At 45.4% G+C, this 70,762-nt stretch overlaps 4 protein-coding genes across 12 annotated transcripts in view; all 4 read right to left on the minus strand.

Moving 5' to 3' along the window:
* Positions 1–3,409: 3,409 nt before the first annotated feature.
* On the minus strand, positions 3,410–14,935 carry gata1b (GATA binding protein 1b). The gene is made up of 6 exons (XM_035382006.1): positions 14,716–14,935; positions 7,887–8,150; positions 6,593–7,081; positions 5,703–5,848; positions 5,127–5,252; positions 3,410–4,232 (listed from the first exon to the last, which is right to left on the minus strand). The coding sequence occupies exons 2-6, from the start codon at positions 8,086–8,088 to the stop codon at positions 3,945–3,947; spliced, it is 1,251 nt and encodes a 416-aa protein (XP_035237897.1). The 5' UTR covers positions 8,089–8,150; positions 14,716–14,935; the 3' UTR covers positions 3,410–3,944.
* Positions 14,936–18,749: 3,814 nt separating this feature from the next.
* cdk20 (cyclin-dependent kinase 20) lies at positions 18,750–25,095 on the minus strand. Of its 2 annotated transcripts, none has more exons than XM_035380697.1 (8): positions 24,695–25,095; positions 23,434–23,547; positions 22,852–23,040; positions 22,073–22,194; positions 21,575–21,637; positions 21,118–21,241; positions 20,127–20,282; positions 18,750–19,889 (listed from the first exon to the last, which is right to left on the minus strand). In XM_035380697.1, exons 1-8 carry the CDS (start codon positions 24,767–24,769, stop codon positions 19,698–19,700), a joined length of 1,035 nt encoding a protein of 344 aa, XP_035236588.1. In that variant the 5' UTR covers positions 24,770–25,095; the 3' UTR covers positions 18,750–19,697. The 2 variants fall into 2 exon arrangements, with proteins under 2 accessions (XP_035236588.1, XP_035236589.1); XM_035380698.1 differs by having other exon boundaries at positions 25,024–25,042.
* A 1,437-nt stretch (positions 25,096–26,532) lies between these two features.
* Positions 26,533–57,960, minus strand: hcfc1b (host cell factor C1b). 4 transcript variants are annotated; one of them, XM_035381383.1, is made up of 28 exons: positions 57,758–57,960; positions 56,213–56,413; positions 46,775–46,923; positions 45,991–46,151; positions 45,267–45,475; positions 44,714–44,798; positions 43,962–44,068; positions 43,424–43,603; positions 42,618–42,944; positions 41,554–41,705; positions 41,048–41,242; positions 39,957–40,181; positions 39,410–39,514; positions 38,447–38,669; positions 38,193–38,335; positions 37,725–37,863; positions 37,266–37,486; positions 35,036–36,257; positions 34,425–34,582; positions 33,446–33,760; positions 32,755–32,983; positions 32,104–32,460; positions 31,619–31,737; positions 31,303–31,440; positions 30,989–31,174; positions 30,118–30,415; positions 29,711–29,774; positions 26,533–29,380 (listed from the first exon to the last, which is right to left on the minus strand). In XM_035381383.1, exons 2-28 carry the CDS (start codon positions 56,406–56,408, stop codon positions 29,341–29,343), a joined length of 5,943 nt encoding a protein of 1,980 aa, XP_035237274.1. In that variant the 5' UTR covers positions 56,409–56,413; positions 57,758–57,960; the 3' UTR covers positions 26,533–29,340. The 4 variants fall into 4 exon arrangements, with proteins under 4 accessions (XP_035237274.1, XP_035237273.1, XP_035237272.1 ...); XM_035381382.1 differs by having other exon boundaries at positions 38,193–38,338; XM_035381381.1 differs by having other exon boundaries at positions 38,447–38,684.
* Positions 57,961–63,150: 5,190 nt separating this feature from the next.
* The window catches only part of irak1 (interleukin-1 receptor-associated kinase 1), an 18,086-nt gene continuing 10,474 nt past the window's right edge, over positions 63,151–70,762 (minus strand). For 4 of the 5 annotated variants that reach the window (XM_035383179.1, XM_035383178.1, XM_035383181.1 and 1 more), the window contains 5 exons: positions 68,380–68,448; positions 67,317–67,541; positions 65,779–66,280; positions 65,375–65,494; positions 63,151–64,155 (listed from right to left, as the gene is read on the minus strand). In XM_035383179.1, coding sequence (XP_035239070.1) covers positions 64,058–64,155; positions 65,375–65,494; positions 65,779–66,280; positions 67,317–67,541; positions 68,380–68,448 — 1,014 coding nt within the window. In that variant the 3' untranslated portion in view covers positions 63,151–64,057. The remainder of the gene's footprint in view (positions 64,156–65,374; positions 65,495–65,778; positions 66,281–67,316; positions 67,542–68,379; positions 68,449–70,762) is intronic. The other variant, XM_035383180.1, reaches the window with a different exon arrangement.

Raw genomic sequence — 70,762 nt, forward strand, 5'->3', positions numbered from 1 at the left:
AATGTGTTACACTTGTCCCACTAATAGTGTCTGTATGACTCGAATTCGAACTATCCTGACTGAAACCGTTGGCGCATTTATGAAAATGAAAAAAAAGGAAATGCAAAGTCCGATCTAAGTCAATATTAGTCAGTCATTATGTCCCCGAATAAAACTAGCAGTCGGGATCGGAGATGATATCATCGCCGATCGTCGTGTGAAATGATCAGTGCTGTTATTTGTGACAGTCATTCGGGTGCCTGGGTCTGTGTGAGCGAGCCACAGAGTGAGTGCTTACTGTATGTGAGTTTGGTGGGAGTCGGGGGGGGGGGGGGGGGGGGGGTCCGTGAGTCTGTAGCTCTACTGATAAGCTATCAGTCTCGCAGAGGCGCATCTACTTTGGAGGCCTGCTCCACTCCCAGAGGGCTGGAACACAGCAACACTCGAGCTGACCTGAAAAGACTCCACAGCCATGGGGGGGAGGGGGGCATCAGGGGTGAGGGGGGGGGGGGGGGGGCATGAGGGTGGGGGGGTGGGGGTTTGTGAAATAATAAACTTTTGATAATGTTTTTTTACCCCCTCCCAGACAGGGCCGTGTCAGATCAGGACTGTTGAACGGTGGTTTAACTGGACCCACCATTCCTGTCCCACAGGTGCTGCAGAGGTGCACCTTTCGTTCGGTTGCCAAAAAAAGAGGAAGAAAGAAGCAGCTATGAGAAGAAGATAAAATATGAAATTATCATATTAATGTCACACCGGCTGCTCTGATATAACACACAAGAACTTGTATAAGTGCGTTACGCTGAATTTGTGTTCTTATGCGGCATATAGTGCATCCTTTAAAGCTGAATTTAAACTGCGCTCCAGCAAAAACTACATTGAGCCTTTGTGCACCGAGAAGTAAGTATCTGTGCATAGCAATTAAAATGGAACACTTGTACTTCCCATGGAAAACTGTACCGGAAAACTATGAAAGATGTGATAACACACATAACAGCAATCATTCATCTGAAGTGAACGTCCACGTATGTGTGTGTGTTCATATATGGGTAGGTGTCTAGGTGTGTGTGTGTGTGTGTGTGTGTATGTGTGTGTGTGTTAAGCTAGTCTTTTCATTTAACTGTCCAAATCTAAATTGTGAAACCGCAGTGAGCGTGGCACTTAAACTGCAGTTAAATCGTTTGAAAAATTCCCAGAGTTTATGGAAAGTGCCGGATTTGCATACGCGGTACTGCAGACACACTTTCACTGTGGACCGTCTCCTCCGCGCCGGCGGACAATGGGACGTTCATCGCTGGGTAACCGCGGCGACAATGACACCACAGTGAGGGCCCGACCGCAGAGCCGAAAGCGGGCCCGGAGAATTTAAATCTCATTTACACACCGACAAAACACTGACCTTTGTGAGTCGAAGCCGTTCATTTGTATGGAACAGTTGTTACTCTATATGTTCTGTGTTATTTCATCTTCTCTTTCTCTCTCTTTGTCTCTCCGTCTGTTTTGTTGGTGTTGCTACCTTTATCTAGAACTGTTTGAATGAGGCCCAGATAACCACACAACGCATGGAGCGTGAAGCAAGGGACTCTCAAAATGAATGTTTTAGCATTAATGCAATGCTATGAAACAGGAAAGAGCGACAGACTTTTAGATTTTCTCATTTCTGGTGGGACCGAATGCACGGCGAAGAACAATTCAAACTCAATAAACAAGCTACTGTCCATTTCTGCTTCATAGTGTGATTGCAGGACCAACTGCCACATAACCACAGTTCAGCTGTTCACTTGACATTGTCTTTTTTATTGACATCACTGCCTCAGATTTTTATGAATGCTTTAAAGCTTTACTTTTCATTAACTGTGCAAAACCATCTGCTCCATCTTAGGGTAAAGCCACACATCTTCTTGCCTCCAACAATCGGCTGCTGGTGACAATGTTTCCCGTTTTAAAAACAGTGTTCCTTAAATGCATATCGATCATGTATTTTGGAAATTCTCACACAGCAGTAATTAACGAGTCCCCCTTAACAGAACAGTGTGGAATGGGGGGAAGAAGTAGAAATCGGAAACAGTTCACATGTCGGATCGTTAATCTGATTGGTTATCGCACCACGTTCCCCGTTTTTCCAGTTGCTCCGCCAACTTGCCTCGCATCGCCAGCTATCCCAGCATGCCTTGAGGACACGAAAAATCAGCTCCCATTGAAATTAACGGAGGCAATAACGAAGACGCTTCTCATCGGAGGACGTGTGGCTTTACCCTTAATGAATCTGAAATAGTCCCTCTGTTTATCTACGGTGTGGATGACGATTCAGTCACTCCTCCACCGAGCAGGAAGTGCCAGATCTGCAGATCTCACCAAGATGCCCTCGGTGTGACCCTGACAGCATAACACCGATGTGCTTATCTTACCACGGAATGTTGTGAAGAGACCAATGTCTTATCACCACAATGTTCATTGTGACTCAGAGCAGGCCGTGGCACATAAACAGGAAATAATTTCACATTAATGACATTCTTATTGGCTACTGCATTGGACCAGTGACAGGACGAGGTCAGCCGAGGTAGTCCCACCTTTCTCAGTCTCTCTTGCTCTGTCAACACTCTAACCAAATTTGATATATACTCAGGTTGAGCTTTGCATGTCTTCCTTGGAAGAGGCCAGCAAATTGCTATTGTAAAATACAGTATGGTGGTTATCTACCGTAAAATACGTGGGAACGGTGCGGGCCAGGAAACTCCCAGGACCTGTAATTTAACTGTAATTCTAACTCTAAGCAGAGCCCGTTCCTTCATCCAGTGGCCATTGCTAATGTAATTAAGGTACAAAGGAACATTAGTTATTTTTTATTTCTTTCATTTATGAAGGTTGTCTCTGTGAGATTAAATTTTCTTCGTAATTCAATTTGTATTAATGTGGACGGTAGATATTTTGTAATAAATTATTTATAGCATTTTTAGTCATTTTCCCACTTGCTCATTCTTCGTTTTTTAATAAATCTTCCAAATTAATTCAGATCACCATGCTAAAATTGTGAATTCAATAATGACCCGTCACATGACAAAAATTGTGAATTTAATAATGATCCATTGTTTGACATTTGTGAAACTCTGGAAAATGTTGTGCTCTGCAGTTATGTTGAAGTTATTTGGGAATTAAACAATGAACCTCACAAATCTTTTGCTCAGAGAACGGGATAAAATATGGATTCTAAAATCAATGCACATTTCCTTTAATTTGCTTTTCTGGGAGGGATGTTGAAAACAGGGGCAAGAGAAGACTAATGTATATTCTAACTTCAGCAGCACCAGGCTTTGGCTTGCAAACTCTAAATTTGCTATAGGTTTGTGGTAAACCCCAACTTTGGGATAAACTCCCGCAAATGGATGTGGCATTTTCCCCATTACTTAATAAAGCTCATTCACTTTGCAAATTGTATTAAAAAAAGCATTTATTTGAATGTATTTAAACAAGTGTCAATGCACAGCAGTCAGAAAACCAGAGAAGAGAACAGGTCAAAATTTTCACAAACGCTTACAAAATGTTTAACATAGCATATGTACAATCTTCACCTTTTAGTTTTGTTGCAAAATACAGGCTATAGAAAACACACCACATAAAAAGGCATTTATTTACTTACTGAAAAAATACATTTATAGTGTCCAGTACATCTTATTTGGTTTTACCTGTGATATTGACATTATACCTGAATATTACAGCGAAGCATTTGAGTCGGTGCTTTAAAAAATGTTTTTTTTTTTTTTTTTTCAGTCTTGCTCTCCTCTACCGTGTGCGTCTGTGTGCACGTGTGAAAATGCTTTCATGCCAATGTTCACGTTTGCATATGTACACGCGTATCAGCCAGCATTAGCCTTGCACAGTAACACATTCAGTGTTTACTCTGAGAGGCCAGACTAGACTCATATACACCCTGTTAGAGCTGAATTAACACGGAACGTTTCACTGTCCTACACCAGCGTGGGTACCATGCCAGAGGTGGGGTGGTAGGAGTAGGGCAGCGTGGCAGAGGGGTAGAGGGGGGGGGACTGGGGCAGTAAATGCTGCCCGTGGCCGTATGAAAGCAGGGGGGCCGTGCCCAGGGAGTAGGGGCCCATGTGCGGGTCAGACATCGGCCCCCGGGAGGGGTCGACGTACAGGTCCACCGCTCCGCTCTTCTTCCCCTTCTTGTTCTTGCTGGACACCTTGCGGTTCCGCGTCTGGATGCCGTCCTTCTTCATGGTGAGCGGCCTGTTCACCTGAGGGGGGGGGGGGGGGGGTTTGGGGGGGGAGCAGAGGGAGGATTTGAAACCTTTAGGTTGCGAGTTCACAAAAAAATGTGTGACTGGAATGTTCTTATGTGAACATTCCGTTGCTGATGTAACAATCGCTACTGGCAACTGAAAGCAACGGAGTTCTAGAACATGGAAGTGTGAAAAAAAACACTCCAAAAAAAACTTTGTGGCTTTGTTTGCCACACCAAATGCACCGCTTTGTGCGGAATGAAGACGGATCAGGCTCAACAAAGCGCACAGAAAGACAACAAGAATAGAGAGAGACCTCCTTATGAATAGACTGGGTAAGAAGTAGCCCTTAAAAAATTAATGGGGCGACCAGAAATATTGCTTTATTGTCCAATGTATTGCCTGTGATTCCGATAGACCAGGGCTGTCCAATTTTATCTGAAAACGTCCAATGTGGGTGCAGGTTTTTGTTTTAGCCCAGCACTAAGACACCTGATTCTACTAACCAAGGTCGTGCCTGAAGACCATGACTGGTTAACTGGTTGAATCGGGCATCACTGCACCGAGCTAAAGTAAAAACCTGCACCCACACCTGAGGCGGACTGGGTACCTGTGAGCCGTTGCCTGCATGGCTCCACAGACAAACCCAACAGCAGAGCTGACGATTGAAACAGCGGCGGCTGTCTTCCTCCGCTAGCGCGAGATAAGCTGAGCGGGAGAGTAGGCCCCCCGTACTCACGTTGCACAGTTTGAAGTAGGCCCCCGGTACTCACGTTGCACAGTTTGAAGTAGGCCCCCGGTACTCACGTTGTGCAGTTTGAAGTAGGCCCCCCCTACTCACGTTGCACAGTTTGAAGTAGGCCCCCGGTACTCACGTTGCACAGTTTGAAGTAGGCCCCCGGTACTCACGTTGTGCAGTTTGAAGTAGAGCCCACACGCGTTGCACACGGGCTCTCCGCTGGCATTCCGTCTCCACAGCGTGGTGGTGCTGGTGTGGCAGTTGGCGCACTGCGTGCCCGCCCTCTTGCTGACAATCTGCCCGCGCCCAAGACAAAAAACAAATGTGGAAAAAAATCATACTCGCATTAAGAAGAAATTACATTGTTTTAGGCATAATTAATGAATACAGTTCCCTAACCACTGCACTACACACTACACCACCCTCCCCTTCACCCTGCTCCCACCCCCCCCCCCAAAGTATGACTTTATTTATAGCGGGTCCTCTTCATTTTAGGAGCTTCCTTTGTTATCGAGGTGGCTTTTCTCTGGTATCCTTAAAACAAGTTCAGATGTTTATCATTATTTACTTTTCAGTTAAAGTTTAAAAACGTTACAGGACAAGTTTTCAGCCTTTCGAGTGCCCCTATCCCCCATCCCCCATCTCCAATCCCCCATCCCCTATCCCCCTATCCCCCTATCCCCCCATCCCCCCGTCCCCCATCCCCCCATCCCCCTATCCCATCCCCTCTTGCCGCGGGTCAGTACCAGCCTCTTCTTCGGCCGGATGAGCGGTCGATTCTGGCCGTTCATCTTGTGGTACAGCCCGCAGGCGTTGCACAGGTAGTGGCCCGTTCCATCCCGACGCCACAGAGGGGTGGCCGTGGCGCCACAGTTCACGCATTCCCGTGCCTCTGCGTCGCCAAACACGGGGGGGGGGGGTCACAGTCAGAACAAAAACCACAAGCCCGGTCGCTCCAGCACTCAGACATCAGATAGTCTCACGCTGTACTCAACTACCGTTAGAAAATAAGTCTTAGGCTACACACAGAGTTTTCTGGGCCTCATTGACAAAAAAAACATGCGTACGATCAAATTTGATCGTAAACTGCATGTAAGAACGTTTCTAAGAACATTTTGGCATTCATAATTTTTTTTTTTAATCTGTATTTGTTCATGGCCGTATCCTAATGCAAATCACATTAACAGGATTTCACATTAAAATTTATGAACAGCCAGCATTCATCATGTAATATATACGTGGGATATGCACAAAAACAAAGATCTACACGTGTCATGAATTTCATTTTTTTTTTTTTTGTAGGAGCATTTTTAAGAACAAAAGTAAGAACAATTTACGAAAAGTTTTGTGAATGAGGCCCAATATCTCTCATGGAGTACAAGCAACGGTAGAAAATCCAGGTTCACAAAGTAAAAGTCCATCCAAGTGTTTTACTCCAACCACCTGGATTTGCTAATTAGAACAATTCTTCAGCCAGAGGGGCAGAACTAATTAGTGAAATCAGCTGGCTGAAGTTCATGGGTGGATTAAACACACAGCAGGACTTTTACTTTCTGACTCCTGGAGTATTTCTACCACTGAGTATAAGGACATAAATATTCAGAGGACAGCGAAGTGCCAGGAGGAGATTCCTGACCTGGTGGCGAGAGCCTCATCTTGTTACGCAGTTTTGGGGAGTAGGAGGAGGGCGTGGCCCACCCCCCCGGGGTGGAGTAGAGGGCCGCTGCGTTGTAGTCCTGCGGGGAGGCCATGTAGGAGTTGTAGTGCCCCAGCGAATGCGAGTGGGGAGGGTAGACCCCCCCGGCCGCGGAGCTCAGGGTCAGGAAGCTGCTCCCCGCCCCTTCCAGAGGGCTCAACCTCTCGCCCTTCAGGGCCTCCTGGAGCCTGAGGCTCTCCTTGGCGTCCAGGCCCGGGGACGGGCCCCCGTCCCTGGGGGACGTGAAGGAGGAGGTGGCCACCGGTGGGTAGAGGGAGGAGGAGGTGCTGGGGTGCATGGGTGCCTTCCCGAAAGGGCTGCTGGGCCAGGAGGAAGGAGGCGGGGTGTAGGGGGAGCTGAGGGCGGGGCCTCCAGTGCCGTCCAGCCACGGGATGTTGTTGAGGAAGGAGGAGGAGTAGACCTGGCGAACTGAGAGAGACAGAGAGAGACCAGGTCTCGGGTGTGAATGGGGGGGCATTTTGTTAACACCCATCCTGCATACATCTGCGGCTGTGCTTCAGCTTTGGCCTTCAGACTGGCGGCCTCTAAAGAGTCAGTCAACTGACCAAAAACAAACAGAATTCTGAAACAGAATAGCAGAGGGAAGGCGTTTCCCGCAAACATGACAAAAAATTTGCATTATTATTAGTAATCATATTCTCAGAAGAAAAGGTCCCAGAAAGACTTCCCTGTGTGTCCATGGAGGAACTCTTATATCAAGGGTTCTTTGTCAGGCGATCTGGGAGTTTTCACACTTTTTACACCAACCATACAGGGTTCTATAAAGAACTAAAAAGGGTTCCCCTTTGGAGACGAGCCCGAATTTGAATTACACTCAGGCTTTGGAGAGGGGGTCTGTGAGATCGCAGATAGATGGGATGAGTGGGGTGGTCAGGTCTCTTTTGGGGTGGCGCTCAGCGTCCCTTGGCTCCCCCATAATTCAAACCCTATGACAAGCCAAAGAACCCTTTCAGAATCCTTTTTTTCTTACAGTGTACACTCTCAGATAAAAGGGTTCCAAAAGGCTCCTCATAGAGGAACCCTGTCTAGTTTGAGGGTTCTTTATCAGGCAAAAATAGAAGCTTTCACACTTTTCACACTGACCATACAGGATTCGATAAAGAACCAAACAGGGTTCCCCTATGAAGCCAGAGAAGCCTTTTTTCCTGAGAGCGTACGGCTGGCTGACTGGTCGGGGCAGGGTTCTGGTTCTGGCTCTGGTTCTGGCTCTGACCTGGGCTGTGCCTGTAGTTCGGGACGGCTCGGCTGCGGCTGGGGCTGGGGAAGTAGGACGGCAGACCGGTGAAGTCCGCCTCGGAGTAGAGACCCTCCTCCTCCTCGGCCGGAGGCAACAGGCCCGCCTCCGAGGAGAAGCCGGCCTCAGGTCCAATCACGGCCGGGGACACCCAGCGCGACTGCTCAGATGAATCCTCCATGGCCGCTGAGGGTCACTGCGTCGGGACGAGGTGAGGAGGGGCCTCTGCTGTCAGTACAGTCCCTGTGTCAACAACAAACCAATCAGGACAATGAGGGGAGGGGCCTCTGTGTCAACAACAAACCAATCAGGACAATGAGGGGAGGGGCCTCTGCTGTCAGTACAGTCCCTGTGTCAACAACAGACCAATCAGGACAATGAGGGGAGGGGCCTCTGTGTCAACAACAAACGAAATCAGGACAATGAGGGAGGGGCCTCAGCTGTCAGTACAGTCCCTGTGTCAACAACAAACCAATCAGAACAACAAGGGGAGGGGCCTCTACTGTCAATACAGTCCCTGTGTCAACAACAGACCAATCAGGACAATGAGGGGAGGGGCCTCTGCTGTCGGTACAGTCTCTGTGTCAACAACAAAACAAATAGCAATGGATTCAGAGAAGCCATTGTGGAATTAAATATGTATGCTCTTTTTCATCCAATCATTCACATTGTCTACTTATTTGGCAGTAGTTGATTTTGTTTATTTGTTGGTTTTTATTATTTTTTATCCAATATTTGAATCTGAAATGTAAACTGAACTCAACTTACATGCTCAGTTAAAGAAGGTGGTAAACTACTCTTGACCATTTTGTTGACTTGACTGATTAAAGTTTAAGTTTGTCTTGTTTATCTTTATATTGAGGTACTTGTATTATATTTAGTCACTACACTGAGATATCTGAGAATGGAAACACAGAATTCCATTCTTGTCACAGAATTCTTATCAACAGAAAATTCATTTCCGCTAAAAATAGGAATGAAAATGAAAAGACCACACCAGAAAGCAACAGAAATGGCTGATTGATGTGGAGTCATAACACATAACACATCAGGTTTTGCCGATGCTCTTTCACAGAAATGCCAAGGCCATTAGATGAAGTGGTAATTACAGCTATGCCAAGTATTCAACTTAAAACATTTATGTGTGAACATATATCCTGTATGTATTCTTGTAAGGTTGAAAGGAACTAAAACAAAATAAATAAATACATTTTTTAAAAGCTAGACATTAAATATTTTTTGTGAATGTATATCCTTATGTTTGCCTTTAAGGTTGAAATGAGATTTTAAAAAAGCTTTCTTTTCATGTATCTTTTCAGAGTCCTACAAGTATACAAAATAAACTACAATTTCAAATTTTAAAACAAAAAAAAAGTTAACGAACACAAGCACATTCATCCGTGAATGTATACACCAGTTCACGCAGACACACAAATCACCACACATACAAACAGAAGCAGGTCAATGACAGTGCAATAACAACTTTACAGAGACAACGCGTATCTAGCTTGAGATATGTTTATTCACTTTCGATAAGGAGAACGTCAGAAGTCCGATAGGGTTTGAAAGAACCAGATAGAGGCAGAGAATTATTATCATAAATACGGTGACAGGAACCAGAGGGGGGGAGACATGGCCTCATCTGATTAATAGAAGTCGAGTATTAGAGGATTTCTCAATCTGAGTCACTGGGGGCAGAATGGAACATTCTCAAGGTCAGATTCTGGAGAATTTAAACTGGTCACGCATGCAGCTGCAAACACACATCACATGTCACATGCAATCACTGGAGCCTGCTACAGCCTGTATGAATAAGCTGTACTAAATGAAATGCTGTTACAAAGCAAAACAGGAGTGTTATTATCTTCCACAGTCACCTGGAACTTCCTGGTTCCAAACTAGTATTTATCCACAAACCAGGATTATCACACACTCATCAAATAATATATATATATTTTTTTAATCTGTGAAATGGGTTCAAAATTGTGCATATGCATCCTTCTCCTCCACCTCCTCCAAGAAACTATGTCAGCTGCTTTTCAACATACTCTACTGATTGTGCTGAACACTTATAATAGTGCTGAATGCTCTTATAAGTGTGCTGAGCGCTCTTGTAATTGTGCAGAACGCTCTTATATGTGTGCTGAATCCTCTTATAAGTATGCTAAACCCTCTTATAAGTGTGCTGAACACTCTTATTAGTTTGCTGAACTGAACTCCACCTTACCCACTGAACTTCTCCCTCACCCACTCTCATGACTCAGGACTGTACATTTGTTTGTGTCTTTGTGTGGTAATTAAATGTGTGGTATTGCTTATATTTAGAGATGCTGGTCCTTATAGAAGTGCAGATCTTGCAAGTATTTCTGGTCTGGCAAATACTGTATTCTGGGTCATCGCAAGTTAAATTTAAACAAATTACATTGTTTGATTAAAATGTCTTGAGTGTATGAATTCTACATGTTATAGTGCAAAAGCATCTCCTAGTCTTACCTAGAAATCTATGATCAGCCATCTAGCTTGCGCTGTGTTCAATAAATTAAATACAGGATAGTGGAGAAGAATTTTTCTTATTTTACACTAAACTTTAGAACGCATTGTTTACAGATATTAAAAACCCAACATCAATAGTATATATTATAGTGTGAACTGTGTGAACTTAAGCATTTTCATTCACATTTTAAATAATGCCTTTAGGTGACTATTATTAATTTTATAGTTGTTCCAATTTTGAGATATAAAGAAGCACTTTGGGCTGCTGAACTTTCTATTAAAGTTTCTCTATAATTCATTTATAATACATTATTATTGATTAATAGATCTTAGCCCTCCCCAGTTTCTCTAAATCACATATTGTTAAACAGTTTTAGTCTCAATAATTTATTATGCATTTGAAATGGGTTTAAAATAACAGATTCAACAGGTGTCCAAATTCTATAAATACTTGGTCCATATCCTATGCAGATTCAATAGCACAAAACTTTCCAAACTTCACACGGTTCTCAAAAATAAAAGGCAAACACATTTCACAGCATGAAACATCAAAGAAAAACTAACACAAAAATAGAAATATTCTATTTTTGTAAATTGAATAATATACAAATACATCTTCATTGAAAAGCTTGACTGGTTCCTTTGATCGTTCAAGCACGCCAGTCCCTGAAAATACCCTGACGGTATTTTTTGAGTATCATATTTCCTCATGTGAGGATTGTGTAAAATATAAGTAAGCAGTGAGTGCTGACTTACAGTAATTACTTTACTCAGGTGACTGACTGCAGGCGACTCATGCTGCTCTGTTGAGTTTAATACAAATGCATTGCCGTGTATTTTGGGGTTTTGTGGCGTTCAGTAATCTAAATAGAACAGGAGCTGTACAGGAAGTAATGAAAACTGCTTTATTGTTTGTATTTGGCCCAAAAGATTCACATACTGTATACCTGTCCCCTTTAAACAACCACCCTTAAGCATTCATTTATTTTATTTAATATATATATTTTTTTTTTACTTATGCATTTGTATGGATTCACTCGTACACACGTTATGTTCCACTAACAGCACCACTGACAGATCCAATAATCTTTGAACATTACATTACTGGTTTTTGCATTTGAAATATACAGGTCTCTTTAAAAAATTAAAAAAAAAAAAAAATCAAATTACTAGCACGTGCCGCTTCAGGATCCATAATTGCCCTGCAAAGAGTTCAGCCACAGCAACTGCAGACATATACCACATTTCACCCGAATAACCAGCTACATGACCAGATCAGAAAAAATGAAAAATTGGCCCTAGCAATGGCTCGTGCAGTTGATTTGAGTTGAGATGCTAGTGCCGCGTTGTGTCACAGGGGTTCTTTGTGGAGTAAGATGAGACGAGCTTTTGAAGTTTTTGAAATTTCAACATGGCAAAATAAATTTTAAAATGGCTCCAAAATGTTTATTGCATTTCAGTGGAGCCCTGACCTGTATGGTGCAGACCGTACAGACTGTTAAGGAAGTGTGTGTGTGAGGGGGAAGCGAGGGGGAATGGGGTCAGATGAATTTGCATGATGTCTTTCCGAGGAACGAAGAAGAGAAGAGATCTGCTTTGCAGCTCACGCAGCCCACGCAGCCCACGCAGCTCACGCAGCTCACGCAGCCCACGCAGCCCACGCAGCCCACGCAGCCCATTAGTCCACAAAGTGAGGCATGACCCAGCAGCCTTCAATCGCGCGAGTTCCCCTGACGTCTCTGTGAAGGCCCAGCCTTCAATAGCGTGAGTTCCCCTGACGTCTCTGTGAAGGCCCAGCCCTCAATAGCGCAAATTCCCCTGAAGTCTCTGTGAAGGCCCAGCCTTCAATAGCGCGAGTTCCCCTGACGTCTCTGTGAAGGCCCAGCCCTCAATAGCGCAAATTCCCCTGAAGTCTCTGTGAAGGCCAGCCTTCAATAGCGCGAGTTCCCTTGACGTCTCTGTGAAGGCCCAGCCTTCAATAGCGCGAGTTCCCCTGACGTCTCTGTGAAGGCCCAGCCTTCAATAGCGTGAGTTCCCCTGACATCTCTGTGAAGGCCCAGCCCTCAATAGCGCAAATTCCCCTGAAGTCTCTGTGAAGGCCCAGCCCTCAATAGCGCAAATTCCACTAAAGACTCCGTGAAGACCTAACCTTAAATAGCGTGAGTTCCCCTGACGTCTCTGTGAAGGCCTAGCCCTCAATAGCGCAAATTCCACTAAAGACTCCGTGAAGACCTAACCTTAAATAGCGTGAGTTCCCCTGAAGTCTCTGTGAAGGCCCAGCCCTCAATAGCGTGAGTTCCCCTGAAGTCTCTGTGAAGGCCCAGCCTTCAATAGCGTGAGTTTCCCTGACGTCTCTGTGAAGGCCCAGCCTTCAATAGCGTGAGTTTCCCTGACATCTCTGTGAAGGCCCAGCCTTCAATAGCGTGAGTTCCCCTGACGTCTCTGTGAAGGCCTAACCCTCAATAGCGCGGGTTCCACTGACGATACTATGAAGGCCCAGCCTTCAATAGCGCGAGTTCCACTGACTTCTCTGTGAAGGTACTTTGAGCCAACACCGCAGTTTAAAGCAATAAAATGGCACTGCTGCTCGAGCATCGTCATGCCGCCCTCTATGTATGATCACTATTGTTATGAAATATAACAGTGTTCATTGTGGAAAATAGTCTTTCTAATGTCATTATGTTACAGCAAGCTGTTTTTTCCTATTTACTCAAAGACAAAAGATGTTAAGGAATTATTTGCATTAAAATTCTAATTCTTAAATAACTTTAGCATTAGGCTGCGATCATTTAGATGACTATGTCACTGGAGAGAAGAAAAAGCAGATAATAAACATGTTCCAGTATTCCTGTTCTGAGTGATATGACTGTAGAGTAAGTTACTCTTACAGCAGCAATATGGACAGCAGTACCAGTGGTTATGATTCCCCTGTTACATGTCGCCATTTTCTTCATTGCAGTGTGGCAGGACTTCAGTAGGGTTTAGTCTGGAGTCAATTTTGAGAACTAAGTATCTCAAGATACTTAAAATCAAGAAAGCTTGTCAATAATCATTAACATGGCATGAAGGAAGATAGAATTGGTTTAAGCTGGTTAAAAAACAGAACCAATTAGATTTTTCCATTGCACACTCTTCATCAAGTGCAGGGGTGTCCAATCTTATCCAAAAAGGGTCAGTGTGGGTGCAGGTTTTTGTTTTAGCCCTCATCACTACAACACCCGATTCAATTCAACTAATTTTCAGTCAAGACCAGGGTAAGTAGAGTCAGGGGTCTTAGTGCTGAGCTAAAACAAAAATCTGCACCCACACTGGCCCTATATCGGATGAGTTTGGACACCCCTGATCTAGCGAGTACGTCGCTTTTTGCATCATGCGATATACAGCACACAACAGAGAACATGGGAAAATGTGCAGCCATTCCCAGGGGGATAGAGCCAGTGCTGCCCCCTGTAGGCCAGAGTCAGCAGGCGCACAGATTACAAGTATGAGACAGAGATGCAAACTTGGTACTTAATATGAGGCAGGAGAACAGACCATATCAGAAATAGGACAGTACTTTGTTAAACAGAAAAATGTTGAACAAATCCGGTTGAGCTTTAACTTTATTTTGCAACATCAACATTGAATTTTAACTATTTTTTGACTATTAATTTTATCATATTTGAAATATTTTAACCCAATACAGTACTGTTTTTGATTCACAATTAATCTTTTTTTGATAATGAATGCCTCCACTTGGTTAAGGCTATTATAAATAAAATTATTTGAATTAAATTCTTCTTTTACACAGTGTTTAAATACAGACTACAGGAATTACAAACAGCATTATCATCTGCAGTGTAGAATATAGCAGATGTGCAATGTCTCCACACTTTTATGTACAATGTAGTGAAATCTTTGTATAGCTTCCACAACAACAAAAAAATATAATACATTAAGAATTAAAGAAACAATAAATAAATAAATAAATTTACTTCCCCAAGACAAAATGCATGTCATGCATATTCAAGAACATTGAAGATCAAAGTCAATTTTCAAATATCACTTTCTTTGGGACAGGCGATCGTTGCAGTTCCCATCAGATAGATGTTACTCTGAACATTACATATAACGGCTGAACAACTAAACTACCAACAGAAACGGTTTGGATCATGTATTTTTTTCTTTGTTTGTGTTGGACCTGTGACTGTATAATAAAATAATCCTGCAAAACAAGGCTCTTGTGCTTCAGTCCTTTAATCAGCCTCTCCAGGATAATCAATGCAAAGACAGACTCTGAGACAGAGCCAAAGTGCTGGTGGTGAGAGGCACGTACCTGTCTCCGGGCTCTACGGCAGGTGTCTCTCTGGGGTCCGGCAGCAGTACGCTGGTCCCAGGGTCAGGTAAAGGTGAGGCGGAGGCCCGGGCTGTGCGCGGTGTTGGACGGTGCGAGAGAGGAAGACGATGAGCTGGGTGCCCTTCAGCAGAGACCGAGCTGTGGTACGGGGGCGACTGGAGAGTGAGGTTAGGAGGAACAGAAGACTGGCAGGGAGTTTGGAGGGGCGGGGGGTCAATTTCATTTTTTTTTTTTGTATGAAGGACACGCCCCTTTGAACCTCCTCTTCTGTGACATGTCATTCATGGTTTATTTTTTTTGGGGGGGGGGGTTACATTTTGGACACCACTTTTATCGTATCTTCCCCCTCAAAGATTATCAAACAATTAAAATGAGTTGGTGAGCCAATTACATAATTTAACTGAAGTGTGTGTTATTGGCATTTGAACACAGTTCCTTCAAGTTTTAAATTGTGAGAACAACCAAGTCACCTATATTGCATGGAACTTAGCAAGGCTAAAGTTTCACAAACCTCAGCTTCCTAATTTGATAATGATGCCAATGCATTTACGTATGAATCCATCGTGAGCTTGTTGTATATTGGTTCAAATCATCTCATCCATCAACCACTCAGAGGGTTACACAGTAAATGATCGGTGTTAAACAAACTCTTCCAGAGTATGCATGACCCCTACTGGACTCATAGTATGTACTCTGTTAAGAGATAAATTAACACAGGACATTTTACTGTGAACGTTGGGTACTACGATATCACACACTGTTGTCTGTCTTCTTAATCCTCTAAATGTCCAATGAAACATTTCACTTAAAAACCACCAAACGCAAGGGGGGGGGGGGGGGGGGGGGGGGGTCTTGTGGTGTATCCTGTTGAGCACTGCCCACATGGGGCGACATAGCTCAGGAGGGTTGCCGGTTCGATCCCCCCCCCCCCCCCCCGGGTGTGTCGAAGTGTCCCTGAGCAAGACACCTAACCCCTAATTGCTCCCAACGAGCTGATTGGTACCTTGCATGGCAACCTTTCACCGTTGGTGTGTGAGTGTGTGTGTGAATGGGTGAATGAGAGGCATCAATTGTAAAAGCTTTGGATAAAAGCGCTATATAAATACAGTCCATTTACCATATAAATGCAGTCAATTTACCATGCTCATTACGAGCTGAGACGTCAGCTATTATTATTATTATTACTAATAATAATAATGCTTTTTTGGCCTAGAATATATTCCTCTCAGTTCTTTTACGTGTTTTATAGGCAAATAATCAATTCTCCAAAAAGGAAAACCAGAGACAAACTCTTTCCCACTCGTTTCTCGGCTCTATTCACACATAGGCTGCCTCAGAACGTCGCTCCTGGCATTTTACAGCCAATAAAGATGCAAAGAGGAGCACTTCACTGCGGCTGCACTCCGCGGCGGGGAAAACCAATGCAAATGCCACAAGCGCAGCAATGATGCCAGCAGATACAGCCTTGGCACAGCCACGGGAGGGACAGACAGAACCCGCACTGTGGAAGTCATTTGCTAGGCAAAGTTCCCCCCCCCCCCAACCTTTCATTTCCTCCTCATTTGTATGTTTACGGTTTTCAGGGAAATAAGGAACTAAAAAAGGGGGACAGGAACCTCCGAACTGGTAACTGATACACGACGGCGCAGCGGGCAGTTGAGTGGGCACCTTCTTCAGAACCCAGGGATTCAATTTCGACATTTGAATTTCGCCACGCGTTTTTTTTTTTTTTTTTCATTCTCCAAATGCAACAGTTGACTTCTATGTAAATGCAGATCATCAACATTCGTAAGATTTATCACGTCCGCCTGTCGTTGAAATTGTTTTCGGGCCTGAAGAGCGACTCACGTATTTCAATATTGTTAGCGAACTTAACACGAAATTGTAGCTAGTTGGGCTTAATTTGTGCCAATGTCGTACACTCGATTATAAACCACCACGCACCTGAATGGAAATCCATGTCCATTTATATTATCGGAGTAGTTGCATTCAACGCTTTTCACAAAACGTTCCAGAACTCAACAACACATAGTAGACAGTTGTAAGAAACCGAGGTATTAATAGTAACTGGGACGAACAAATCTGACTTGCCTTTGCGTGTGGAAAGATAACGGTGGAGTGTTTCCCTGTAAGCTTTTGTGGAATGCAGGCAAAATGAAGTTGTGCGTTTGTGTCCAAAATTTGGGGGTGGGGGGGGGGTGGGGGGGGGGGACTTACGCGATAAATGCCCCTGCTTCACTTTACACAGCAGGAAAGTGAGGAGGTAAGAGAGGAGAGAAGAGAGGGATGATGTGTGTACAGTTAGGTCTGTAAGACGAGGGAGAAGGCGAGGGACGTGGCTGGGGACGTCTGATAAGGGTTATCAAAACGAAAGGAGAGAGACAGACGGGCTGACACTCACTGAACACAAACACGAGCACAGAAACTCCCCACAGTGCACATGAACCCTCACACACACACACACACACACACACACGCACACACGCACACACGCACACACACACACACACACACACACACACACACACACACAGGCAGGCGAACACACACACACACGCACAGGCAGGCGCACACACACACACAGACACCCTCACACACACACACACACCCTCACACACACGCACAGGCAGGCGCACACACACACACAGACACCCTCACATACACACGCACACCCTCACACACACACACACACACACACCCTCACACACACACACTCCCTCACAACACAGCTGCCCTCTCCTCCGCGTCCCACGCACACTACCCCGACAAAGAAATGCAAACGAGCTCCACTCCAGCACCACCTTCTCTTCACGCCACGTCTGTAAACATAGCCGAAAAAGCGAAGTGAAATCGGCTGGGTGATGGAATGCCCACGGTACAACACACACACGGGGGGGGGGGGGGGGGGGGGGGGGGGCTAGGGGTGGAGGGGGGGCGCTGTGGCATGAAGTGACACCGTCATAAACAACTCCAAAAATGCACACTCAGGCCTGACTGTCAGAAAGGGAGCGAGAGCGTGTGATTCACCAGGCCAATTTTAATAGAACTGGAGACAGGAAGAACAGATGACCCAGCTTGTGTCATGACTCCCGAAACAGCTGCTTTCAGTGAAAACCCATTTAACGAACAGAAAAAACTGTACAAATCCTCATAAAAACTGCCACTTAGCTAGCTGTAAAACCCTGTTAATTTATAGGAAATTAGTTATTACCATTGTTCTACATTACTTTCGACACCGTTTTGAAAGAACTGTGAAACTGTAAATTGAAATACTGTAAATTTGAAGAGCATTTTAGAGAAACAGGAGAATTAAACCCACGGCAGAAAGACAGGCAGTGTGGGTTTGGGGCTGGAGGTCACTCTAAGCTCAGGGCCTCACGTTCAGCAGAAACAGGCTTCTGTGAAAGAGCCTTATCTCTGCGACACACAGCCTGCTGAGGCATTCTGGGATGCCCAAACACAACTGTGAGCTCTGCCCAGCCGTACGCCCTCTGTCACTGTCTCCGTCCCCCCCCCCCCCTCAACACCCCCCACCCCGCCATCTCTCCTCTGTAAGAGCGCGTTGCCTGTCTGTCAAACTCATCTCTCAGCTTCATTCACATGCAGCCATTTTTACAGCAGATAGTTTTATTCACAGGAACAAAGTGAACACCAGACATACTACACCAAACCTCTCAGCAATCAGCAATGACAGTGTGTGTGTGTGTATGTGTGTGCATGTGTGTCCGCTTAAGTGCATGCGTGAGTGTGTGCATGCATGTGTGTGTCTGTGTGTGTGTGTGTGTGTGTGTGTGTGCATGTGTGTTCGCTTAAGTGCATGCGTGAGTGTGTGCATGCATGTGTGTGTGTGTGAGAGTGAATATGTACGTGTGTGTGTGCATGCATGTGTGTGTCTGTGTGTGTGTAGGTGTGTGTGTGTGAGAGAGTGAATATGTACGTGCGTGTGTGCACGTGCATGAGTGAAACAACTGAAGAGATTTCTGCTGAGGAAAGGTTTCACAACCTTTAAATAAAAAGCTTGATCAATGACCTCAAAACCACAACCGCCAAGAGAGGTTCGAGAGTGAGGAAAGAACACAGCAAGATTCAGAGCGCACGCGAATTCTCAGCTTTCACAATAAACTAAACACTTCACATGCAGCACTGGGAATCAAACAACACAAATACACAAAGAATTTAAATTCGACAGACTTTAAGTTTTCTTTTTTAATTTTTACTGGGCACGACTGTTTCTGCGCCCACGCCCTTAACAGACAGAGACACGCCCTGAGGGAGTCACTGTCGCCCTCCTCACAGAGCAGCCTCGCGACCGCGGTCGAAACGAGCAGAGCCAGCCGCGCGGTCGGCCTACCCAGCTCCGCGACTCTCGCTGGGCAGACCACGGCGAGCTTATCAGCGCGTCGCGCGTCTCTAAAGGAAAAAAAAAAAAAAAAACGGTTATCTGCTCAGGGATGCAAAGACCACAGCAATCCAGGGATCGGAGTGGAGGCGATCGTTGATATAACCGCGCAAGAATCAGCCATCACCGCTGGATTCTGACAAACAGCCAGGCATGCCCAAATCATTTCCTGGAAAGCAACATTCCTTATTGGTCTTTTTTTTTTTTTGTTTGTTTGTGTTTGGTTTTTACAAGACTAACTCAAATATATATCCAAGAAAAAATCTAGATCAACTGCACAAATTAGAGCGTCAAGCCATTTAAGAGAAAAATCATCAATAACACAAACGGAAGATCTGGTATTACATACGACCAGGAGAAACATAATTACACATTTTTAGGAACTGAGGGTTTTGTCTTTCACGGAATGTTTAAATCCTGAAAAAAAAACGTAGTGCAGTGATTTAGAATATTCAGGCTTCAAAACAGTAAGATAGAATTACGTAAAATGACTACTGTGTGTTTCCATATCACCCAAGAACAACTAAAACGCATATTTGCTGTGGATGAACACGGACGCCTGTCAGAAACACCCCCACGCGTGCCCTTGGATCAGTCCGGGATCCACCAAGCTCTCGTGCAGGGGCCGGTCCACTGAGAATTCGTAGGGGGGCTGCAGCCGCTGGTGGGAGCGTTTTCCCCCGCGCTGAGGGATGGGGAGCTCAGAGTGATGGGCCGGCAGGGGGTCCGTGAAGAAGTACGGGTGCAGCAGAGCCTGGAAAAGAGGGGGAAAGAGGGGGGAAGAGGATTTTAGGATTTCTCTACAGCAGAGGTGGGAAACGAGGGCCGCATCCCTTTCCGATTCTTATGGTTTTAGCCCAAAACATTTACGCCATCGGATATTTTAGATACATTTCTTGATAAGCGCATAAATGACAAAGTCTCTCACAGGGCCCAGAGCACCTCCTTCATAGAGCTTCCCTTTCACAGAGCATCTCCACAGAGCCCTCACCTGACTTGCTCTGATCCGCTGTTTGGAGGGGTACACCAGGAACTTCTTCAGCAGGTCCACGGCCTGCGCGGAGGTGTCCGGAACAATCTCCTCCAGCGGGATGGGGGGGTTCTCCTTAAAGGTGATCTTATTGTAATCCGGCAGCTCTGTGATCTCCTGGACACGGGAGAAAGGGGGATGAAGAGAGAAATACGGAAGGGAGAAACCGTAATGGACCGACAGAGCAAACTAGATAAACAGATAGATCGACAGATAGATTCTAAAGTTAGTTCTGGCGTTTGTTCTCTGAACAACAGATTCACTCTTTAACGAGTCTGCAGGTCTCATGCATATTATCTGTGAGTGATCTGAGCTCACCGGTTCTTGTGTGTATTATCTGTGAGTGATCGGAGCTCACTGGGTCTTGTGTGTGTTATCTGTGAGAGATTTGAACTCACCGGTTCTCCTGCATATTATCTGTGAGTGATCTGAGCTCACCGGTTCTCATGTGTATTATCTGTGAGTGATCTGCACAAACTGGGTCATGTGTGTATTATCTGTGAGTGATCTTCACAAACTGGGTCATGTGTGTATTATCTGTGACTGATCTGAGCACACTGGGTCTCGGGCGTATTATCTGTGAGTGATCTGAGCTCACAAAGTCTCGTGCGTATTATCTGTGAGTGAGCTCAACAGGCTAGTGTGTATTACCTGTGAGTGATCTGAACACACCGGGACTCGTGTGTATTATCTGTGAGTGATCTGAGCTCACAAAGTCTCGTGTGTATTATCTGTGAGTGATCTGAGCTCACTGGGTCATGTGTGTATTACCTGTGCGTGATCTGAGCTCACCGGGACTCGTGTGTATTATCTGTGAGTGATCTGAGTTCACCGGGACTCGTGTGTATTATCTGTGAGTGATCTGAGCTCACCGGGTCTTGTGTGTATTATCTGTGAGTGATCTGAGCTCACCGGGTCTTGTGTGTATTATCTGTGAGTGATCTGAGCTCACCGGCCACACGTGCTGGTTGGGCGTCCCCAGGACCCTCAGGACACAGCACAGCTGCTCAATGTCGTTCTCCCCGGGGAAGAGCGGGGAATTATTCAAAAGTTCCCCAAAAATACACCCCACTGCCCTGCGATCACAACAAAGCAGACAGGGTGAAACGCAAAGACTGGTGCTATAGAAACACTTACATGCACAGTAAGCTGTGGGCAAAATATAATGTGTATATTTCCATATGCATTGTTCTTTTCATGACCAATGTGGTAAGTGGCGTACTATCGCCATCTGCTGGACATTTAGATGTACTAAGAAACTAGGCGATCCCATCCCCCTTATCACCAGCACTGTGGCACATGCAGTGGTTGGTAGGCAATTAACAGGAATGCAATGTAGTGTCTTGTCAGTTGAATTTAATAAAACACTGAGCATTTAAACATAACCGTTTACAAAGCAGGCTACACACCAGAGATCAACACCTTCATCGTACTTTCTGGCCCCATACAGGAGTTCTGGTGCTCGATACCACCTGTGGAAAAAGTAAAAAAAAAAAAAAAAATCTACTAATTAAGATGGTCCTGCTTACTTTTTTTGACACCCAAGGGACAGATAAATAAAAATTTGAAGGCGATCTGTTTTTTATCACTCCTGTGATACCATAAACCAGCGATTTCAAAATAACGTCTGTTTAAAGGCTGCATGCAAAGCTCGCAAAAGCATTGTCACTGGCTGTTCTATACGAGATGCGCTAGATTTATGGCAAAACATCTGTACAATGCAACAGCCCTGATAATCCTTCATAATAATAATTAAATGTATATACTTTTAATCATTTGTCTCGTTATTTTGAATAGTCCTGAGCGGGACAGAAATTATCAGAAGGATCTACAGAGATGATTATTTAGCAGCCCAGACCCCAGAGCAGTGCTCCATTCTGCCCAGAACACGTTCCACCTGAACACACCTGGTGGCCACCTGGTGACTGTAGAGCCGCTGGCCCTCGTTGGAGAACAGCCTGGCCAGGCCGAAGTCCGCGATCTTCAAGTGACCGGTGGAGCTGATGAGAAGGTTGGCTGGTTTCAGGTCCTAAGGAGACGGACAGAGCGCTCGTGTTACCCACAGCGAGGGTAGCCGAAATTCACGGGACATGTTGAGTACGTTTGGAAAACCATTTTAAAAGAGCTGAAGTGTGAGGCCCTTAAGCCTTGTGTGTGTGTGTGTGTGTGCGTACGATTTGAGGACCCATGGCTACAAACAGGCATAAGTGCCTGTCTCACCCGGTAAGATTTGAAGACCCCCCTTGCACAAGCGCATGGCTACAAACAGGCATAAGTGACGGTCTCACCCGGTAAGATTTGAGGATCCCCTGCACAAGCGCATGGCTACAAACACGCATAGGGGCTGGTCTCACCCGATAAGATTTGAAGACCCCCCTTGCACAAGCGCATGGCTACAAACAGGCATAAGTGACGGTCTCACCCGGTAAGATTTGAGGATCCCCTGCACAAGCGCATGGCTACAAACACGCATAGGGGCTGGTCTCACCCGATAAGATTTGAGGATCCCCTGCACAAGCGCATGGCTACAAACACGCATAGGGGCCGGTCTCACCCGATAAGATTTGAGGACCTCCCTGCACAAGCGCATCATAAGTGCCGGTCTCACCCGATAAGATTTGAGGACCCCCCTGCACAAGCGCATGGCCACAAACACATAATAAGCACACGTACGCGCCGGTCTCACCCGGTGCATGATGGAGTTCTCGTGGCAGAAGGCCACCCCCTTCAGCAGCATCATCATGTAACCTTTGACCTGGGACTCGGTGAGGGGACGCTGGGAGTTGCGGATGACCTCGGACAGGTCAGACAGCATGTACTCGAACACCAGCACGAAGCCGGTACCGTGGGGGAAGACATTCTTCAGTTTCACCACCTGAAAGAAATGTGGAGTGGAACAAAGCTCGCTTAGAGAAATCAAAACAAGAACAGTACATGCAACAATTTAAAAAAAACAGTACAGCATTTTGTGTTTTGCTGGTATAGCACATACTTTAAAAACAGAGGTAGAAAATCCAGGTTCAGAAAGTAAAAGTCCTCCTCAGTATTTTTTTTTCAATTATTTTTTGTTCCAATCACCTGGATTTGCTAATTAGCACAATTCTTCAGCCCGGAGGTCAGAGCTAATGAGTGAAATCAGCTGGGCTGAGTTCATGGGTGGAAGAAACATATGGCAGGACTTTCTGAGTCTTGGACTTTTTTTTGTATACAGATATGCTGAAAAGCCACAAAATAAATATTTTTAACGGGTACTGGATCCAATACTCACATACTGGTTGTCTTCTATCTCTTGTAGGGCCTTAATCTCTCTCAAGGCCTGGTTCGGGATGCCATCCTCCAGCTTTCTGAGGGCCACTTTCTTCAGGGCCACAGTCTCTCCTGTCTACACAAAACACACATAATCTGTAATTGAGCAAATCAAACCGTTTTATTCTTTCAGTTAGCTTTTTATCATATCAGATATTGAGATTAACCATCTTAGATTTATTTAAAAAAATCTTCAGGTCTTTTTTTATACAGTTCTAAAGGTATTCAATTATTAAATATTTTATGGATGTATAATCCTGTATACACTGACGGGAGGAATGTCAGGTGTCAACCTTTCCTCAGACGATGAGTGAAAATCAAGCAGAAAGGCTTGATTCTGATATCCCAGAGGTTATAAACTGAAATTACTGTCGTTTTAGAGTTTATTCCAAACGGATTCATCATGTTTTTAGCAATTCATAGCCTGTGGTAGATCAGTTACTACAGTGGTTCTCAAACTCAGTCCTGGGGGACCCCTATGTATGCTGGTTTTCATTCCAACCTCAACAGCAATCCCAGAATTTTAACAAGCGATTAATTTTTCTTAATTAGGTGCTTTTCATGTTTTAGAGCTGGGGTCCCCAGTCTTATCCAGAAACAGCCAGTGTGGGAGCACACACCTGATCCTGATTCTACTAATCAAGGTGCTTAGCAATGACTCTAGTGATTGATTAGTAGAATCAGGAGTGTGCACCTGCACTGGCCCTTTCTGGAACCCCAGCTCTAAAACATGAAAAGCACCTAATTAAGAAAAATTAACAGCTTGTTAAAATTCTGGGATTGCTGTTGAGGTTGGAATGAAAACCAGCATACACAGGGGTCCCCCAGGACCGAGTCTGAGAACCACTCAGTACACAGACGACGTCCGTTTACGCAACCGAATTGGATGCAGCGAACTTGCGTAACTGTAACCCCACAACTGGAATCAAAATTAATAGTCCGATTTGTTTTAATCGCAGTGATGTTAATGTAACCTGGGTCCAAGATAACTAAAAAAAAAGTGCACTCGACACTTGCTAAAGTGAAAAAAGGACCTTTAAAACATTGGCCGACACCAACTACTGACACCGTTCATCCGCTGTAGCGAGCTAAGCCACCCTTTAATACCTAGGATAAGGCAAACTGCTCCGCTCCACAGCCAACAATAACTACAGCAGCGACTAACGTCAGATATTACTTATTAGCATTATGTTGTATTTAGCTAATGCTAGCGATATCATTACCTCGATATGTTTGGCTTTAAAAACGATGCCATGGGCCCCTTCCCCGATCCTACCCAAAATGCTGTATTGATCCATCAGCGACTGACGTTACATAGCCAAGCGAACGAACGGCTAGAAGTCACAGTTCAGCAAATTAGCGACAACAGTCATTAGCTGGTCAGCCTGCAACCTAATCCTGTCTGGACCGATCATGAGCTCAACTGATTACACATTTCATTCGATAGGCACCCAGGATGATGCAGTTCTCCAAGTCCCATTGTTGGACAGAAAGCAGTGAGAAGCAGCGTTCGCACACTCCTGTATACTTTCACCAGGTAGACTACGCTTACTGCATATCACACCCCCATTAGCTTGTATCCTAGCGACGCAGCTAACTTAAACCAGAACGGACACTGCGCAGACGCGTTGACGTCACAGGCTTTGTTCCTGCTTGTAAGAAAAAGGCGCCAGACGGAAGCCGATAATCAGCTCGTTGAAATTCTCTACGGACCGTTATCACTCGTAAAAGCTGCCCAAATCAAAATACAGAATAAAGAAAAATAAACTGAAGTGCGGGTATAGATTACTTATAGAAAACCCACTCTGTATATGCATCTTTCAGCGGTTGCTGGAATTCTCAAATTGATGTGCGTATGCTGTCACTCAAATCATCTCATTTCTCCGCACAAGAAGCCATCCTGTCTGATGGCAGATGAACAGCTCATGGTGGTGTTGAACCCTTTTTTTCAGGACTAACTAGTGCGGAAGATGTGCCACAGTACAGTGATGGAGAAACTACGGCGACTATAAATCAGGCCACCCAAGAATCCTTGCTTATTTGGCTTCAAACGCCTTCCTATCCACCTTGGCTGATGAGTGGTGAACATTCGGGAATAAAATGTCTGCCATGCACCACGGGTGGATACTGCATCAGAGACTGTTTGGTAACATTCCCACCACCCCACCCTTTCTCTGCAAGCACATAGTGGATGCTCAGAAGAAAAACAATTATAGGAATTTCATTTTTGAAAAAAGTTCAAATTAGCTTGAAAAAGGAGCTGTAATTGCTTGCAGAAGCACTTCAGTGCGATTTGAATTTCCTTTTTTCCCCATTTGATTGGCCACCACAGAAGATCATCTGTGAAGTCCTGAATGAAGAAATCATGAAATGTATCTAACCAGACTTGCTTGTAAGCCTTTCCTATTTGTTAGATACGACAGGTCCACTTCACACAATAACTGTCAGTTCCCTCAAAACCTCTGAATTACATACACCTGCATAGCTTGGGAACCATCCCTTATGTACCCTACATAGAATGCATTTATGCTCAGGAATCAAACTGGATTATTCAACCTAAAAAAACAACTTCTGAATATTCTGTAATTTATGGATTATTTAATTTCTCCTGTGTCAATTGATGAAGCCAATTGGATCAGAAAAATCAGTTAATTCAGCCCATTCTCTAGATAATCTGGACTGTACCCAAAAAAAACTGCATCTGAAAATGTATTGTATTGATAGTGAAACCAAGTGACACACTTTGCCTTTTGGTGTGTGTGTGTGTGAGACAACTTAAAATACTATTTTCTAAAATACAGGTAAATCACAGTAGTAGAGTAGTTCAAGATTAAATGTGCAATGCGACAGAAGATAGGGCAAATTGGAAGCGTGAAGGCTGACACCACTGGTTTGCACAGGGAAGGAAAAAGTTAAGCAAGCAACGATGAAATACCGTATTCCTCTATACTCATATTAAAGTTAAGTTGGCAGTGACGTCAGCCACTTCCCTGTTCCATTAGCTACACATACATAAGCAGGTTTCCAACAAGTAAAGAAAAAAAAAAGCACAGCAAACCCATTCAAAGATGGCCGTTTTTATTATTTCATAGTATTCGTAAACGATATTTTGAATGTAATTCCTAAAACCAGATAACACATTTTTTTTTAACATACTAATTTTCACACTACAAAAATGCTCAGTACACCTGACAACATCACTGCCAACTTATCTTGAGTACAAGTATAAACCAAGTTGACACTTGAAGACCGACGACCTGCAAAAAACATTGACTACTGATGGAAGAGGGACAGGACACAGGTATAAGCACAGCACAAGAATAACATGAACTTATATTAATGCCTTTTATACAACTCGCAGTCGAAGAGCAACGTTTGGGCGCCAACTATCGAAATACACATCATGTCAAAACCCGCGTTCCCAAATCTCGCGTGTGACGTATAATTGCACACGACGACCGGGAGCTTAGAAGTGCCGACTCTTTCAAATTACGGGCTTCTCTCGCCACAGGGTTGTTCATATTTTTAAATTTTCTCCCCTTCCCAAGAGTGACAGTTTATAACCTGAAGATAAAACCAGTTTAAAAATTGCGTTTCCACAGAATCGAAAGGGATTTAAATTCCTGAATACCTCAATCTTTGACAATAGACAAATATACGAGATGATTATTTACACTTTCCACAAGGAAATGGAGAATCGGTTTGGAAATCATGTATGCGTTCCTGCGATCAGACCCAACACCCAGCATTCGCTGCATTTCAATCTAATACTGTAGCTGCTTTAGACCATTTAGAATTTAATGGTTTAAATGATCCAATTCCATGAATATTAAACTGCTTCCTCTATTTCCTCAACCTTCTAAAATGGTGAAGAAATGGGTCAAATTCTTTAAAAAAAAAAAAAGAAAGAAAAGAAAGATAACTGAGCAGGGAGACAGATATTTCTGTTTCTTTTATATGTCAAGACAAAAAGCAAGAGATGACCAACATGTAAAAACTTGTTACAGATAATTATAAAAAAGCCAAGATTTTTTTTTTCTTGCTATATGAAGGAACCAATTTACAGTTGAGCCCAAACTCTGGCAATGCCAATAATTCTTGTAACCCACCCAATCCCTACTGCCAAAAACAACAAAAACGTGACTTCCCCCCCAATTCAAAAAGACGTACAACTCATTCTTCAGGTAACATTTCTTCGTCACATTACACACAAACTTCCACCTCTTCGTCACGTCATCTGCAAAATGTTGAGCCCCAAACTAATGCAAATCGTTATCTTAACATTTTCCGTAGACATTTCTCTCAACTGTCAGGGAAGAACATTCCTATTTTATTTTATTTTTTTTTTTATTTCTTGCAACTTTCTAAAACAAGTTAGGAAAAAATCTGACTCCATAGCTTCTAAAAATGTACTGTACTGAAACTACGGATTGGTAAAGGGGGCTGTTTGGAGGGAGAACGAAAGGAGAGGAGGATGTGTGTGTGTTTTCTGCGAAAGATTGCTTTAATGTCCAGTTTTGGCGTACACTAAAGAATACAAGCGTCGAAAGGTTAAGTAAACAAAGCAAAAAAGCCCTCCTCTCCCTGGGTACTCAGTCCCACATCGTTTGCCATTCTCTTCGAAACAAATACAAAAAGTCATTTCTTTTTAATTTCCTCTGATACAACAAGTACAAACAATTAATCGATCCAAGATTTAAAAAAAAAAAAAAAAAGAAAAAAAAAAGAAAAGAAAAAAAGTACTGTGGCTCTCTCAACGCCACCATAACCTCTTCCCACAAACACATGAAAACTATAGGGGGTTAAACAGGGAACAAAGAGTAAATGACAAAAGTGAGGTTTAAAAAAATGCACTCAAGTACACACATACACACAAGGAAAAAAGCTTTAAAAAATACAAAAATAAACCACACGCAGAACTTCTCTGCATCACCGCTTGCTAATTTTTTGGGAAGTTTTTTCGTGGTTTTTTTTTTTTTTTTTTTTCCTTTTTTTAAACAAGATTTGCTTAACGTGCGGCAAAAGTCTCAGTTCTACTCTAGTCTCTGAATCTACGCAAACCTAAGTCCTTTCTTCGTCCGCTTCACATGAGATCATCCATGATCTGCTCTTCTCTTTCACCAAGGTACAAGCGCACAGTGATGCAACAGAACAAGGAGACAGTCCAGTTTGGTGCCTATTTCGAATTTCTTTTTTTTTTTTTCCTCTCTCTCTCTAATGAAGCTAGTCTTTTCCTCTGGAAAGCATCCCCTTAATGTGAAGTGCCATGTGTTTTCCATTTTTGATGAATCCACCCATTTGAACGCATTTCAGCTTATCCTTCTAACCAAACCTCAATCGCTTTACTCAAGACTTATCAAAAACAGGGCTATCTGACTATCAGCAAAGTTGTAATCATTTCTACTCAACTGTTCTTGTGTTAACACAAGCCAGGAAAAAAAAAAGATAAGGGGAATATACGACAAGCTACTAAATGCAATTCATTTGTCTGAATGCTGCAGTTTAGGTTTGACAGAAAAATATTGAGAATAAAGCAAAAAAAAAAAAAGAAAATAAAAAAGAAAATAAAAATGTGCTTTCATTTGTTTGCCCATGAAGAAGCAGTATTAATAAAATAAAAATAAAAAATAACAGATTGAGAAGGCGTCCATGGCACCACAGTGCCCAGTCAGGGCCTGTTTGTCTCAAATTTTAGGTTAATCTTTTTTTTCTCTTGTTGTTGTTGTTACTTTTGCTGCCGTTTGACCATTTAAGATGGCTGATGGAATTCAGCTGAGGCTGTGGTGTGTTGTTGGGGTGGATGATGATTAGGGAAGATGGGTTCAGTCATAGTCCTCATTAGGGGAGAAGGACAGAGGGAGCCCCTCTCTCACTGGTCTGACCTCGCCTTCTTTGGACCGGTGGCTTTCCTGCAAGCGTGGGGGGAGGGGGCAGAGGAACAAATGAGTCATCAAAATAGCAATAGAAGACCGAGCTATTTCTAGAGACATAATCCAAGAACTGCATAGTTTTTTTGTGTTTTTAATCAATTAAATTGGACAAAGTTTCCTTTTCGGGCTGCAAACATGTTACAAACAGAACTCCGCTTTGTCAGCAATGTGAAGTTAAAGGGAAATCACAGTTAGGGAGCGAAGGGAAATCACAGTTATGGAGCGAAGGGAAATCACAGTTATGGAGCGAAGGGAAATCACAGTTATGGAGCGAAGGGAAATCACAGTTAGTGAGCGAAGTGAACTCACCCGTCAGGAGAAGAGACTGGTCTTTTTGTGGCGGGTTTAGCTGCGGATCCATCTTTACTGGATTCTGCCAAAAAAAAAAAAAACCCACAGTGACCAAACGCTGAAAAACAATTTCACTAGGAACAACTTGCCAGTGTGACGGTTCTCACCAGAACCACTTACACAATCACAAAATACCTGACTTTTAGTGAAGTCATTAACACTTCAAAGAGTAGGTTTCTTTTCTTTTTTTTTTTTTTTTGGAATGTTTGCTGAAAATTCCATGTCAGTGTTCTAGAACTCCGCTGCTGACTATTGTGACATCAGCGTTAGAATGTTCAGTTAAGAACACTCCATTCGCACATCTGTGACCTCACTCTTTTTTTTTCTTTCTTTTTTTTTTTTTTAAAGGGCCAGGTGCCTCTCACCCTGGAGCCATCGGACTTGCGTGGCGGGGCCGTAGCCCTTCTCGTTGCGCGCGGCGATGCGGAAGATGATGGCGGGCTTGGTGGTGTAGTCGATGTGGGCGTTGGACAGGCTGGAGGACTGCACCAGGCAGGAGGGGCTGGGCCCGCAGTACACGCGCATGAAGGCCAGCTGCGCCGGGGTGGAGGCCTTCTGCTCCCCGGCCTGCGCGCTCTGGATGGCCAGGTACACCGAGTACTCGATGATCTTCCCCGAGGTCACCGACGGGGGCTCCCAGGTCAGGTGAGCGCCGTCCGGACTCTGTGGAGGGGGGGGGGAGGGGGGCGGAGTGAGTTTAAAGCCAAGGTCACGTTACAGGCCTTAACATTCAATTCCTCACTTTCTGCTCCGATATCATCTTTTTTTTTTTGCATTGACTGTTCACATTCACGTTTGTAAGTGACCCGTCACATCTGAGGTAAGTGTGAAGAGACTGAAAGAGTCTGAAAGAACCCGCACATACGCATTACCAACAAAAACCCTAAACCTGCTGCCCTCCATTTTTTAAGTCAGCCGCTGCAGACACCGAGGCGGTGTCCAAAACAGCCGAGTAGCCCACTATGGAGTGAACAAGTCGCACACAACAGTTCCAATGGATATGTATCCAATCTAGGACCGCGTATGGAAGTGGCCCAAATCTGATACGGAAAGATCAGTTTTTTTTTTGTGTTCACACAGCTCTGGGAAAAAAAAATTATCAGGTAGGTAATAAATAAACAAACTTAATCAGCCTCTAATCAAAGCCCATAGCCTAAGAGCTGGGAAAAGGGAGCGCAGGGAGAGCTGGAGGAGCGGGAGACGCAGGCGCGGGGAGCGAGGCCTCCCTTTCCGTACCTTGCTGATCTTGATGGCGCAGGGCGCTCCGGGGAAGCCCGGCAGGCAGGTCTTGAAGGCGGAGATCTCCGAGTAGGCCCCGCGGCCGCAGGCGTTGATGCCCGTCACGCGGAACTTGTAGGCGGTGCCCGGCTGGAGCTCCACCTTCTTCATCTGGCTGTAGTCCGGGACGGCCGGGGAGTCCTCCTGGGAAACGACAAAAAAGGGGGGGGGAGGGGTCGTCAGAGAGGGTCGGGCAACGGCGGAAATCTGCGCGCATTATTCGTGATTTCGGGTTGGACGCGGACCGCGCGCGCCTCGTCGCCATGACGTACGTCAACAGGGGGCGAATCGTCGCCCGGTAGGTAGTAGTGCGTGACGACCATGTTCGTCACTTTGACGACGCCGACGTCAAACCACTGGCTCTCTTTCTTCACGGGCGGCTTGGCCATGGCTGGCGTGGGACCTTGCTTCTGAAGAGCAAAAGGAGAAGAAAAAGAATTTTAAAAATGTGCGGGAGATTAAACACATAAAATGTGATCTAACCAATAAGCATCTTTGTTATTAGATTGAAAAGAGGAGTCATTGAGGTGACTGTGAGCACTGGGCTGATCCTGCAGAAGACAGGCAGAGGCCATACTGCCGACTCACCCCCGCGGCAGACTCGATGCCATTGGCTACCTCGGCCAGCGCGGTGGCCGCCTGTATCTTGGCTGGGCTGGCCACCACCATGGGCTGCGCTGGAGCGAAAGTGCTGGATGGGGCCAAGGCTGAGAGAGGGGGGAAAAGGTGAGAGAGAAAAGCACGTCAGAGGCATGTCGTAAAAAGGCATTTGCCAAAATTCCCTCCCACCTCCACCCCACCCCCTAAGGAGCAAATGTTGAAAAGTTTAGGGGGACAGTAATGCATCCCAAATTAGTAGATGTGGTCTTTAATTACTTTTCCAGTCAGCAATATTCAGGAGCAAATGCTCCTAAGATGGGAGCACTACAGAGCCCTGATTCTAAAATAGACTAAGAAACTTAAGAAACTGCCTGGGGCCCTGAGCCCTGGGGGGCCGAGTTTTAAGAGTTTTGGTGTAACACGATGACAGCACACGCACGGGGGGGGGCGCGGAAGCTTCCGGAAGCACTCACTCTCGGCCGACGTGCCGGGCAGCAGCCGGGCCACGGCGCTGGTGACGGCGGCCGCCATCTCGTTGTGGCCGTTGCTCTCGGAGGCGGGGTCGTTGAGGCTGTCGGCGGGCGCCAGGCCCTCGGTGGGCAGGGCCGCCTGGGCGCTGGCCTGCTGCTGCTGCTGCTGCTGCTGCTGCTGCTGGGCGGCCGCCGCCGCCGCTGCCGCCGCGGACGCTGCTGCTGCCGCCGCCGCCGCCTGCGCCTGGGCCTGCGCCTCCTGCAGCTGCTGCTGCTGCTGCACCAGGGCGGCCAGCTCCTGCTGGGTCAGCACGATGGGGATGGTGGTGGGCTGCTGGTCGTGGCCCGAGTCTCCTTCATCTGCGAGGGCGGCAGGCAGGGAAGAGGATTTAACACTTCCGCACCAAAGTCTGATACAGATATGGTGTGACATCACAATTACACACTTAGAATGTTCTAAACTAAACATTCTAAATGCTGATGTAACAATCACTACTGTTCTAGAACACTGTTCCAGAGCAGAACATTCCAAAAAAACTTGCTCTTCAAAGGGTTAAAGTCTTTTTGTACAAATCTTGGAACAGTTCACCACTTCTGGAAACGTGCTACCTATCCAGACCTGGCCCCCCACCCGACCCCCACCCTGTTACTCACTCATGACAGCCTGCTGCGCCGCCTGCAGGACGGCCTGGATGGCCAGCGCCTGGGCCTCCTCCGTGGCGGCGGCCTGGGCAGCGGCCTCAGCCGCCGCCGTCACCGCCAGCTCCTCGGGGGTGAGGCCCGTCACCATCAGGGTGGCGGGCTGCCCCTCGGACATCAGCTCCTGGGGCAGGGTCAGCGGCTCCGAGTCCTGGGCAGTGCCTGCCACTGCTCCCTGCTCCATCTGGAAGAGCAGCAGACACCAGACACGATGTGGGACGGATCTACAAACACGCATCTGATAGGTCTACAGGACACAGGACCAGGGGTGTCCGATCTCATCAAGGACCTAAACCCTTGCACATAACTCCCAAACAAAATCGTACTATTTCCTCAAGCCAAACACTCATTCATCCATCCTTCCATCCATTTTCCAAAACCGCTTATGCCTGTTTATGTCCAAAAGGACCTTTCACCACATCAGGAGAACTTTGAATTCTTGTAGATGTTGTAAATCGTGAAGTTGTTCTGACTTGCTTGTTGAATTACCCCAAATTCCCTTAAGGGTCAACTGCACTATCTTGACCCTATAACCGGAGCATGTTTTCAATAGGGGTAACCAACACAACTTCATTATTTTGTCAATGGACTGGCTGTAACAGAGCAGCATACTCCAAAAAGTACCCCTCCCCAGGTGACAGGTTACCTCCTGCTCCTCCTGGCTGGGCTGGGTCTCCATGGCGGTGGGCAGCTGCTCCACCTGCACCTGAAGCACCGTGGTGGCCTCGCCCTCCTCCATCGCCACGGCGGCGACGGCGGCGGCTTCTCCCAGCTCGGCCGCGCACTCCGTCTGCATGGGCTCTCCCGCCTCCGCTGCTGCTGCCGCGGCGACGGCGCCGGCCGCGTCCTGGCCGCCGGCCTGCATCGGCCCGCCCGCCGCCGGGTCGCCCGCCTGCAGCGCCGCCATCTCGCCGCCGTCCTCGTGCGCCACGCCCGACGCCTCCGTGATGGAGGAGATCGACTGCAGCCGCAGAGAGGGACAGGGAATTAAAGCCAGCTCGAGAGTCTCGTCAGGCGATTATTCAGTCGTACGGTCATGTGAGTGGGGAACGGGTGGGGGATTAAAAACATTTCCCTTTACTAAAAGGAGGCCTGACCAAAAAGGTTTAGCTACACCAGGTTATGTTAAGCCATGTACATCATAGTATGCCAAGGCTGCCCAACCCTGTTCCTGGAGATCTACCAACCTGTAGGTTTTCATAACAAACTACACCTCAACTACCATCCTGTAATTTAGCATTTCAACCCTAATTTGGCACATCCGATTCCACTAATTATCAGCTCAGCGAGATCTCTAGCTGTTGGATGAGGTGTGTTGTGTTAGGGTTTGAGTGAAACCCTACAGGACAGTAGATCTCCAGGACCAGGGTTGGGCAGCCCTGCTGTATGCCTGTCAGCTGGCCCACAGACCCGAAGTTCCACTACGTCCGTGGTATTGTTACATCGAAGAAGTTTACAGTACAAGCAGGCTCCACCATACTGCAGTTTAAATTTCAATGAAATTTAAAAGCCAATCAAGGACCTTCAGCGATCTGTGCAAAACCAGCTAGACACATCTGAACATCTCCATCCAATGGCATCTCTCTCTCTAACAGCACACGAGCCGCGTCCTATCGAACGCTTACTGGCACTGAGGGTCCTGGCGCGGGCGTTGCCTGGGTGACGGTTGTGATGGCCCTGCTTTGCGTCGTGGGATTGGGGGCTTCCGTCGGGGTGGTGGACTGCGTTGGGACCTCTGAGGGGGCGCCTCCGTCCCCTTGTGTACCGTCACCACTCTGTTGAGCTGCAAGACAACGGGACACAGGTTAGCACAGGGGCGTACAACTCCAGTCTGGGTTTCTGTACCAGCCAATGACCTTAGTTTTAGTTTTCTGACAGCTCTATAAACCATGCCGGTTCACACTGGTTCTTGAGTAAAATCTTCAGGTTACACAACTGCAGATGTTAGCTGGTGCTCATACAAATATCAGATCAAGATATGATTGGACCCAATTAAATAATTAACAGCAGTAGTTGGCACCTAAATCCTGAAACGGATTGGCCCTTGTTGTGCTCACTCGAGTTATCCCATTGTGCCTTCAACTGAAAGAGTGACCTCAGTTTCACTCCTAAGTATAGACAAACAGAAGAACAGTGACGTGGGACTAAAACAGGAAACGGAATGTACTTTCCGTGCAGGGGAAGCGATTCTCTTTAACGTGATAAAATGTGCGTGTGATTTTTTGGGAAGCAGTACCTGTGCCCTCTCCACTCTCCATGCTGCATGTGGCGGTGGTGGCGGTGTTGGTGGTGCCAGTTTCGTGGGTTTCGCAGGGGGGGTTGGAGCACACCCTCTGCACCGTCCCAGACTGATCAGCCCCCATGGTGGAGGAGGTTTGGGTGGGGGTGTTGGTGGTGCCAGTTTCGTGGGTTTCGCAGGGGGGGTTGGAGCAGACCCTCTGCACCGTCCCAGACTGATCAGCCCCCATGGTGGAGGAGGCTTGGGTGGGGGTGTTGGTGGTGCCAGTTTCGTGGGTTTCGCAGGGGGGGTTGGAGCAGACCCTCTGCACCGTCCCAGACTGATTGGCCCCCATGCTGGAGGAGGCTTGGGTGGGGGTGTTGGTGGTGCCCGTCTCGTGCGTTTCGCAGGGGGGGTTGGAGCAGACCTGGGGCCCCTCGCCCTTCTCCGCGGGCGGGGTCTGCGAGATGGGGCAGGCGGCGCTGCTGCTGTAGGACGGCTTCTCCTGGGCGGAGCGGGAGCTCTGCACCGTGCCCGTCTGGTCCGAGCCCATGTTGGAGCGCGCGGTGGTGGAGGTGTACGTGGTGCCCGTCCGCAGGTTCTCGGGCCGCAGGACCCCAGGGGCGCCGCCCCCTCCGGAGGACCCGGTGGCGGAGGCCGGAGGGGAAGAGGAGGAGGAGGAAGAGGGAGACTGCGATTCCGTCTTGCTCTGGACAGTGCCCATCTGGTCGGATCCCATGTTGGCGCTGGCGGTGGTGGCGGTGTTGGTGGTGCCCGTCTCGTGGGTCTCCGACGGCGGGTTGGTGCACATGCGCTGCACGCCCATGTTGGCGCTGGCGGTGGTGGCGGTGTTGGTGGTGCCAGTCTCGTGGGTCTCGCAGGGCGGGTTCGAGCAGACGCGCTGCACCCCCATGTTGGCGCTGGCGGTGGTGGCGGTGTTGGTGGTGCCAGTCTCGTGGGTCTCGCAGGGGGGGTTCGAGCAGACGCGCTGCACCCCCATGTTGGCGCTGGCGGTGGTGGCGGTGTTGGTGGTGCCAGTCTCGTGGGTCTCGCAGGGCGGGTTCGAGCACACCAGAGTGACGGTGCCGGGCATCTCCCCGGCCCCCGCCTCGGCCACGGTGGCGGACGGCTGCTCGGAGGTGGGGGAGGCCAGGATGGACACGGGCAGGTCCTGAACGGGCTGCGCCTCCACCCCGCTGGGGGTGGTTATCAGGGTCACCTGCGTGGGCTGGTTCACCGACTGCAGAAGGAGGGAACCCCCAGTTAACATTAACAGACTAAACAAGAAAAACAAGCACAGAAAACTAAGAAAGCAAGTTATCTGGACACCCCTTGGTATGGGGTTTGGGCAAAGGTCTCTTAGTTCCAGTGAAGGCAAATCTTAACGCTACAGCGTACAATCACATTCAAGATGATTCTGTGCTTCGCCAACAGTTTGGGGAAGGCCCTTTCCTGTTTCAGCATGACAATGGCCCCGGGCACACAGTGAGGCCAACATAGAAATGGTTTTGTCAAGAATGGTGTGGAAAAACTTGACTGGCCTGCACAACACCTTTGGGATCAGTTGGAAACCCAACTGTGAGCCAGGCCTTAACACCCAATCGGTGCCCGACCTCACTAATGCTATTCTGGCTGAATGGAAGTAAATCCCTGCAGCAATGCTCCAACATCTAGTGTAAAGCCTTCCCAGAAGAGTGGAGGCTGTTATTGCAGCCAAGGGTGGATAAACTCCATATTAATTCCCATCATTTTGGATGAGATATTGGGATGTCAGGTGTCCACATACTTTTGGCAAATCTGGACATTTTTTTTTCATGATTACAAAAAGTGACCTGCACAAAAAGTGACAGCAAGTCAACTGAACAGTGCATGCATTTAATGACAGTCTGTATTTGACCCGAGTTCCATCAGAAAAGTAATTGTTTTTCAACCAAACTTGATCACAGCAACTTGTACTGCATGGTGGTGGTGGGCATGTCGTACCTTCATAGTGATGGTGGGTGGGCGTGTCTTACCTGCATGGCGATGGTGGGTGTGTCGTACCTGCATGGTGGCAGTGGGTGTGGTAGGTGGGCATGTCTTACCTGCATGGTGGCAGTGAGTGTGGTAGGTGGGCGTGTCGTACCTGCATGGTGACAGTGGGTGTGGTAGGTGGGCGTGTCTTACCTGCATGGTGGCAGTGGGTGTGGTAGGTGGGCGTGTTGTACCTGCATGGTGGCAGTGGGTGTGGTAGGTGGGCGTGTCTTACCTGCATGGTGATGGTGGGCGTCGGGAGCGGAGAGGCGGCGGTCAGGCTGGTCTGTGCTGCTGACACGGTGATGGCAGCCGGGTTAATGACCTGGCTGGACAGGGTGGCGATGGTGCCCAGGGTGGTGATGGGGGTCGCCAGGGAAGCGTTGGCACTGGCCACGCTACCCCCCGCGAGGCTGGTGGACACTGTGCCCGTCACGGTCCCGAGAGTGGTCACACCTGCAGGGACACGGACAAAATGGCCGCCCGTCAACGTCTCCTTAGGACCGTCTGAGGGAGCAAAGCTTCTACTTCTGGTGACAGAACTCCCAAAACTCCCGTGTGGATTCTTACAGGCATTCAGAAGCAAAAGAAATTACGATGCCCAGAACAATTCAGTATTTACACACCGACGTTGAGAACAGATGACACACGTGCATCAAGACGCTAAGGAATGACTTTTGCTGGAACACGCTACCTGTTGTTCCCTTGACGACAAGCGTGGTTACGGTGGGCTTGACGGCAGAGACGGTTACCGGGGTAACCAGGCGTACCCCACCCATGGGTACTGTGCGCAGAATGGTACCTGGCTGACCAGGTGCCCCCTTCAAAACCACCTGCAAAGACAGAAACATTTTTTTTTTTTTTTTTTTTTAAACAAACATTTCTGAGGACTGTTTTCCAAATCAAGGAGTACTTATTTCAGTGCTGTACCATATGTGCGCATGTATGGCCACATTACTGTGTTCCAATGGGCACTACGAATAGACTTCATTCATACTTCTCATACAACCCAGGTTTTCCAAAAATTTGTGTGTGTTAACAAATTTGTTGGATATGACAATTCTGGAGCTCAGCCTTCAATCACAACTAACCCTTTCACAAACACACACTCAGGCTGAATGAAGCAGGCAGGACTTTGTTTTATTTTTTTTGGTAAAGGTACCTGTGTCACCCCCTGCTGGCCAGGCCCGGTACCCAGTTTGGGCACCGCAGTGATGATCTTGCCGGGCGTCCCAGTACCAGAGGTCATCATTTTGGTGGTGATGATGGTGATGGGCGACTTCATCCCCGGGCTGCTGGTTACCCCTGCTGGAAGAGGACGGGCGTGCGTTATTAAAACAGCCTACTCTCACGCAGCACACGCACTCCTTCCAGTGAGGGGGGGGGGGAATGTGTGGGCCCCCCCAGCGCACACACCTGTCGCCCCCGGCTGGGTCATGATGGCCGACATGGGGATGGTCTTGATGATGGTGGTGGTGCCCGGCTTGGTGGTGGTGGTGGGCGACACGCTGCTGATGCCCAGGATGGTGGGCTTGCTGCCCGTGCCCCCGGCCTGGGTGGTGGTGATGATGGTAGTGGGCTTGCCGTCTGCGGAGGTCACCAGCTTCAGGATGGTGCCGGCTGGGAGGGGGCCCTTTGTCTGAGAAGAGAGTGCCTTTATGCAAAAATAACACTGTGGTTCAGATCTTCATTTAGTTCATCATCTGCCACACAGGCTTGGTAATCATGGAAGGGACATGGCACTAGCAACACTCCCCCCTCCCCCCACCCCCCCACCACATAAGCATGCCCCTGAACAGCCACATTTAAAATTTATTAGCTACTTTCACAAGAGGCTATTCTTCCCGCTAATCGGGCTGGTCTCCAGAGTTTCACCAGAGCCGCAACAGCTTCTCCCTCCAGAAGAATCAATCACTGCCATAAAGCCATCGGCCTGCAGCACGGGCTCCGACCTCATAAACTTCTGCAAACATGCCTGTCTTTGCTGCGTTGTTTACGATGCCGAAACATGAGCCCAACAGCCATTTTGTTGCACATTTTTACTTCACAGAAAATGTTTACGTTGTACAATGACTCATTACTCAACAGGGACCAGTAGCTAAGTTTACAGGTAGGAAAACGGCATTTATGCATTTGCTTTACGCGTTCGATTCATACCACGTACGCATGCACAGTGTACCACCTTCCTCACGGCTTATCAAACAGCAAACAACCCAGACAACGCAAAACGCACGATGTTGCTGCCACACAGTGGCAATGTTATTATTTTTTTTTTTTAATCACAATTCCAGGAACATCGCGAGAACGTTTTGCGTTAGCTGGGAAGCATCCCTGGCAGTTCCTGATGCCCGCCCTGGGCGCCCACACCCCTAGGTTCACCTGTATGATCTGGGTGACGGGGTTGGTGGAGGCCTGGCCGGTCACGGCGGAGGTCTGCACCGGCTTGGTCTGCACCACGGACATCACCTTCCCCAGATTGGAGATCTGAGCACGGAGAAAAGGAGGAGGATGAAAAAAGGGTCTCAAGAGGGGAAAGCAAGCAGTGATAACGGGGTCCGGGGTCCTGCAGTGCAACGTGCGGCAATGAGTGACATAATCAACGTGCATCAGTGCTTCCCAAACTACTGCGGTCATTAGCACCCCCCCCCCCCCCCCCCCCCCCCCCCCGATGGTCTCTCTGCATTCCCCACTTCAGGGACCACTGCACTAACTGACATTTCAAGCGAACGCAGTCGGCAGCATTAACTGGAAGGACACATTTGGCTTTAATAGGCCGAACGATGCTTTCCCCCTCCCTCACTGCTGTTTCAGCACATTCCGAGGGCACCTGCCAGTATAGCTAGACTCTTCCTCCCAATCCTCATCCTCCCACAAATCCACCCCTCCCGTGAGACACCCCCCACCCCACCCCACCCTGTGAGCGTACCAGCGTGCCGCTCCCACCCATGCCGATGGGGCTCTTGACCAGGGTGATGGTCTTGGTGACTCCGCCCACCACGGTGGTGACCACCTGGGCCTGCTGGGCCACGGTGACGGTGCCGGACTTGTGCACGGTGATGATGGGGCGCGTGGGCGTGTTGGGCGTCGACACGGCCGAGGTGCCCACCTGCGCCGCCGCCGTCTTCAGCATGCGGGTGGCCGGGTTGCTCACCTGAGAGGAGGAAGAGGAGGAGGAGGCAGCCTGCGTTAAGACAGTCTGACAGCCGTATGCAAAACCAGAAACGCCGTGAGCACGTCCAAAAACACCTCAGCACACAGCGCTGAAGCCTGCTGAACGACTGCAAGCCGTCTCTTAAATCTGTCACCCGCTATTACTACAGCTCATGGGAAATGACTCTCCCCATTTGTGACCGTCACCACAGCAGTACCAACGTCTTCCAACGTGTGCGTGCCTTCAAACAAACCAGAACTCTTTCAACAAGCCGTTCAGAAAAGATTCACTTAATTGCAGACTAGCTTTAATTGATCGCAAGTGTATCACTTCAATGGCAAACCTTCAAGGGGCATGAGCATGCACAAGCAAATATCTATATATACATACGCACACGTTGCAAAATAAAAAAATCTGCTATCCTTGCCTGAAGTGCATTATTCACTACAGAATCTGCCCATAAATCAAATCTAGTTTTTCCAAACACAAACAGTATTTTTTAACAAGTACATTTTAACTTAGGAAAATGAATCAAGCTATATAGTGGATAAATAATAGACGAGTAACATATGTATTCATTGAAATTGAAAATTTTTCACATTTTGTTAAACGCATGTTGTTTGTGTCTGCGCATATGTCAAGAGGCATCCGCTCTACATTTTTACCAGCGGCAACAGGAACCCCTTTCTCAGTCAGTTATCCAAGTTTACATTTCAAATATGAGAAATGCTACGAGAAAAGCCCCTTCGCTTTGATGTGGAACATCTCTGTGAAGACGTTTACATAAAGCAGCACTTACACACTTCCTTCCTTTGAGGGAGGGGGGTGAGGGGAGGGGTAGTGGGGGGGGGGGGGGGGGTTCTTACCATAACAGGCGATGCCACTTTGACTGTCGCTGGCAGGCTGGTGGAGCCGGGGGTCATGGCCATGGTCTTCACGATGGTGGCGCCCGCGGGCACGTTCAGCATCGTGGGCGCGGAAGAGGGCGGGATCTTCTGTGTGGCCGCGGCAGCCGCCGCCAGCGCGGCCATGCCACTCATCTGAGGGCTGCTACCGATTGGCTGAGAGGGGGCCAGAGAAATAAAATTTTCTAAATTTTTTTTTTTTTTTTTTTAATTATCTTTTTTTTTTTTTTAAATATTCAATTGTATTCACATGTATTTCTTTTTAATGTCTTTTGTAGTACTGTGCTTGTCTTTTGTGATTATATGAAACTGTTGGCACGACAACACAAGACAAATTTCTGAGTAATGGGCCAGTTATTATTGCAACGTATAAACTAATGCTGCAGGTTTTCAGAAAGGTACAGGATGACAAGCGAACCCTCCCCCCCCATGAAACCAAAAAAAAAATAACAAAGACATCTGCATACCGTCCCCTGGGTGCTCTGAGCAGGCACCACCATGCGGACGCCAGCAGGAAGTGATGTCACAGTGACGGGGGATTTCCCGGCCGGGTTAGCCTGGCGCACAGTGACGATGGACGTCCCAGCAGCGGAGTGCGGAGCCGCCACTTTCAGAATAGCTGCGTCGGCAGACGGACACAGAAACCAGCGCGTCAGTAGGCTTCCCGTCGCCGTAGAAACGCCGCAGACGAGCTCCACGGCGATGTTGACAGTTTAATATGCAGCGAGGAGGCCGCATTCACCTCCTCAACCAGTATTCAGTTTGAAATCTTGACCCTTAAATAGGTGCTAAAAGACCCAATCCATAAAACCTACACCACTGTCAAAGACTGAAAAAATATCACGAATGTCATTAAAAACAAAAACATCCACAATTTCAGATAACCTCTGAACCCATTTGCTATGCCAGCCTATTATCAATGAGACACTGAGCTGAATTCTCCAAACACATTTACATGATTTCAGAAAAATAACTGAAATGGCCTCTTAACACAGTCAGGCAGTGTGTTGTTCAGACAGCGGAGTAGGTTGTGCAGATGAGAACTGCAAGGCTGAATAAGTTCCAGTTTAAGTTACACTTCTATTGAACCCTGTGGGTGTAATTAGTCCTCTGCATTTGGCCAATCCTAGCTGCTTAGGAGCAGTGGGCAGCCACAGTGCAGTGCCAGGGGACCAACTCCAGCTCTGAGGCCAGTGCCTTGGTCAAGAGCAATGGCAGGAGTGTACCTGACCTCACATGCATGTCATACATCCTCTACTCGCTGTATATTAAAGGAGTAGGAAAAAAAAAAAAGGAAAAAAAAAAGACATTCAGACCGCCAGGTGAATGCTAGGAGATGCATAGGGTTCTCCCAGCAACTCCCCAGCTGGGAGTTTTTTTTTTTTTTTTTTACTTCATGTATTCACTATTTGAGGGTTCAGGCCTGGTGTTTGCTCAGCCTTTTGCCTTGCTACTCTGTAAAGTGTCTTTGTGGCAGTTCCCAGTAAAAGGCGCTATACAAATAGAACTGAACGGACGCGGCGGCGCGTACCTGGGCCGCGGGCGGTGCTGGCGGCCAGCGGACTCCCCGGCATGACGGTGGTCGGGGAGCCCACCTGGGGCACGAGCGTGATGCCGGAGAGCGGCAGCGTCTGGGCGGAGGGCGCGGCGGCGGCGGGGGCGGGGCTCTTGGGCGAGTTGCCGGGCAGCGAGGGCGTGGCGTTGAGGGCCGGCGAGGTGGCAGCGGCGGCGGCGGGGATGTCGTACTTCTGCAGCTGCAGCAGGTAGCTGTCGGCCGTGGAGACCGCGCCCCAGCTCACCTCCAGGGAGTTGGTGTTGGCGCGCACCAGCTGCACCCGCGACGGCGCCGGCGGCCTCTCTGCACACACAGCGTGACATCACAGGCGTTCAGCAGACGCTCTCATCCACAGCGACTTACACACACGTTTACACTGCATCCATTTATACAGCTGGATATATACTGAAGCAGTGCAGGCTAAGAGCCTTTCTCAAGGGTACAACGGGAATACCGGGTACCCGGGAATCGAACCTTTAGGTTACAAGACCAGCTCCTTACCCATTATACTACACTGCCACCCACAGACACACTGTTTCACTCACTCATGCAACATGGCACTACCCTAACATCTGTTCAAAAGATCACACGTGCCTCGAAGTTTACGCACGCATGCACACTAATACACCACAAACTTAAAAACACACTAACCTAAAGAGCACACTAACGCACCCCCAATGAGATTCCCAAATAATTTTCCCAGTTAGCAAATGCTCCTAAAATGGGAGCACTGCAGAGCAGTATAACCCCATCGTCAGAGGAAGAGGCGGGAGCAGACTCACCCGTCTCCAGGTACCACAGGTCCTTGCAGCACACCTGGTTGTTCCAGGCCTTGCGGTAGCCGTCCCGGCCGCTCCACACGTACAGCCGGGAGTTGATGGCGACGGAGCAGTGTCCTGCCCGAGCTCTCGGGATGTTGTCCTCCAGAGTGTCCATGAGAACCGTCTCCCACGCCATGGTGTCTGGGGCAGAGAGAAGGGAGCACAGGCCAAAATAAGAACCACACAGATCATTTGGGCGCATGTGTGAACCAGGCAAGGTGGAACTATGCTGGATATCGAACGAAGAACATAACCAGCATTATTGCACATTTGTTTTGCATTCAGGTGAGGTATTATGATGTGCTACAAAAAACAAGGGCCATTACAAGTAAAAAAAAAACGTACATAATTCAATAAATGGGAGCAATGAATAGTAGTGTATGGATTTTTCCTTCTTTTTACAACAAACAATACCATGGTACTTCTACACTGCAGACAACAATGGACTAATGTTAAAAAGGTAAAGAAAGCCCCACAGGGCTGGAGGAGACAGGCGTACCCAGGTTCAGACAGGCCAGCGTGTTCGTACACTTCCACTCCTTCTCGTGTGTGGCCACCTTCACGTCATCCATCACCAGGGGAACCCATCCCCCAAACACGTACATCCTGCAGGAGGGGTGGGGGGGGCACACAGCCATGAGCTCCTCTCATGCAGTCCAACACATAAGTGTGTGTCCTGGCTAAACACTGGCTAAAGCGTCCCGGCTAAAATCTGGCTAAAGTTTCCTGGGTAAATTCTTCCTTGAGTGCCCTTGGCTAAATTCTGGCATGAGTCTCCTGGCTAAATTCCCACCCATGCTCCCTCTCTACATTCGACTCAATTGCCCCTCACTTTAATTCGCTTAAATCGCACTCTCCAACATGCTCTTAAATCACGCTCTCCAACATGCTCTTAAATCACGCTCTCCAACATGCTCTTAAATCACACTCTCCAACATGCTCTTAAATCACGCTTTCAAATCACACTCTCCAACATGCTCTTAAATCACGCTTTCAAATCACACTCTCCAACATGCTCTTAAATCACGCTCTCCAACATGCTCTTAAATCACGCTTTCAAATCACTCTCCAACATGCTCTTAAATCACACTCTCCAACACGCTCTTAAATCACACCCTTAAATCACGCTCTCTGAAGCACCTACATTACACCACAGGCATTCAGCTGACGCTCTCATCCAGAGCGCACTAACGCACTGTACATAGCACGGCTAGCGCTGAGGCCGCGGCTGGCCGCCGGTGCGGTACTCACTTGTTGGTGATGGTGGTGGCGGAGTGCAGACTCCGGGGCAGCGGTGCTGTGCCGCTGACTGACGGCTTGTTCCAGGTGAGCGTGTCTGCAAACGGAGGTGCGGCAGGTTAAAACGCACGCCCAGCACGAGGGACACCTGCTCCCTGAACATTCGCTTCAGATAGCGGAGCGCTAACAGCCGAGTAATGGGGACTTCAGGCCCAAAAGAAGTCAGTCTACAGCAGGAAGGGCCCAACCCAAAAGCTCCTGGAGATTTTACCACCCTGTAGGTTTTCACTCCAACCCTAAGAAAGCCACACCTCATTCAACAACTGGATCGGGGGCCGCCCAAGACCGTTCCTGGAGATCTACTGTCCTGTAAGTTTTCACTCCAACCTTAACGGACACCTCACTCAACAGCCAGCGATCTCGTTGATCTTATTTAGTAGTGTAGTCAGGTGTGTCGAATTATAGGGTTGAAATGATAACCCACGGGACGGCGGATCTCCAGGACCGGGGGTCGGGGCCGGCCCCGCTCTGCAGACCCTCCGCCCTCCCTCCCTCCCTCACTCACCGATGTCGAGGGTCCAGAGGTCGCCGAGGCGACAGCCGCTCATGCCGCCGTAGATGACCAGACGGGACTTCTTGCTGGTCTTCTCGGTGTAGACCACGGCGGTGTGGCTCTCCCGCGGCGGCGGCAGCACGCCGTAGGTGATGGGGATGTCCCAGCCCACCACGCTCGAGCCCGCGCGCAGCTCCAGGATGTACAGGTCGTTCAGGTACCTGGGCAGGCAGGTCCAGGACACTTGCATCATATTACCTTTATTACGCAGACGCTTTCATCCCAAAGCGACATACAGTAAGTGCATACCGAAGGTCATTGGAACAACTACAACACACAGGTCAGATAAGGTACAATGCTCATTATGTAACGGTTATTCATGGCCATGAACACATTAAGTCCAGCTCACACAGTAAACATTACTCTCTGACCTAACCTATGCTAAGTCAAACTAGGAGGCATGGCAAACTACGACATCAAGATAATGATACAAGGTACAATAAGTGCTGGATGGAGGTACACGTAACATGAGTTACACTTACAATGGGACTGTGCTTAGACCAGCAGAGCCTCATCACATTCACACTAAGTGCTATGCACAGACCCCTTACTAAAAGCAGTCTACGCTTCACTCTGTCCACACCCCCCCCCCATCATCATCATCATCATCATCATCATCATCAAAACTCAGGTCAACACAACTCCCCACACCGTTCCCTAACTGCTCCAGCCGTACCTGGGAATGTTGTTTTTGGGGTCCTCGCTGTCGTTGGCCAGCCCTCCGAACAGGTAGCACTTGTTGCCCACCAGAGAGAAACTGTGGCCCAGACGGGGGCAGGGAGGGGGGCCATTTTTGGGAGCCTTGGGCTTCAGCCTCTTCCACTCCCATCGGCTAGCCTGTGTAACAAAACGGTATGAATGTCAGTTATGCAGTGACTCCACCATCAGGACAGCACCACATGCAGTTGATTTAGCACTACGGTCCATAAGATTATTACAACAACAAAAACAAACACAATTCCACTTCTGCAAGCTAAAGGAGAGTCAATGTAATTGCCCAGAACGCTGCACTTATAAAATAAAATGCAAACCTGCACCTGATATATAAACTGATGCTTTTTTTTTAAATATCATGCTGCAATTATTTAATTATTTATTTTAAATATTTGCAGGTGCTTAATGACAGTAGTCAACAACTCTTATATTTTTCAGTGAGTGCAGTTTGCAGAATGCGTGTTCTAATGTGTGTTTCTTATGTCATGCATTTGTACACTACATACAAGTCACAATGAAACTATCCCAATGCAACCGATAGTTAGTTGATTCTTTGAGATGTGAGGTCACAAATACGTGATTAGAATGCTCTTAACTGAACATTCTAACGCTGATGTCACAATCACTGGCAGCGACTGAAAGCAGTGGAGTTCTAGAACACTGACTTGGAACTCCCTGCATGGATAAATGTCTGCACTGTGCTGTGCAGTGAAGGCAAAGGTGTGCGTTTGGCAAGGTGCCCTTACCTGCAGCTCGTACAGGTCGTTGCTGTATTTTCCATACTCCACCATGCCGCCGAACACCAGCAGCCGGGTGCCATCGCACACAAACCCGTACGCAGCGCACCCGGGCGGGATGTCACCACGCACCGCGGGGATGAACCACTGGTTGGTGGCTGGTGGGGGAAAAAGAAAACCGATATTAGACCATTACACAGGTGGGGGGGGGGGGGCATGTGATTCTGGTCATTTCAGAGAAGTTTGAAAAAGTTGCGCCAAACTCCGGCATAGAGCATTTCATTAACCTCACCGAGAACACGTTATCTGAAAACGGCGTTTATGTCTATCACAGCTCATAACATTCTTCAGAAAAGACAAGACGACCAGGCTGAGAAAGGCACGATCGCAGAGCCTCAAGTATTCGAAATTGGGGGGGGGGGGGGGAACAAAGACCTCAATTTTGTTTTATTTGAAGCTAAATTTTATCCAATAAAATAAAATAGACTACATCTTGAAGCCTGTCCACTTCTGAAAGCCACTTGGGCAGACTTGTGCATCAGTTAACCACTGAAGGAAACGCCAGCCAGTCAAGGAAATGAGCTGCAATTCACAGATAATTGCACGTCAGACAGCGAATGTCACATTCTGGGAATATAATGTGCCCACAATATAAATAAGTAAAGCTTTACAGACATTATCTCTGGGAAATGCATGACTCCACGAATACTTAGCTATAATGCACGTCTCAACAAATATCTGCATTAGATTAGCAAACCGTTAAGCCATTTCAGTTTTGATCAAGTTGTTTAGCATTTATTTTAAGTGACGTTTTGAAAGAAAACTATTGGCTATTGAAAGAAAGGCTATTGAAGCTGTTCTGTAGTTACACACGTAGGAAGCCACACATCACTCAGATGAGGCACCAAATTCCAAATAACAAGTTCACAACTCTACCCATTATATCCACAGAGCAGGCAGGGAATTCAAAATGCAGGTTCTCACTGCACCATTTGATTTGATCCCATTTCACATTCACCTTTGCTTTTTTCCCCCCACTGTAGTTTTCACTGCCATTCTTTTTTTTTTATGCTTTCCCCCCCCCACCCCCCCATTTGGCAGGTACTGTCCCGCTCACACCACAAGGCTCACTCCCCCTCCCCCCAACTGTCAAAGGAGAGCAGAAACACGTGGTCTCTATTGACGCACGCGATATCAGCCACCGTTTATCACACCACAGTCCGCAAGCCGGACTCGCAAAGATGACTCAGAGGAAGATCCATCACCAGAAGTTCAGCAGAACTTGTCGGCGACCTATCGATCAGCGGGGGAGGTTCACTGGTGCGTGAGGAGACTCTGCCTGGGCAATGTCACAGCCAATGGTGTGTAGCCCTTCGGGGCTGCTAGCCAATCAGCACTGGCACAGTGCTGTTTTCATAACAGACCATGGGGCCCATCCATGCACCATGACAGCGCTTTAACAGGATGAGCCACCCAGCAGCCATTTCTGATCTTCTGATGGATGCACCAGCACGAAAACGCAAACAACCTGCTCAACTGTCTTTCAGTGGCGTAAAGAACTCGTTCTGTAGTACTACCAGGTCTACTGTCAGATTAAAAATGCTAATGTTTTCAATACAGGGTTATGAAATTGCTTCTTTTAACTTAGTCTTTGTGAAGCACTTCATAAACCTGAATTGAAAACATTTTTAAGAAATATGCTGAATAATATGCTAAATATGCTGAACTTTTATTAAGTTCACACCTAGTAACTTCAGTTATTTTTGACAAAGCTTGGGTCAATTACATCAATTCACTTCTACCGAAAAAGGAACATTTCAAGTATGAATGCTCACTTTCAACAATTTCTTTCTTATTAATCAAGGCTCAGAGTTCTTTTTAAAGTGCATACTCAAACAGACCCGAAGGTTTTCTGGCCTAATCAATGAAATCACAACCCTTAAACGTATCTTTAAAACGACTTCACTCCAAGTTTCATAAACCCCAAATCAACTCCATCTTTCTCAATATTACAAAAAAAATGCTTAAGAGCAACTATCATTTCACCTATTGTTGCCACTGCCATGAACTGGCAGCACGATTTATTTGCATAACCTCGCTTTAGTTAACGTCATGGTCATCAGTTCTGCAGCGGTGGACTCCCACCTATGGGATTACAAATCGTCGGAAATCACTGGGAGTTCAATTTTAAAATGGAGTCACCAAGGGCATGTCATTTAATGCATTCCAATGAGCACAGCAGGGGTGCAAGAGGGAGCTCTGATTGATTTCGAACTAATAAAAACGGGGGGGGGGGGGGAGTGTGCATTGACATACACATAGTTACACTACACAAGAACCACAGATTAATCGATGTAAACTCATGATTTGCGGTTCAATTCCAATTAGTCATGTTAAAAAAATGTCTAAAGGAATCTTAATGTGGGCCGCGGTCCCTAATTTCAATTTGGGATTTTGATCTTGTTTGAGGAAACCAAGAACTTAAGGCCAGAAGTTTGTTTTTGTTTTTTTGTTTTTTAAATGCTTCGCTTTAAGTATTATGAAACTTTTTTCTTTTGGGGTTTTAAAACACACTATACTATTTACAGGGTCAAAAAATAAATACAGCCATTATCAATACTGCGCAAACCCTACTACAAAAATATACTTCAGGTTTCTGTACACCATTGTGGGCCTCAACACATTATTATTACTACTACTTAATAATAATAATAATATTATTATTATTATTATTATTATTGCTACTTCTACTCCATACATATATGTTCCTACAGTTTTTAAGCTAGATATACTAAGCATTTCTTTTTGTGGACTTACACAATTCTGTCCTATAAACATTTCTAACAATTGACTTAACATTGTTGGAGCTCTACTACAACTACTGTAAAAATTCCAAACTGATATTCAAACAAACAAGCAAGTTACCACAGTACCACAGTAACTGTTGGAATAATTCCGATGACACAGTAGGACAATCCTAACCGTAGTGAAAGCAGGCCAGTTGGGCCGTCCCGCCGAGTTATGGCTTGGGAGGCCGGCATGCCCCATACCTACACATCTCCGAGAGTTCGGCTATTTTCAGGGTTTCCTACAGAAATAACCACAATGACCACAGACTCTCAGCACTTAAAAACATTTCTGCACTTTCTGACTCCTTTTTAACAGAGAGAATTCACAAACAACTTCACACATCAACATAATAAAGCCCCGAACTTAGGGGATTTTGCGTTTTTTTTTTTTTTTCATCTCCTCTTCCTTTTTCCTTTCAATTTACAGTGTGACATTTGCACACCAGCTCTGGTCCACTGTCAAATGCACAGTCCTCGGAACGATCCCACGCAGCTGATGGGCAATCAGCTGTTACCTCGGAACATTCTGGAACCACTCTGCCTACTATCATGCAACTTCTGCATCGACTGAACAGATTCCTAGACATGTTTTCAGATGTGCTTCCTTCTCGTTCTCTAATGTTATTCAAAATACTTCTTAACAGATGTCGCCATTGAACTTTCAAGTATTAAATCAGATCAGGGCATTCATTATCAGTTTGTTTTCTTGTTTCTTGTTTGTTTTTTTAAATACCCAAGACGGTACCAGAATTTGGTCCCTACGAGCCACAAAGGCTTAACAGATCTGCAGAAAACCCCCCGGCTGGGCAGCAAGTCATTTTTCTAGTTAGCTAGTCAGAAAATTCAAGGAACTACAGGCAAAGAAACAAACATCTACCCTGCCGCCCCCCCCCCAACTGGCCGCAAAGTCTTGCTTTGGTCAAATCCTGGATTTCAGCTGAGGGGAAGTTCTGTCGAGTGAATTGTGCAAGCATGCATTGGGGTCAAACCCAAAGACACCTTCCACCTTGCAGCTTCCGTGCAACTTCCCTTGGTGGTTTCATGCAGTGGCCGTCTGTTGTGACTGCATCCGCTGAGCCAGTTGTTTGGTATTCTTTTTTTTTTTGGCTGGACTACACCAGCAGGGCCAGCCCTACAAATGCGAATGTCTGTGACTGACTGAGTGAGCGATGAGGTTACACCCATTGGTCGGCCGAGTTATGAAGTCACGCCATTGGTCGGCTGGATCACGTGCGTTAGGTCCAGCCATACACTAGGTTTTACCCTGGTCTTGTTTTATTGGTGGTTCAAGCCCACTTCTGGGTTCTCTCCACTGTCAGACCAGCGGATCGTTACAGCAAGGCTTTCAGCACGTTCCACCATAAATGCGATCGGTGTCTCCAAATCCCTGTCACAGAACGACTCCACAAACCCTGCCAGCACGGTAGTATTTTCTGCGAGACGTCCAGGTCTGTGATCCAAAAGCCTGGAATTAAGAAACTGAAGCACCGGGAAAGGTGCACCAATAACACGGCAGAATGACTCAATGCCGTTCGGCGGGGCTCACAGAGTGACTTATTTGTGGGGTCTGAACCTTTTTCCCATTATTGCAAGCCTTACAAGGGCTGTGTAGAACAACTGTTTGGACAAGGTTTAAAAGCCTTTGTAACAAAGCCAATGAGCCCATGATATGTGCTTCTGCCTCAGTCCTACTGCAGAGGGGACTTGTCCCACCACCCATCGCATACTTGAGAAATCAATGCTCTCTCTGTCTCTTTTGCCTTGCTGATTGAGAATTTCCACCTGTTTGTCTCTGTACTACAAGACCACATTTTAAGCTACATTTTAAAACGAGCCAAATACACTATCAGTCTGAGCGCAGAATTCAAGGCGGATACTGATGCACTTCAGTCGTTCAGACTTTTTGTTTTAAATTCTATCCACTAACGCTCCTCACCACGTGTTTGGAAAACAAACTATTTTTTTTTAACTTTTTTTATTTTACTTTGCGACAGTCACAATTGGCCATTAATTGTATGATTAGTCAGGTGACTGTTGATCCAGGGCCTACACACAGGGATATTTATTGTAAATGCAAATTTAAATCCCTTTGAGGCGCATGCTACAGTAAAACTGGTGACCCTAGTTCTGACTATTTCGCAACACTATTTTCGCAACAAAGTCGGGTGTAGCGATTTTTCCCACGGCTCCCATGTAAACACTGGTGTCTTGCGATGTATACCATCAAGATAAACGACTGCCAGCCTTTCAGGTGGAAAACATACTTTAAATAACAGCCAGAGGCGAAATTCAGATTGAGCACGGGTATACGTTTCAGACGTTGAATACTTACAATAGCTACATCCAATTCCTCTCTCCCAATTTTTTTGCAATATATAGGCTAGTAATAAGAGAAAGACAGTGAATGTTGTTTCCACAGCGATCTATTCTGCCTGGAGAAGGAGGCCAATGATATTTATTGACTGACTGACTGACTGACTGAATTAATTAATTAATTAATTAACAAATAAAATAAAATAAAAAAATAAATAACTTTGTGAATGCGGTTAAAACCTCTGCAAAACCCCAAGGCTTTGATCTCTGCGCTGCGGTTTCTCAGCATAGGGAAATTCTCCCCGTCCCGTCTCTCCCTGAACTGTTGGCTAGCCTCCAAGCTAAGTTAACCTGTCACGGGACGTGTACAACATATAGCTAAACTTCTCCAAGTCAACAGTGTAGGTGGTTTCCACAATTTATTACTTAGTAACCTGTCATCTTTTATATATAAAAAAAAAAAAAAAAAGATTAGGGCTGGGCGGTATACTGTTTTTTTGGGGGTTTTATTTCCAGTATACCAGTAAGAATTTGCGCAACAGTATGGGACATGACAAAGAATTTGCAATGCAAACTTAAGGTGAATAGTCTGTTTTGAATACAACACGCAACATTTCATTTAAATAAAAATTAAAAAAGCATGGCAACTTGCAATAATCGTCTATGTGGTTTCTTTCACAGCCCAACATGGATGTATATTTTTTTCCTTTAATTCCAAGTCTAGAAACTTGGATTTTATTTATTCATTTTTTTGGCTTGAATATTTAGTATTGTAACATTCGCAGGTTGCACATTACAGTTTATGTTCATGACCCAATTTGTTGTGTTTGTGTTAACTATTTCACACCTGTTCAGGTAGAAACAGTGAACAGCATTACCGAATAAAATCAACAATGACAATACATTGCAGTTTACGTCATGTAATTCTTATTGGGAAAACCAAATGCCACCACACCATCAACAATGTGAAACATGATACGTTCACCACACACAAGATACAGGACTGGAAATGTGGAGTCTTCTGCATGCCAAGTCTGGATGACTTTCAGCCGTTTACTAGCTAGAGAGCTGGCCAGAGAACGAGCCTCATTTGTGAACATACGTACGATCAAATTTGATCGTTAACTGTGCTTACGAACGTTTCCACAAGCATTTCGGCATTTGGAATTTTTCTAATTAGAACCTGTTCTTTGGGAAAATCAAAAATCTGTGTATGTCAAGAAACATGTGTAAAGGCATATGCAGATTATATATCCATTTAGAATGCTTTATTATTTATGCAAAGTCATTTTGCGTAGTTACAGACCTCTAACAACAAATGTTTAACAAAACAATTATTATATTAACACAATATTAAACACGCTATTAATTTCAATTACATTAATTAACCTCTCTGAATAGAACAGATTTGGTAGTCTTGGTGTCGTTTTTTCAAAAAACTATAATTTCTATTTTTATTTCAGTTTACAGTGTTTTTTTCCAGTCTCATACTTTTCGTCTTAAGTTACATTTTAGGATAATAACCTTGTTGGGAATGAGTGTAGCCTTATTTTACGATATTAACCTTGTTGGGAATGAGTGTAGCTTTATTTTACGATAATAACCATGTTGGGAATGAGTGTAGCCTTATTTTACAATATTAACCTTGTTGGGAATGAGTGTAGCTTTATTTTACGATAATAACCATGTTGGGAATGAGTGTAATTACTTTGTTTATTGATTAAAAAATGTATTATGATGAGTGACAATGACATATAAAGACCCACAAAAGCACAGCCAAACCCAACACTTAGCCATGGTGTATTCTTTGCATTTGGATTACTTCGCAAATCGTGCCTTGGAGAGAGTGCACCTTCAGGAACTGTGCATAAGAGGGGCAGATGAGTTTGCGGAGAGCGATGAATGGCTGATGTTTGCACATAACCCTGCAGGTGACATACTTTTCAGGATTGCTAGAGTGTTTCCTTATGCAAATCGACATGAACAAACATGCGCGTTCAATTTACAAACAATCGGCATTCATCCAACAATACACCCGAGTTACACACAAAAGTCTGTGCATGCATTATGGATCCCATGTTGGTTTATCGAGGGGACGTATAAGAACAACAGTAAGAACAATTTAAGAAAATGTTACTTGTATGTTACTTGTCCTTCATGGTTACTTGTACTTGTACTTTGTTTTGAAAAAATGCTTTATGCAGTGGAAAGTGGAACTTCAAACTGGTTTTACAAAATTTGTACAAATTTTTTACAAATGCTACATAGCTAGTGGCTAAAAGACTGATATTAGCAAGCCAGTTTATGCAGCTGTTTGTCCAAGTGTACGTTTAAAGTTCAGTTTGAGGCTCGGCTGCATTTAAAATGGAAGGAAAAAAAGCAGCCCCTTTGGGCCTCTGGCAACCGAACACTGCGTTTAGGGCTAGACATGAGACCATCATTGATGACCATCATTTGGTGTTAATTATTTCATACGAGTAAAACAATTTTAAAGAAATTCACTATCTAGCAGAGCTGACTACAGATACAAAGTACAAAGTGGCTGGCTAGCTAGCTAAGTTCAATCTAAGTTCAATTTACAGTTCTGTTCAATCTTAACTTTTTTGTGGTTCTTTTCACCTTGACGATGCATAGTTCCCTTTTGGGTCGACTTAAAAATAAAAATTTTTAAAAATAAATATAAAATTAAGAAAAAAAATTTCCAACGCAGCCTACTTCTTCCACAAATTCATCTTTCATCACAAATTCCATTATTTACTTTTTTTTTATTGGGGGTGGGGAGTCAGTTAAGATGTAAATACTGCAGTATTTACATTTCATTTTATCCATTATATTTACATTAGTTCATTTTTGCAAGTTGCATAGAACCACCAGGGGTCTCGGGGTATGTGGGCACCCAGTCATCCAAGACGAACATAGGCTACATTAACAATAACAAAGACCATTTTAATTACTCTTACATAAAACAGACGGCGCCACACCATTTTCTGTTCCCCACTGACTCAATTTACCAAGCTGCACAGCATGGCATGGTAGGCATGACAAAGAAATGCATTCTGATCAATGCATTTATTAGTGTTTTTGGCTTGAATACTTTATCTGCAAAAACATGTACATACGATTGTATCTGTAAAACGACAACAACTCATTTAAAATGCATTACTTTTTCATATTTCCACTTTAAAACATGAAAGTAAAACGCTTAATCAGCCTCTGTAAAATTAGGTTTACATCAATGCACAGGAATTTTTATCTTCTTTATTTACCATTGATTACATCCTATTAATGTTCGGGGGTGGGGGTAATTAATTCCAGTGAAAAAACTTGACAAGCTGAACTGCTGTCAGTCAACCAGAACACTCTTACTGTCATTAAATCAACCGTTTTAGGTGCATGTAGGCTATTGATACAGCATTAATTCTAAATTTGCATTAACATTCCCATCACAACTGCTCAAGTTACTTTTAAAAAGTATTTGTACTGTAACGTACTGGCCTGATCTTTCCTCCACTGCCGTAAGTATTATTTTTTGGCCGGATGGGGGCGGGGGTGGGCGGTAATTTATTTAAAGAACTGCGGGGATCTGCTGTCGTGTTTATTTCGTGTGGAAGGACCCAATCGTTAAAACTTGCGCGTTTTATCAATTAAAGCAGCAGTTTTATGTACATTTGCTCAGGGCTAGCATCAATAAGTCGAATAACTTAGGACAGATTGCGAGTTTAGTCATACGGTGATCCCGCCCATTTCATTTTAACCCGCCATTTTTCTTTGTAGTATTTTCCCTCCACTCCCAGCAGTTCCGCTGTAGCGCACAACAAACGAATATATTCTAATTGCACAATAGAGCGTCCATCTCCACACCTGTAGCTAATGATGTTAAATACATATCCTTCAGGTGTAAAATGTCACTAACTGACGACGAATAGTGGACATTTCATTGTTTCGAACATGCGAGGTCGCAGGACGGCTGGCTGGCTAGCAGGCTAGGTAACGTTAACGCTAGTCACTGGCTTAGCAACGGCAGCAGTGCGCTAGAGTCAGTGTTGTTTGAACAGAAGGTTAGAAGCCAGTTGTATTAAACATGCAAACACAAATTAATTGCATGCAGATAAGTGTTCCAAAACATGCAACAAAAAAACCGTATTCATACAGCATATACAGGGTTAGCAATCTAAACGGAAAAAGAGTCACATCTGGATCACTAACTTACTGTTCACAAATAAAACAACGAATTGAAATTTGAGGACTTTATTTTAACCGGTAAGTTGAAATAACGGTAACTCACCTGTATTATAGACGTGTAATTCATCCACAATTCCTTCATTGCCACCCCCGAATACAACCATCAACTCTTTGATAGCAACCGCTCTGTGTCCGTGACGAGGTCGAGGGACGGGACCGGACCAACCCAACACTCGCTTCCATCGTGGTTGCAGGACCGAACCGGTGGTCCCAGATCCCGTGGAACCAGGAGAAGACATTTCCTCTTGAGGAAGAAAGAAAACTGCTTAACTAAATGCCTGGTCTGAAGCAACCACGTAAATATAAGCTAACTAGCTAGCTAGCTATTGTAGAATTCCGCCTAGCTAGTAGCCACTTGCTAGCAAGCTCAATAAAGAAAAAAGACGGGTGTAATAACTCTTCCAGATACAAAAAAACAAATCATGGTAAAACATAAAATAAAATATGAGTTCTGTAGCATCTGTATACACCAAATGAAAGTAGTATTCCGTGGCTTATAAGATGTATATTTCTATATCTATTCAAAAAAATCCGAAATCCATGGGAGCCGCCATTTTAGCACAGCAGAAGACGCTTTGCAAGAGAAGAGGAAAAAAGCCGGCTGTTAAAGAAGCACGCCCTGGGGCCACCAGGAGAAAAATTCGGTTGCATTTGTTGCTTCCCTTCTTCAGACAGAACAATATTGTTTATTATTATCCACACATAACATCAAATAATTTTATCCAGTCATTAAATCCCCGTAGAAGTAAAGCAGTGCCACTCCATGGGAGCCGCCATCTTGTAACATCCAAACAAACCTCCGCCAGTCTAAAAAATGGCGGAGTTAAATGATGTAAAAATCAAAAGGGGGTTGAACCCTTGATTGTTGCGTTTATGTAGCTAGCCATGTACAAACAGCAATACACATACTATCCAATATGGTACACATTATCGAATGGGGAATTATTACAGAAATTTAACATGCATTGGAAACAAAAACATAATCGGTAAATTTCTTGTAGCTAGCTAGCAAGTTAGCGAGTTGCCGCAGAAGGCGATTTTCATGCCTCTCTGGGAGTCGCCATCTTGTCTAACAACCCAAACACAATCCCCCCTGTCAATTGGTGTTTTAGCAATGAGAGCTCTCCACAATTAATTCAGATTTCACACTCGTGCACAATGTCACAATATTTAATGAGAAATACAGTAAATCCAATGCTTGAATTTCCATTTCACCAACTACTAGCAGTAGGCATATGAATAGTAGCTAGCGAGCCAGCTAACTGGATAGCTAGATTGATAGCTAGCTGGCTGTCTTACTGAATCGGCGTTAACTTGCAAACCAGAAGAGATTGTCGTACCTGCAATAAATTGTCGTACTAGCAATGCACGGAAACCACAAATATGCGTTTAAACACTATTAATGTTCGAAATAGTTTCTATTCATGCTCATTCAGTGGAAGCAGCCATCTTGTTGACTAAAAACTGCTAGCTAGCTTGCTAGCCATCTTCCCTCAAGAAAAATGGCGGATGTAGCTAGCTAACATTAGCTATAACAAAAAGATGCGAAATTGCCGAGCGCACAATTTTTATGATGTTAAATACTTACACCTTTCGAGTTATCTTGTGCAAAACGTCTTGATAATGGGACTTTGAGAAGTTAACCCCGGCGATTTCGGTTTGTTAAGAAGTAGCTACCTCCTCTCATGCCTTTCAGGAAGCCGCCATCTTCTTGACAACCAAAAAACAAGATGCTGCTGCCACCTCCGTTGCCTTGGCCCTCAACATAAATGGCGGGCAGCTGACTAAAACACTACCCAAATATTAATAGCTAGCGAGACAGACCGTGGCCTCTAGCGTTCGATTAACTAAGATACACTGAGTCCTCAGGAAAACTAACTTTATATGCATCAACATTTAAACAGTGAGTGCTACTTTCTAAAGACGAACAATGCCCCGTTATTTTAAATACTTAATAGAAGATGGCGACTGCTATACTTTAAGCGCAATCATAATATGGCTAATGCTAGCTTGCTAATATCGTTTGTGGGTTAGCAAAATAAGTATGCTCAACTGTAATTTCGCTGTTCTTTTACGTAACTATAATGCAGCGTTTTGCATTTTATGTTCCTTTAGGGGTTCAACCAAGACACCATGATGTGAATTCTTGTATGTAGAACTCAAAGGAAAGACAGAAAGGGTGAAATAGCTTCAGCCCTTTGTAGAAGCCGCCATTTTCGGGCAACCCCTCCCCGTTTCCACCTGATTTAGACAGAATGAAATGGCGGTTCGATTCAAGCATAAACACAGCATGTTAGGTTAATACAAAAACAACAATACACGCCGGGGGCCGGTTGTTGACATATGCTCCAAGACTGCTGCCTACTTTTAGAAGCCATTGATTTATTGCACGTTAAAGCAGACTATCTTGTCAAATTGATCCGGTTTTAAACAGCAAAGAAAGAACTAGGTAAAACTGAAATTCTAAGGCACTTCAAATGGACTAGACATAGCGTTATGTCTTAAGGTATAAAGTGAATTAGTAAACGACAAATGGTGAAAATCAGTTAAGAAAATCGTGAAAAATAGCAGAAGGTATTTTATATTGATGCAGGCAAAAAAACATTTTCATTCGATTAATTTTTATTTATGTGTAGATTTAGGGAGAAATTGCTTTATTGATGGCCTATTTTTGACTAATTCTTGCTATGATAGAATATGAAGCATGAGCTACAGAGGAAATCCTGCGTTTTCATCTACATATTTTCTCAACCTGTACTCAGAAATAAAGGTACATTTTTGTTCTTTAAGGAACCAATTTTCCAAATGTACCCTGAAAGTGCATTTTATTAGGGTACTAATAAGTACTTTTGCAAGCAAAAAAAGGTACAGATGAATTGTGTATTGTTGGCTGGGGGTACAATTTTATGTAGGCTACCTATAGGATGGGGTATCACCCCAATGACAAGCTTTTGTACCTTTTAAAATACTTTTTCATTCCCTTTTTCCTGAGTGTACCGTACTGCGGTAGGCTATGTCACAGGGAGTGTCATTATTATGACATTACATTATCATAAGTCATGAATGGTATTTCAAGTTCATTCACAAACCAAACTTAATTTCACATCAAAAAAGAGCCTATACCTGTAGGCCTATTGCATATTGTGTTGGAATATAAGCATTCACTTCCTGTAATCCTTATGGGTGCACTGATGCATATAACTGGTTAGTTTTTTTTATTTCTGCTCATTGTCTGGCCACTCAGATATTTTAGTTATTTACATTCAGTCACCCCACTTCTAAATTCTACCCCAAGCCAGACATTTTTGTCTGCAATTGCACCACACTGTATTGGTTTCTTGTCAAGCTGCTTAAGGTGAGCTGGGTTGGGCTTCCTTATGAAATGGGCATGAGACTTGACAGGAAAACTATGTTGCTGGAAGGTGTGTAATTGGGCAGTAGGGGGCACTCTTCCCCCTGGACCAAACAGAAAGGTATTAATCCCTGAGCAGTGATCAGTACTGTGGTCAAGATGGTGCTATTTTGTGAATGAGATGTTAAACCAAAGCCCTGTCTTGCTGTGCTGAAAACCTTCCTGTAGCACCTTTGAAGGGGTAGTTAAACCCCAGTGTCCTAGTCAAATTCCTGCAAAATTCTTTAAAATCAAATAAAAATTTATCTATATGGCACATTTCACAAACAAAACCCTGACCTAAACCCCCTTAGGAGCAAGCCTAAGGCAACAGTGACAAGGAAAAACTCCCTATAACAGATAGGAAGAAACCTCGGAAGGAACAATGCTCAAGGGGGGAACCCATCTCCTTTATAACTGTAATTTGAACTACGTAGATAAATAAATAGCAAATAAAATGCGAGTAAAAAAGTACAAAACAAGTTTTGTGGTATGTACAAGTGCTTTTTTTTCTTTTCTTACTTGTGGAAATAAAACCCAACCTTTATTATAACAAACAATAACCTGGAGGTTCCTGGCTTGCTTTGCTATAAACAAGGTTTAAAACTTTAAATTGAACAAATTGAGCACAATGGCAATAACTTTCTTCAAGTTCAAAATTGAAAGCTATAACACAAAATCTTTTTATGGTTCTACATTTAAAAATTGGCAGACTAGATGTTGTCCTTGTAGCTGCAACAAAATGGCTGCCTACCAGCTACCATCCATAGAGAATTGGCCAAAGCAATCTTTAAACTCAACTCATACCCATCAGTGTGACTCAGCAGATGCTAAAGGCCTTAGTTTTATTTTTATTTTCTATTAGCCAGCAATGTGTATTATTAGGATCAGGATGAAACTGTTATAAAACCCCCCTCTTACAGATAAAGCACTAGTGCTCAGTGCAGTGGCACGCCCCACAGTTCAGAATATAATCCTGGCCATGGCACCGTCGGACTGTGTTTGCAGCGAGCAGTTAGCTACAGCAGCACCCCCGAGGGGGAGTGCGTTAGCAATGCGGTTCTCTGGCGCAGCGACCGCACGGCTCAGCTGGTAGAACGCCGACAGGAAAGAACCAGTGCCCGGGTGAGCTTATTTTGAAACAGGCGTTTTGAACAACTGAAACAGGCATTCAAAAAATTGGGCAAAATGGAAATATGGAGAGAGGAATCCCTAAAAAAAAAAAAAAAAATTTTTATTCTCTCCAGAGACTAATGACATCTATTTTGGCTCATTATTCTGAAAGAGTCCCTTTCAGAATAAAGCTCAAATTTTGGAGCCAGTGTTTTTTGACATGCTATCTCAGCATGCATTGGACGAGAGGCAGGAATACACCCTGGACAGGTCACCAATCAATCACAGGGGCACACTCCCCATACACTCACACACGCATACCTAGGGCCAATTTATACTCTCCACTTAGCTTAACCTGCATGTCTTTGGACTGTGGGAGGAAACCGGAGTACCTGGACACGGTTACAGGGGGGAACATGCGAACTCCACATAGAATTCGAACCCGGGACCTTCTTGCTTTTCACTGCGCCACCTTGGTGCCTTGGCTGTCTCCCAGCCGCATTAAAACAGAGCTTAAATAGCCAAATTTCAATAACCGTGGCTGGCTGCACTTTTTGTACGTCACTTTGGATAAAAGCGGCTGCCAAATAAATGTAATGTAATGTAATGTAATGGAGAGAACATCAGCGTTATTTTTGTTGGCAAGTGCTTCATAAAACCAGTTCTGCAAAAACCTTCCCCGATATTAAATGTCTTTGTTTCACCACATTCTCGCCCAGGCCCAGTTTCCCCATCTAAGCACTTAAACTATCCTGCTTGCGTGCTCGCGAGCCAGAACTCTTCAGCTCATTGCCGTCACACTGTTATTCTTGTCTCCAGCGTGGGCCCAATCATCAGACTCTACACCCCTGCCTGAATCATCAGACTCTACACCCCTGCCCGAATCATCAGACTCTACACCCCTGCCCGAATCATCAGACTCTACACCCCTGCCCGAATCATCAGACTCTACACCCCGGCCCGAATCATCAGACTCTACACCCCTGTCCGAATCATCAGACTCTACACCCCTGTCCGAATCATCAGACTCTACACCCCTGCCCGAATCATCAGACTCTACAGCCCTGCCCGAATCATCAGACTCTACACCCCTGCCCGAATCATCAGACTCTACACCCCGGCCCGAATCATCAGACTCTACACCCCTGCCCGAATCATCAGACTCTACACCCCTGCCCGAATCATCAGACTCTACACCCCGGGATGAACTATGCCCTCTATCGTCATCTGGACATTCATCCCCTCCATTGCCACATGTCCATTTCTCCCAACTGTAGTACACTCCAGTGAACACACTGCGACTGCACTGTCTTTCCGTGAGAGAATCCTGCTATGTACTTGCTATATATACGTTTGTTGGGCAATAGGAGAAGGGAGACAGATGTTTCAGAGGGAGAAAATCCAGGTTCAGAAAGTAAAAGTCCTCCCTGGTATTTTGTTCCAATCACCTTGATTTACTTATTAGCACAGTCGATCAGTCAGGAGGTGGAACTAATGAGTAAAACCAGCTGGCTGAATTCAGGGGTGGAGGAAACACATGGCAGGACTTCTACTTTCTGACCACTGGACTTTCCACCACTGGCAGGAGCGGAGGATCTACAAGTAAATTAACAACAAGGAGGTGGTAATGTTAAACCTGAGAAGAAGAGATAGAGATTTTAAGATAAGCATTAATAAATGTAATCTTAGCATTTATTTCAGATTTTGTGCGTTACAATACTTGATCTAAAATTTGCTGTGGGTGAATACATTTAGTATTTATGTGAATTATACCAATGTAGGAAAAAAATAAGCTCCCATTAATTGTTCATTAAAAAAAAAAAAAAAAAAAATATATATATATATATATATATATTCAAATGACCATTATGATATCCCCTCAATCTTTGTGATCAGAAAATAAGGACAAATCCAAATAATCTGCAAATCAGGTGCAATGTGCAATGCCAAGCGTTGGCTGGAGTGGTGTAAGACACCCTGCCATTGGTCTCTGGAGCAGTGGAAACGCGTTCTCTGGAGTGATGAATCACACTTCACTGTCTGGCAGTCTGATGGACGGATCTGGGCTTGGCGGAACACAAAGTGCCTGGAACTTTTGCAGATGTAGCGTATATATCAATTTTATTGGATTTCCCATGTTGCACTTTGATATCCTCCATCATCACCTGTTTCACACAACTGACCTTGCATGCCACTCAGGGGTGTTGCTTGGCAACATCTCTTCACTTACATGTCCAGGTAATAAAGTCTTCAGTCTAGGGATACTGTTGACCCCAAGAGCATAAAGGAACAGAGCAGAATCAGCAGAATGAAGACACTAAAGGAGATATCTAGAGAAACTACAATACTGCCTCTCTGTATGACAGTAGTCTAAGTTTCTGCAAACAACTGCTGTATAAAACAAGTTGCTAGCAGCTTTGAAGGGCTTTGTTGACATCCGTTAAACATCAGGGTCAGAGAATCAAACTTTTAAGCAGTAGAGCCAATCTTCACAGTGTTTTATTTTCCAATTAGTACCAACAATTATTGATATGACACCAGTAAAATTACAAAGCTATTCGAAATCACAAGTTGCAGAAACAGTTAACAGGGCATTGATTTTTCTTAAAATAAAATAAACATTATTATTATTATTATTATTTTAATATGAAACAGCATAACACCATAATGAAATGACACTAGTGAAAGCTCTCACGACATGAGAGTATCACAGTTGTTTCTGATTAACAGGACAACTGATATAAGTCTCACACTATTTCAGGGTTAAGGCATACATCTTAAATAAAAGTCAAAATCTTCCAAGCATAAAATACTGCATAAAAAAAAGAAAATGAATACAAGTCAGCCAGAGCAAAAAAAGAACATCAGAAATGCAAATAAATTACATAACAATTTCAATCTGTGGTTACGGTCAGTCAAAAGAGTACCTCCGTTTCTGGAAACCTCACATCCTGAGTCCATCATGCCATTCTCCTCCTAAATTAGAAAGTTGGCCCATAGTGATGGACTCATATGAACACACCAGCAGGTGCAGTGTGGGTCATGTGAAAATGGTTTTCGAAGCAGGCATACCCAATTTTTTGGTAACTAAATCACTGACGAAAATCGCACTGCACCATGTGAAATGATAACTTCCACAACTTTATGAAGGTTTGTAAACAAGTATCTGGTTTTGAGAACTTTGATTCTATCGTTTAAAGGTTTGAGTGCAAATTAAAGTAATGAAATGTCATTATTTTGTACTACTTTGACCTCAGTTAATGACTTCTTTTCACACGTTTATCTAAATCCCCTGAAGACCTCCCCTCACCCCCCATAACAAATTGTCTAACCCCTCCTCAGGAAAAACCCATTTTAAAAGGGGCCTCCACTGAAAAAAAAATTTCATGTTTTTTTGCTGTTGTTGGTGCCAAAGGCCTCCCCTGGACTGCACTCAAACTCGCTCTCCTCTGGTTCTTGACTTTTATTGCTTGCGTCGCCACCTATAAAAGGAAAATAAAACACGCTGTAAACAACAACAGAACGATAAGCCAGCTAACCAAGCCAATATCGCACTTCAAAAGGACAAAATACTGTGTGATATTTCTGCCTTCAGAAGTAGGCTTTGTCTACAGGACGTCCCAAGACGTTCATGTCCACCCGAACAGAGAGGACGCATACTTGCTTCAATAGGCCAACGCAGCATTTTTGGGTGAATATTTAAAACCATTTATTTTTTAATGCCATACTTTGTGACTACATTTCAATTTTAATGTATTGAATCACTACAAATACGTAATTATTTTCTAAATGAAATTCTTCACTAAAGTTCTACACAAAAAGTTCACCAAATTTCTCAGTGATTCATTTTAAATTAGGCAGTTATTTGTCTATCTATCAACTTACAAATTTTCTAAACAAACTATCACAATCACCTCCGGACCCAGAAAGCTCCTATTGAATGATCCCTACATGTGAATCATTTAAGGAATGCAGCATCACATTCTTGAGGAATTTTTGAATAATAAATTATCCACAGAGATGATCATTACTTAGATCAGAAAAACCGCAAGGAGCTCCTGAACATCTCAATACTATTGACTATTACTTTATAATGTAATGTGCAATTTTAATACATAATTATTGTACACAATGCAACAATGCAAATTGCAACAACTGAGTTTTTTTGGACCACTATACGACAGAAAGAGTGAGGACAAAGAGGACACGTCACACGAGCGTGTGCACTTAACCCGTTCAAGTGCAGGTTCAGTGTTCTGCAACTCCACTGCTTTCAGTTACCAGCAGTGATTGTGACATCAGCATTAGAATGTTCAGTTAAGAACATTCTAATCACATTCTTGTGGTCTTAATGTGGTTAGCTGGGCATACTGTATATCTGTGTGTGTGTGTGTGTGTGTGTGATGGGCATGTTGGACAAACTGAAATATGTCAATTGTAGAACTGAATAGAGGCCTTCAATGAAAAAACAGGGCAGTATTCATTTTTTTTAAAAAGCATGTTTTTCTTTTATAAATTTTACACTGGAGAATCCCCTAAATATTCTATCAATAGTTTCCTGGTAATGCGGTTGACAAAAAATTAATAAAATATTAGGTGCAAAATTATGCAAACAAAAGCGATAACTTCATGCCCTTGCCCTTTTCAGCAGCGATAACTTCTGCAGATAAATAATTTCTACCAGGGGAAAAAAAGGCTTACAAGACAAGTCGTCAGAAGAGAGGAGGGCCGAGATGGGGATCTTGCCCTCCTTGTACATCGCCATCTTCTGGACAAAACGCTGCTTGACAGCATTCATCACAATCTTGTCACTGGCCATGTCTGAAACAAAGCGACTGAAAATAAACTGGCCCTAAAAGTAGTTCATATATATGCATTCTCCGGCTGTTGAATCACCATGATTCATTTAACCCACTGAAGAACAAGTTTTTTGGAATGTTTTTTTTCCAACATTCTAAGTCAGTGTTCTAGCACTCCACTGCTTTCAGTCCCCAGTGGTGATTGTTACATCAGCATTAGAATGCTCAGTGAAGAACATTCTAATCGCATATTTGTGAAGGCACCGCTTTAAAGGGTTAAAGAGGGGAGTTTTTTTTTTTCCTTACCTGACTGAGAGCTGCTGTGTGACGTGTCAGTCTTTGCACCACCGCGTGAAGTGCCACTCTCCGCCGAGGAGCGCCCAGACAGAGAGCAGGACTGCAGTGCTCCACGGTAGTCCCCACTGGGGGGGCTGAGAACGGACGGGTCCGAAGAAAAATACCGCAAGTCTCCCAGACTGTCGTCGGACTCGCAGGGAGTCTGAGAGGAGGGGGGGTCCGGCCCCCAGGACCCCACGTGGGTCCCAGGCCGCTGCGAGCTCAGAGTCTGTGGAGGGGGCAGGCTGGAGAGGGAACTCACAGGGCAGTAGTATGTGTCCTCCTGAGGAACGAGCTTAGCCAGGCCATGCATGATGGAATCCAGCGATTGGAGGAGAGGGGCAGGGGGAGGGGCTGGGGAAGGGGCAGTGGGCGGGGACTGATCAAGGAGAGTAGACGAGGCCTCATGTGTGGAAAACTCCAGACTGGAGGACTGGAGGCGAGAGTGGAGGTCTTCTATAACTTTATACACCTGTGAGACAGAAATGAACAGACTCACTCTTCCTGAACAATACCCATAGCCTTAGACAAACAGTAGAGGAAACATAAATTTCTGTCTGCCCCTGAGCATCGTCTACATGGCCCACATTTAATTCCCTTTTCCAACTCAGAAAACAAAATCACACCCACAGCAGATAAACATACTAAAGTTAGAAATAATGAGACCAGTGCCCATATACACTACATGACCAGAAGTATCTGGACATCCCTTGGTCTGGGGCTGTTTTTCATGGTTTGGGCTAGGCCCCTTAGTTCCAGTGAAGGCAAATCTTAATGCAAAGTAATTCTAGAAGATACTTTGCGGCAACAGTTTAGGAAAGGCCCTTTCCTGTTTCAGCATGACAATGCCCCCCGGGCATACAGTGAGGTCCATGTAGAAATGGTTTTGTCAAGAACGGTGGGGAAGAACTTGACTGGCCTGCACAGAGCCCTGACCTCATCCAACACCTCTGGGGTCAATTGGAAAGCCAACTGCGAGCCAGGCCTAATTCCCCACTCAGTGCATGACCTTACTAATGCTCTTCTGGCTGAATTGAAGCAAATCCCTGCAGCAATGCTCCAACATCTAGTATAAAGCCTTCCCAGAAGATTGGAGGTTGTTATGGCAACAATTGTTGGACCAACCCCATACTAATGCCCATAATTCTGGATGAGATGTTGGATGTCAGGTGTCCACATACTTTTTGCCACGTAGTGTAGCACTTTCCATAAAAAAGACAGTTGAGGACTGTAGAAATTACATTTACATTACATTACAGCCATTTAGTAAAGGCTCTTATCCAGAGCGACTCACAAAACCTTCTCATAGCATTTACATTGCATCCATTTATACAGCTGGATATATGCTGAAGCAATGCAGGTTAAGTACCTTGCTCAAGGGTACAACGACAGTGTCCAACCTGGGAATCAAGCCTGCAACCTTTAGGTTACAAGACCAGCTCCTGACCCATTATACTACACTGCCTCTAGTGTAAACACTTCAGGCCCTTTGGGCATCTCCCACTCACATCTATCATAGGCGGTCGTTTCTTTTTCCTGCGATCCAGACAGCGACAGGCGAGCGAGGAGAGATCGAGGGACCACTGGGACGCTGCGGGGGCCAACTGGGGGTCCAGGTGCTTCTTCGATATGTGCTTGGCCGCGGATGACGGGAGACACCCCAGGGAAGACGCCGTACTTCCGCCTTCCTCTTCCTCCTCCTTCTCCTCCTCTCCCTCGCTAACGAGATCTTTCTGTGGGAAAGAGACGTGGCATCTACGTCAGAGCTTTTCTGGGCTGAACATGTTCTGTGAGCTGTATTCATCACTGCCATTTCTAATTGTGTCAATGTGTACATGTATGTTAATGTTATGCGCCACAGGTATCATGTGATGTGGCATTTATATGCGGAAGAGGAAGTGCACCGTATTGACCGGACATGGATCCAGTTTGGATTGAAACGTGATCTATCTGTTAGTAAATGGTGAAATGCAGCTTTTTCGCGTGGGATTTTTGTTCAATGCGACCATCTGTTTCACTATATATTACATTACAGGCATTTCGCAGATGCTCTTATCAAGGATGACTTACACAACTATTTTTTTTTTTTTTTTTTTTTTTACATTGCATCCATTTATACAGCTGGATATATACTGAAGCAATGCAGGTTATGCACCTTGCTCAGGGGTACAACAGCAGTGTCCTACCCGGGAATTGAACTTCGAAGGTTACATGACCAGTTCCTTACCCATTATATAATACTGCCTACTTTACATTGCATTAAGTGCACATGCAAATGTAGGCCAGCTATTGGCAGTGATAACCTCTGTCAGTGACTCCCTACCCATCTGACACAGCACAAATAACTTCCTGTGTTTCAGTCATGTGATCAGTTCTTCACAGCACATACAACTGTTCCTGTGTTTCAGTCATGTGATCAGTTCTTCACAGAACATACAACTCTTCCTGTGTTTCAGTCATGTGATCAGTTCTTCACAGCACAGATAACGCTTCCTGTGTTTCAGTCATGTGATCAGTTCTTCACAGCACATACAACTCTTCCTGTGTTTCAGTCATGTGATCAGCTCTTACCAGGTAAACCGTTCTGGATTGGCTGTCCGTTTCCAAGGCCCTGCGGCCCGTCAGCACTTCCAGGATGACCTGAAGGGTTAAAGACACACAAATCACACTGTTATTAATACAGCTTTGTGTGCAAAGCGGATATTAAAACCTTGCAACCCCAGGGCTCTATGTTAGCAGAATTTTTTGGCTGGACCGCAACAGCAGGGCCAGCCCTACAAACGCGAATGTCTGTGACTTAGTCACTGAGTGATGAAGTTACACCATTGGTCGGCCGAGTTATGAAGTTGCACCATTGGTCGGCCGGATGGAGTGTATTAGGTCCAGCCATAGGTTTTGACCTAGTCTTGTTTTCCAAAAAGCACATGTGCATCCTAAGTTTAAACATTTAGGGACACACTAATGCACCCCCCATTAGTAGACGTCCTCCTAAATTATTTTTTACAGGTATCACACATCAATTTTTCAGGAGCAAATGCTCCTAAAATGGAGGCACAGTAGAGTCACGTACAGCATGACAACGCTGTTTCACCAATTTACATCATCCAATAAACAGATTACATGAATCATCCATTCAGCAACGGTGTAAATTATTCATTAGCAAGAGAGTGCCAGATTCCGAACATCTGTTAGAGGGAAATACAGGCACAGGTAAATCTTCATCTGACACGGTTAATTCATCAGTGAATGCCAATAATGCAGGGCTGCTGGGTGGCTCATCCGGTTAAGGCACAGTTTCAATGGCATGAATGGGCCCCTGCGGTCCGGGTTCGAGCCTGGACCCTGCCAGAGCGGTCTGCTACCAGCAGCCCGGCAGAGCGAAACACAAAGTGACCCCTGACGGTCGACCGGGCGTTCGCTAAGTCCGCCTGTCAGGCTGCGTGCGGGACGTCTGCCTCCTACTTGTGTCTGTGCAAAGCCCACCTCACAGACCGCAGCGTAAACAGACGTGGCAGCGTCCATCATGGGCTCTGGAGGAGAGCTCACTGTATTTATCACCCCGTATCCCCTTATGACTGATGACTGGGCCAGGGCTACCAATTAACTATCAACAATTACACCAGTGTCATGTTACAAAGAAGCACGATGATTAGTGGTCTCAGCGCTATTCAACATCCAAAAGCTATGTCAATTTGTCACAAAGTACGAAACACCACTGATTTATTTTCCTTGCAAGCAGAAACGAATTGTGACACGCTGTTTTATTGTTTTTGGCTCTGCACCCCAGCAGCGTTGAACCTGAAATCAAATCGTGAATATGAGGCTAAAGTGCAGACCATCAGCTTTAATTCCAGCGCATTTACATCCATATCAGGTGAACCACGCAGGAATTACAGCCCTCTTCATAGACTGCTGCCCTTCCATTTTGAGGGGACCAAAGGTATTTGGACAGTTGGCTGCTCAGCTGTTTCTTGGCCAGTAGTGCGCTGTTGCATCATTGGTTTATGCACAGGAAAGCAAACAGAAGGTCTAGAGTTGATTGTACGTGTGGAGTTTGCATACGTCTGTTGCTGTTATCTCTCAACATGCTGTTATCTCTCAACATTCTAACATGAAAAATGATCTGCTAAATAGAGAAAAAGAAAAACCCCTTTTCAGCCATCCAACAGACCAAGAACGCTCCCCAGGATGCAGACAGAGATGTGTGATCAAGTACCATAAAGAGACAACTGCAGAAGCATAACCCCAAGAGGGTTCGCCACAAGATGCAAACTATTGTTATGCCTCAAGAACAGAATGGCAAAAAAAAAAAGTACATACAAAAAAAATGGTAGAATTCCATAGCAAAGTCTTATCGCCAGACCAGACGATTAAGAATTGGTTTGATTATTGATAATTAGCAGGTAAATAAATGTTTTACACGTTCTTAACTTTTGTGTGTAAGTGGCACCGCAGTGAAAAAGCTTGGAATTGTTCCACAGCGGATAAACCCTTTATTTTCTTCTCCTTCAACACGTTCAGTGTTCCGCCCCTTTAACGTAACACTATGACTTCTAACTTAGTGCATCCGGTCATCTTCTCCACATACAAGCCTTCACGGTACAGTAGTGGTATTGAAAGCCGACGTTTTCTGGATGTTTCAGCCTCCTGAACATTTTGGCTGAAACTGAGTGTGAGCCAAAGTCTGCTCACTTTGTTCCTGTCTGTCTGTCATTCCCAGAATGCATTGTGAAGATGGTAACACCATTCCACCCGATAACACAGCCAGCCCATCTGCTAGAAAGGTGTAAATCCAAATTCTGCACAGTCTGGCGCCCATCAGCTTAGCATACAAACAGTGATCAATCTACAGCTTCAGACCACCTCAGACTACACGTCACATTAAAATCGTTTAAGGTCGTCAGTGTCGCACTAGACGATTAGCTCCTGGAATGTCGTGGTCACCAGACAGGAC

The sequence above is a fragment of the Anguilla anguilla genome, chromosome 11 (assembly GCF_013347855.1).
Source record: "Anguilla anguilla isolate fAngAng1 chromosome 11, fAngAng1.pri, whole genome shotgun sequence".
NCBI classification, from domain to species: domain Eukaryota; kingdom Metazoa; phylum Chordata; class Actinopteri; order Anguilliformes; family Anguillidae; genus Anguilla; species Anguilla anguilla.

Excerpts from the sequence above, each read along its gene's own strand:
- cdk20 (XM_035380697.1), bottom strand. The coding sequence starts at position 24,769 with ATGGATCAATACAGCATTTTGGGTAGGATCGGGGAAGGGGCCCATGGC. Across the intron at positions 23,041-23,433 it reads AGATAGAAGACAACCAGTAT|GTGGTGAAACTGAAGAATGT; the intron begins GTGAGTATTGGA and ends CATTTCTTTCAG. Across the intron at positions 20,283-21,117 it reads CCAACCAGCACGTGTGGCCG|GAGATCACAGAGCTGCCGGA; the intron begins GTGAGCTCAGAT and ends TCCCGTGTCCAG.
- hcfc1b (XM_035381380.1), bottom strand. The coding sequence starts at position 56,408 with ATGTCTTCTCCTGGTTCCACGGGATCTGGGACCACCGGTTCGGTCCTG. Across the intron at positions 43,604-43,961 it reads GCTGGCCTGTCTGAACCTGG|ACACCATGGCGTGGGAGACG; the intron begins GTACGCCTGTCT and ends TCTCTGCCCCAG. Across the intron at positions 29,775-30,117 it reads GCAAGTCCGATGGCTCCAGG|AATCCAGTAAAGATGGATCC; the intron begins GTGAGAGGCACC and ends TTTTTTTGGCAG.
- gata1b (XM_035382006.1), bottom strand. The coding sequence starts at position 8,088 with ATGGAGGATTCATCTGAGCAGTCGCGCTGGGTGTCCCCGGCCGTGATT. Across the intron at positions 5,849-6,592 it reads GATGAGGCTCTCGCCACCAG|AGGCACGGGAATGCGTGAAC; the intron begins GTCAGGAATCTC and ends TTGGCGACGCAG. Across the intron at positions 5,253-5,702 it reads TCCGGCCGAAGAAGAGGCTG|ATTGTCAGCAAGAGGGCGGG; the intron begins GTACTGACCCGC and ends GGGCGCGGGCAG.